The following is a 72089-nucleotide window of genomic DNA, read 5'->3' on the forward strand; positions in this document are numbered from 1 at the left end:
CTGGCATTGAAAATTAACAATTTAATAATAGTATACCAGTTACAGTTCATAACTTAAACATCATTTTCCCCGAATCACAAGAAGATTGTTTTAGTTTACATTTTACTAACTATAAATTAATATAACATTGTGACATTTATTCCTCTAACATTGTGACATTCATTCCATTTGTTCAGAAAAATAATAGTAGTATAATAGAATAATATAGGTGCAGTAGCAGAAAATACAGCTGGTTCTGCGATGAACAAATGTTCATCTAGAACAGCTATAGGTCATTCGTTATCTCGTGAAGCCAAATGCATTCATGCACAAGAGTTCATAGGAAAAACCTTGTGGTGAGGGCAAGCAAGCAAGCAAGGTAGCTAGCTTACAAGTTGAAGTGTAGTGAGGGAGGGAAGTTCCTCAGTTCACTTTTTCCTTCCCCTCAAGCAGAGGTAGGTTTCACGAGATACCGAATGGCCTATACGTTCAGTTCGTTCAATTGTAAATGCCTCTACATTAGCTGCCATGATAAAAAAAATGAACACATTGTTTTAGAGCAAGTAACAGCTGGGTGCTTGAAATGTTTTTAAGAATCGCGATAACAAATCTATAACATATTTATACAGAATGTTTCAGAATAACTATTCCTAATTTTCAGATATGATAGAGGGGCACGTAATGAAACATTTTTTTCTTAATAAAAAATATCTGGAAATGTTTTCATATTGATGTGTAATAACCTAGATCATATATACTCAGATAGCTCGGCCTTATAGGCGTTGACGGTAACAACTTTTGTCAGGTTTATTATGCTGCCATCTAGTTCTTACATAAGGAGTCACGTCATAATTCCCATTTGAATTGCATTAGCGACTGTACTGCCATCTTGTGTTCGTTTACGGCAGATGGGTGGCGATCCTGGCAGTTGTTCTCTTCAAAGTGCTGCCGATTTTAACATAGGGTTGAGCTATCTGTTACATAATATATGATCTAGGGTAATAATAAGAAAGAAACGAGAATTTCAGAGAATCTCGCTAAGAAAAGTACTGTACCTTGTGTATTTAATTTTCATTGTTATACAGAAAATTATTGAAATATTATAAAAATAGCATTGAAAAAATTATAAAAACTATTCAAAATTACAGCCTCATTAGCATTGCAGTAAGCAGCTCCATATGCATGTCTGCTAATTCATTATTGTAAACGATAATAAATGGAGCAGCATATGATAGTGCTAATGAAGACGTAATTTTGAATGAAAACAAACTTCAGTTGGTTCCATGATAATGGAATAGCTGAAAAACACAAATTAAAGACATCCATTGATGATAATAAGGTAAATGAAGAGTTTTTACTTTTACTATGTTATCTTGATACGGAAGCATTTCTGGACACTATTTTATTACGAAAAAAATTTTAATTACATACACTCTATCACACCTGAAAATTAGGTATAGTTATTGTGAAATACCTTGTATATAAAACAGGTACAATAACAGCTGTGCAATATTAGGGCTGGTTCACAATAAACCAGGAATGGAAACTAGAACGAGAACGGAAATAGTGTTAAAATAAATGTATTTAAATGTGAGCGTTCACAATAGTTAATTGTGAATGGTCACATTTAAATACATTTATTTTAACAATATTTCTGTTCTCGGTTTATTGTGGACCAGTCTTTATTCTCAGAATTAAAGGAATCTTGTCGCAGTATCGTATTTATAATGGCCAATATTTTAGGACCATCAGTAATAGTTTCATTATTTGCTAGAACTGAATGAAATACAGGTTCTTTCCAACTGATGGCAACTACAGTGAGGTTAGCTGAGAACACTCAGGTTTTGCAGGAGCTGTTTCCCGCCAAAAGATGGCATGATCACCGGTAATGTGCATCTGCATTCTCAGCATGCAAGCTATTTCACTTTAGTTGTGTTGTGAGAAGAAGTCAGTGGTGAAAGTTGTAATCTTAAAAGTTTAAGTTCAGTTTAAAGTGCTCCGTGAAGGCTACTGTTGTAATGTGTGTGTGTGTGTGGTCTTTTATGCGCTACAAAAACCGTAGTCTAAATGGAGCAATAATGAACTAAGAAACTTAAGTATTTAGATTAAACTTGTTCAAACGCAACATTGTTCATCATAAATTTAAGTATTAGCTAGGCATCGAATTCTGGTATCATTTGTAACACTGAAAAAGCTAGCTGAACACTTTCAGTTGGAATATACCTTTATTTATTTCAGTACCTCAAGTTAAGAATGATGTAATACAGTTTATCATTAACACTAAGTCTCGTCCACTCTCTCCTTATGCAATATAATTACTATTAATTAAATACTGTTTTCTTTTTAACTATTACATAAATATATCCTGCTCGTCTCGTACAAAAATAATCTTTTATAACTTTAAAGTAGATATCAGCACAGCCACTTCATTTTCTTGTCATCCACAAGCACTACCTTCTAAGCTGTCCCCAGTCTCATAATGTTCTAACATTAAAACACATGCGTAGTAAAGTAATCGTTTCTTTGGTCTTCCAATATTTCTCCCTTCTGACAGATCTATAACTGACTAGTCATCAGTCATTCTTCTGTGCTCTTTCCATCCGTTTCTGTATTCCGTTATTTTGTCTGTTATGTTTGAAATAGTTTTTCATTTTTATGTAATTGTATCCTATACAATGTTTCTTAAAACCTCATTTATGTTACTTCTGTTTCTGTGTTTTAAGAGTTCTTGTGGAGAATTTACAGGGAATTCCTAAACCAGAGAAATTAATTCTCTCTTGATTGGTTCGTGTAGTAAAAGGTGATTTCGATATATTATTATTATTAATTAGACATAATCACTGCGAAGACAATTTTTCTTTCCATCAGTAAGGAACGAAACTTTGTTTGCAGCCAAATTACTCGATTTTTTTCAACTGACACATTCTGTATTCTATAATCTAATTAGTTTCGTTTTATGACAACACTAACAGAACCGTGTGTGACAGAAATGAAGTTCTAACTATCTATTACAGCCTCAATGTTCTATAAAACAGAAGAAGCCAGTATTTTCAGCCTTCATGTAGAAACCTTCTCCATAATGAAGATCTGATTTGTTTCATTAAAGCTATCTATTTGTATGAAGTTGCTACAAATGACCGGCGAAATGTCAAAAGGGTAAATGATAACGAAATATACTGATAACACTTCTGGAATCCGTTTCAAGTGCTGTGCTTGCATATTTGTGGTGGTTTCCACAAGGCTATTCATATTCTTGTCATTTCTATTTAACCTACATTGGTCTTGAGACATTTGTTAATTCGTTTGCTGTGCTAACATCTATACCGAGGACAGATGTAGTAAGAAAAGTTGTACAGAAGGTTCATTTCAAGCCAATACTTCTTGTAACCTGCAAAGATAAAAGGAGATATAAATAACACAACACATACATAAACAGATAAAGCACAACACATGATTACTATATTTACTGCATGATAATGCTAAAATTATTGTTCACATACGAAAACAAGGTCACGGATAGTGATAAAACTTTGCATATAGCTAATAATAGATTTGGTATGACAACTGTGTGGACTGTAATTGTTTGATCTGTATGCGTCAGACTGATTTAAAATCTTTAATTGCTTATTCTTCTGTAGGAAAAAATACATAATTAGTATCACGCACATCATCATCATGAATACGATTTGTGTGCATCTTGAACATGAACGTTAGTGGATATCATCAATCATGCACAGACTACTACTGGCCACCAGGGTGACCACTAAACAGAATAATTAATTATTAATAATTTTCCAATAATTTCTCACCTGTTCATATACTGTCCACGCCATTGCTGCCATCAGAGTTCTTCGCAACATTCTAGGCACTAATCCTTTGAAATAGCCTTTCATTCCATATCTCTATAAAAAAAAAACAAGAGACATTTGAGGACATGGTTTTCTTAAGGTACGGTCACATGTCGCTACTTTTGCAGCGCTGCAGTACAAACAACTGCGCAACTCTTGTACTGCGACGTGTGAACAACGGTGCAACCCGAAAAGTAGCGGCTGCCAAACCTGCTGCCCGCTACTTTTTCATGCTGCGCGCAGCTTAAAAGTAGCGACGTGTGAACAGGGTTCTCAGGGTTGTAGCCGCAGCATTTTTGATATCTGTTTTGTTGAAACTTTTGCTGCGGTTGCAACCAGTGTTTTCACCCAAATGTGCCAATGATACTTTTATTGTTTGGATATATTTTAATGTTAAATGTGATGAAAATAAATTATTTGTAACAGTTATTAAATACACAACACAGTCTGAGCATAATTGCTGACGACATAATTCATTTTTTAAATTTTCCGTAGTGTAGTTTCAAACAGGAGGGTTGCCAACATTGATTACGTGAATATGCTGTTGGTTATCATTTAAGTATATAGGCGTTTTTAAAAGCTTTATAGTAAAAATAATGTCAATTTCTGAATACTAGATACGACAGAAAAGCAAATAATAGATAAGGAAGCTTTCGCATGAGTTTCTTAATGCGAACATAACCACAAAATGTATATTGAGAAGTCAACATGGAGATGGAAACCTGCAGCATGACTGCGGCTGCAAAAGTAGCGCCTTGCATGTGAACAGACTTGCAACCTCCAGTTGCAACTTTTGCAGCACTCGGGTTGCTCAACATGAAAAGTAGCGTGCAGCGCGCTACTTTTGGCTTATGTGTGAACACGACACGCAAATTTTGCAGCTGCAGTACAAAAGTTGCGCAGCAAAAGTAGCGACATGTGATCGTACCTTTAGGTATGTTTAACCTATCTACTAACTACAATGGCTCTTCGATTATTATTTTTTTCAACAACTAATTGTCATTTTTGCCGGGTCATATACCAGTAGACCTACATTTCTCTTGGATGACCAACATTTATTTAATCTCGAACATTCAGGCACACTTTCGAGTGAGATTGTTTCGTTTTGTTAGCCTACTGTCCTTGCGACATAAGAGCATGTTAGCAGTTAATTTGATGTGAAAGTTAGTAAATGAACATGGCTCTTTTGAAAACATGCAAATAGACATTTACTATATTGAATTTTACAGCTTTTATGAAGTTTCTGTTAAAGTTCTATATGAAGTATAATGGATTTAATAATTTTTCATTGAAATACAGCGATTCATTTGCATTAAGAGATCATTTCTTTTAATACAACATTTTTGGAAGAAACTACTGCTATAACATGGATGTAAGTGATTTGATTATTGTCTTCTTACTAACAGTAACAGTTTTCTTAAATAATTAATGACTGTAATCAAAGCTCCATTGCAATTAGATAATTAACTATGTAAATGCGAACTGGTTCAAGAATGATTAATTCTTCTGCATACCCGTATTTCTTGCTCGCAACTAGATCCTATCCAGAAGAAAATCAATCCATATAACAGTTTCATATCCAAATTTCTAGCAGCTTGCCTTACGTGTTTCTTTCGCTTGTGGTTTTAAACATCTTTCAGCATTCTTAATACCTCCAATTTATTCATTATTTTATCAAACTAATATCATATACTTACTTTATGTACATAGATGAGTACACTATGAATTCCATTGAATTTTTCAGGATAAAGTTGCATCTTGGTTTTAATAACATCAGCAGGTTGGGTAACAATCGAAGCTAAGAGTCCAGCAAACAGACCACAAGAGAAATTGACAGGTGCTGCGAAGTTGGAGTGAAGCCATTCTGAAACATGAGGTAGAAAATGTTTATTATCTGATACTCAGAATTCTTGGACGTAAGTTATTTTAAATGTAGTTTAGATTGAATTCAATTACGAGTAGATTATAATGGGTATGGTATCAATAACTAACCTCGCTCACCATCTCAATCCCTGATATCTTTAGCAAAAGTTATTATACTATTAACCGGAACTTAGGAGAACCCTTTTCGTTTTATAACTCCTGATAATGTGATCTCTTAGCTGTAACAAGGCTTTGCACATATGTAATAAATTCCTGCACGATTCATATGCCTTTATATAAAAAGAATAGATCCCAATTTTATGTAGATGACTTTTCACCTCACAGTATTGAGTTAGCAAGTCAACAATTCATTTTGGGTATTTTCTGCTAGCTTGAGCACTTTAGAAGATCGACTTGTATTTTTTTTTAAGTACAATCTTTTGAATAACTGCAACCTTCAGTTGTTCTCCAGTGCTCTGTGTGGCATTAACGTAGTAAGTGTATTGTAAAAGAAATAATAATAATAATAATAATAATAATAATAATAATAATAATAATAATAATAATAATAATAATAATCCGTGGTGCTACAGCCTGTGGAGGGCCTAGACCGACCAGCCAGCTGCTGGCCTCATGCCCACATGCCGAAGCAGAGGTGGATGATAATCCAACCAGAATGGAGGTATTGTGTGGTTAGCATGATGATCCCCCCGGCCGTTATAGCTGGCATTCGCAACCAGATTTCGCTATCTATCACAGCTCCCCAAGTGCATCACGATGCTGGGTTGGCACCGGTCCCATACACTGGCCGAAATTTCATGAGAAAATTTCTTCCCCCATGAGGACTCGAACCAGCGCGCATTCCGTAACACCGGTCCTAGGCAGGATGCCTTAGACCACGATGCCATGGCGCGGGACAAAAGAAATTAAGAGTACATATTACGGTTCCTGGTAATTTTAAGAGTGCTGACACATACTGAATATTTCCTACCTTGAGAACGCATCGACACACCTGATATCTGCAGGATAGATTCAATGTTCCCTTAATGCCTTGTGCTCTTGATGAGTCATAAGCAGCCAGCTACAGACAATTATGTCTCGTACATGTGTGTCAAGCCATGTAGCCGCCTTGAAAAGAGCACGGCTTTCATGTGAACATATGTTGCCAATTATGCAAGAAATCTGTGAAAGTTTCGGGAAGTTTAAACTGTTTGATTCGGATATTATACATTCCCAGTGCGTCAATACATTAAATAATAAAAAATCGTGCATTAAAGGAAACAAGTTGTTCACGTGCTCTTACTGACTTAATGTCACTGTGTACATGTATAAAGGAAGACCTTTATTATTCATGGTTTTAATTACTGTTACTCCAAGTTCTGTGGGTATTATAATTACCGTGATATGATGAATATGAGTTGGCAAATAGAAAGGGAATGAATGGAATTCTGAAGTTATGTTTCACAAGTGCTGGTACATTACTGAAAAATATTGAGTTTAAATTACCTTGTGGGACATAACGTTTAGTTTGAGAGTAGAACATGAAGTACAGGCCAGAAAATGGTGCATCTCTCACAAGTGTTGGAACAAGGCCACAACAAAGACCTCGAACTCCTTCAGTACGATATATCACCCTCAATGCTTCCGTCATACCTCCATATTGATACACACCACTCTGAAAGATAAACAATTAAACTTGCAAGCTACGAAGAATATACAAGTTAGAAAAAGAGACTAATGAATATCACTGTAACAAAATAAATATGTTATAAGTGTGCCATTGAGGTGCATGCTGGCAGGAGGAGAGATCCCAGACCTTAATACTAATGATGATGTCCTTAGAACTATACTGTCTACTTGAAAAAGATATTCTACTTAATTTTATAAAAGCTGAATGGACCTTGAAGCAGTTGTGAAAGTTATATTACAATGAAAAATGTCGCCTTAGCTTGAATCCAGGCTCTTATGGTCATTAGTCTACCACTCTACGCAGTTCAGTGAACTAAAGTTAAATGAACTTACCTCGAATCTTGTTTTTATGACGGTAATTGGTATTAAACACACTCCACTCATTGACCTAGCAATCATTCCCAAAGCAACAGCTTCAAGTGGTCCAGGATCACCTGATGTCACGTTCGTTTTCAACCAGTGGAGGGAAGAGAAGTATAGACCAACTCCTGGCACACAGCGAGTTATAGACTGAAATAAAAATTCAGTACATCACTTACACTGTAAATTCATTGTAATTCTAAGTTCTTGGCTGTTATTCTTGTAGATAAACCCTAATCTACGAGCCAGTGAATTACAGTAATCTAAGGCTCTCATTCCAAAGAACTACGCCACACAAAGCAAGGCTTTATCAGTGAGAATAGCTAATGCTAGGGAGATGAAATATTATTCATTACTCTCCCTTTTATCACGTATCTTTTACCTAGTACGATTGTATTTGATATTTGTTGATCACAGTCTTTTATACATAGTTTTTTCTAAGAGGTCTTAGTGAGCAATCTTAAGCCTATCTGAATTGTGAGGTCTTTCATGGTTACTAAACGAAACATGCAACTAGTTACCGGTATGTAAAAGTTATGTTTGAGAACTTTACTTCAAGTCGAGAATGATTTCATGAAAAAATACATAGAAAAGATGAAGTTACTAGTATGGCATATTAAAAAAAGATCACCAAGTACAGAAGACAGCGAAAGTGTCTAAAAGACTGTTTCACAAGACTGTAAAGATATTTTTCGCAACTCCTAGAAAGTTTCATTAAGTGTCAAATATATATACACTACCAATCAAAAAGTTTTCGATCACCTATCACAATTATGGATTTGTGGTTAAAACAGGGATTTCGTTTTGAATATTCTATCATATCATAATGCTAAAGAGAGAAAATATTTATTTTGTTAGTCTATTTAGTTTTTCCGATGTGTTTGTACATTGAAATAAAGTATATAAGTAATTGTTTTCATAGCTGATCAAAAACTTTTGACTGGTAGTGTATGCTTTACGTATCGTGATTCTGAGAAGTGATTTGCTTCTCAGCTTGCAATAATACTCGTACTTTTACGAGCAAAAAATGTTTTCTGACAACTGTACAATGCAATTCGCTATTATTTACCATTCCATTAGAACTGCAGAGGCTATTCATCAAAGGTAAAGAGACTGACACGGTAATAATAAGGCACTTTTGAAATAAAAAATCTAGACCCTTTGGTGAGTGAGCAGTCATCTGCTGGATAAATGTGTTAAGTCTCAAATTTAAAATTCATGAAACAGATTGAAACTAACATCAAGTAAATTCCTTGTTGAAGAGAAGTCTTAATGAGGAATAAAACTTACAGGGGTCATGCCCTTCCACAGCCCAAAGACATGTTCTTTCTGGAGGATGTGTCCAATTATGGTCATCATACCACATGGCTGACCTGGTCTCGCTCTGTAAACAGTACATAATAATAATAATAATAATAATAATAATAATAATAATAATAATAATAATAGTAATAATAATAATAATAATAATAATTTCCTCCTGCTCGTGATTACTTTTTCTTTGACTCATTTAATTTCGACTGGAACGTGGTACCAGTGGTGTAGACTTCTTGATGATAAGTCCACAATTTAAGGCAACAAGCAAGACAAAGAACATACACAAATTTTATTTCAGAGATAATCAAGATTCGTCGTCTGAATCCAGATCCATTTAATTCATTGCAATGGTTCAAGATATAAGGATACATTTTAACATAAAATATTAACAGAGAAGTGCACTAGACTTATAATACTAGAATTAACAACATAACTATTCTTTATTGACATTTTATTTTGCGGTAAGTTACTAGTTAAGCAAGTAAAGCTTTTGGATGTGTCAGTCTATAACTTATCATATCACAAATATTGTCTAAATATTAGGCATATTTTATTTTCATTTTTAATTTTTACAAATGTTTTCGACATGAAATAGTCGTCTTCGAGTCTATTGGTTAAGATGTGCTGTATGTTGTTCTTGTAAATGAATGTATGAATTTAAAAAAATCATTTCAGTTGTAGTGCAAGTTAATTGTTTTTTTATTCTTTCTCTCTACTCGAAGTTAAATAGAAATAAATTATTTTTTTTTTGTGACTCCGATACTTACTCAAAACATTTAGAAGTTGAATTTTGGAGTCTAGTCTTGACCAGATCCAGAGGTTGGAATAGTATAGTGGAGAAAGTTCCAGAGAAAGACCCCACAAGAAATGACTTGAGCACGGGGTACTGTAACAAATAGAAAACATATTAAGATCAGGCAGACTATGTAATTACTTCAGTGATTAAAGCTAATGATGGCATTATTATTTTTTTTTTAACGACGCTCGCAACTGCCGAGGTTATATCAGCGTCACTAGTGTGCCGGAATTTTGTCCCGCAGGAGTTCTTTTACATGTCAGTAGATCTACTGACATGAGCCTGTCGCATTTAAGCATTATTATTATTATTATTATTAAAAAGTAGATACAAATTAGAATTAATTTAATGTTGTGAATAATTTTCAGAAGTACTGAATAAATTCTTGTCTCTGAAGGATTTCATTCTCCTTTGAGGCATACTCTAAGCATCTAAGCCCATAGGTCTACTACATGAGATATTGATATTCTGATGAGATGGGGTTAGCACGACACCAGGCCTCCATCTATAACAACACAGGAGGGACATTACAGTGACACAAACACATTCATGTCGCAGACGGGATTCGAATCCACAACTGCTTTCACGCTGAAGTAAATGTCAGGTAAATAGAAATGTAATATGAGGACTGTTTTACTAACACTTCAAAATTGAAGCATTGTATTTATGGGATTTGTTAATTTTTTTGCAATATTATATTCAATGCTAGCAGGTATTAATATGTTGTTTAAAGAAATCATAACTTAAATATATAAGTTAATTAACACGAACCATTAACAGGCTGCTTAATAGTATAAATATGAGATCTGAAGAAAATATTACATAAATGACTAGCATAAACATATAAAGAGCCACTGAGATAATGAACAAACATAATAGCCTATGCAGTGAGTTTGTATGTATACATACTTAGGTTGAATTGAAATATGTGGTAAGATGAGTAGGAATGCCATCGAACAGTTATGGTGTAAAATACCACAGAAAATAAACTTCAAGAAGTTTTAAAACTTGTAAGAGAAAAGGACAGTCAAAGGTAGAGACAGGATTATATATATTATAATCCATCACGTTAGAGATTATTTTTATTGTACGTTCATTATAACATCAAATTGGCATTGATGATACACACACCACACTATCATTCTCTTCTTCAATTTTTATAAAACTGTCAACTTTTCTTGCAGCCGTATGATACTCACATTGGATATAACATCCATTATGGAATTTTTATGAAGTATATCTTCCTCTGAGACAGTCTCTTGCATACAGACTGAAGTATATTTTTTCGGTGCTGTGTGACAGGGGGTTCGATAGCAAATAAAACTTCTCTCGCAACTCTTGAATACCAAACACCAAGTCGTGACACTTTTAAGCTTGAATCCTTTTTCACCAGCAGAGCTTCACGTGCTGGAGTCAAAATATTATACAGATAACTATACAGATTCAGATACTTCAAGACAGAAAACAACAGGGCTTTCTGCCGTGAATGAAAACCTTCGTATCGGAGTAGTCAGAATAATAAATAGGGTTCACACGATTTAGAAAAAGTTCAGTCATCTTCTGAGAGCTAGCAAAGTACACCATTAAGACTGACTGAAATATGCTACTGTCTGATATTCTGTGTGTTTCAACTAGCTCTAAGCTAGACTGTATACTGCTTGATTGATTAAATTAGATTCTTCTTCCGTATATCACAATTTAAATGAAACTGTTAAGTCCTTTTGAGAGAGAGAAAAAAAAATTTCAGAAAACCACAGTCAAAGTTGAAGTCAATTTAAAACACTGTCCTTTGCAAAATACGCCCCACAAAGTCTTGATAGATGAACCAGCCTCTCACTGGAATGCTAGCTTTAGAACTAATATCGCCACACAAGAAGTAAGCCCACATATACCATGCCTTATCAACGACCGAGAGGCTACATGCGTGTGACCCCGTGCAACTATCAACAATCCCTTATCTTATACGGACCCCAGCACAGAAAATATTATGCATAAAAATGTTACGGTACTTAATATTTAATTTATTACTAATATTGACATAACACTGAATTATTTTGTTTACTGTTGGTATTCATAACCTATACTCCAATTGTATAGTTTACTTTTCACTTATAAGATACACGAATGCTCAATATTTTGACAATATACGTGTCAAGTTCAATTTCACACGCAATATAATACGCACTTTAGTGTTAACCAAAAGAGTGATCCAATCAAAACTTTCTAGAAACTCTCCTCACATCCGATTCGTGAACAACTTCAATGGCGGCATCAAAGCAGCAGACGACATGTTTATTTTGTTTACCAGGTGTTCCTACCGATGACGTAACTGTTACAAGGTCAATTAGTTGAAGCATGAAAATTTGTGTATAACTCTGAAATATCTCGATTTAATAGCCAAAGTTATATTAATAAGATTCTTTAACCAGTTATATCTCTTATACTTTAATGCATTTTTAGCATTTATTGAAAATTTCATCGTCTATCATACATTTTCAAATTTTTCTGGACACATTGCGCATTCTTTTCTTATCTCTGACCAAATTATTATTAACTAGAATGATTTTATTCTATTTTCAAATGTTGGTACAATCACGTGATCCATGACAGGTATCAGAGCGGTTTTCAGATGGTTTCTGCGAATTTTAATATTACGTTATTTTTCGTCCATCATATAGAAAAATGGAGTTACATTAAAGCGTTATTATTGTTTAATAAAGAGATGAACTTTTGAGATATTATTTACATTAAAAACAAAGAATTTGTGCAGATAATTCAGTATTTTATGACGTTTCGTAATGACTTCGTGTTTGCTTCCATTGATTCTAGCATTCATTTGCTTTTCCTCCACATTCAAGAAATAAGTGAAAAGACAATTTAGCATGTCATATAATAATTCTACAGGAAGCCTACCAGTATTCAAAGGTTAGAATTCTATATTAGTTATTGTATTCGTGTAGATAATTTGATAATTTCTTAAAAACGGTGTACTAAATTGCAACTGCTCTGGATATGCATATAAACGAATTGTTTTTGTGGGACGACACGTCGTAAATGATGTCAAAATAATAAATAGTAGAAATACAAATAAATATTATATGTTTCCATATCATAGAATAAGGGAAAGCGAAGCTAGCGCACGGGAAGTTCAGGTGATTTGAAAGTGAAAACAGTCGAATTTATAGTCCCCCCCCCCCCCCGAGATAAGTTTAATATTTAAGGCACTATACTTCAGAGATCCATGGTAATATATTCTTAAAAGTCAAGTATTTTCTCTGGACCAGAAATACAAATTGAGTAAAACCACTTGAGCTTCCCGTGCACTAGTTTCTCTTAAGTGTAATTGTTACATAATATTTCAATTACAGTTTACATTTATCTTTAGCTTGGCAGAGATTCGATCCAACTTCAGTTCTATGTATGTTCTGCATAACAAAGTAATGTATGTACAAATTAGCCATTCAACCTAATTCGGAATATAATTTTGTTGGGGGGGGGGGGAGTAGCCCCTCCCCACACTTCCCATTTCGCTCCCAAACCACCATGGCACTTAATCCAGTCCAGTGGTCCAGTGAGATTAAGTTCGTGGAAAAACAACATAGCCTATGTAAAAGATGACCTATTAATAACATTTTGAAAAATAATTTAAAGTGGCTTTTTAGTATTCTTTATCTTTAGCATAGACTGTAACATCTGAAGCATGATGTCATTAAGATATGAACTTTTCTATAGCACGCGGCACTGAAACTTTCAACTTGAATTTTTTTAGATTCTCCGGTACGGGAATCTGTGACAGGTTATGTTAGATTAGCTTAGTTTAGGCTTTTCGTATGCCTTGGATATACGAATCTGTGGCTGGTTAGGTTAGGCTAGACTAGACTTGGCTTTTTGTATGGCTTGCATATACTAAGTGAAATGCAATGTGCATTTCGTGTTATATTTTGAAGTGTTCTACCTGTTTATTTCACGTGTTAAATATAATTAATCATGTTTAGATTATTTACACCGAACAATTCTTTCCAATTCTGACCTATTTTCTAATAGGTTTTCAAGTTTTTTTTTTCACTTCTTTTGTTAAAAAACGTTCAGTGTCGCGTGCTATAGAAAACCCAAGACGTGTTTCATGGTTTGCCTTTGTACCCGGTACACCGCTTCTATACCTAAAATTACCGATAATTTTAGTTATCCATTTGAATAATCCAAGTTGTCTGTATAGCCGAGATAGCCAACTGTAATATTGCGCAGTACGTAGGTACATGTTAATAACATACAGCACACATTTTTTCCGTACTAGTTACTGAAATGTTTTAGATTTGGGGTTATAAAATTGAGCGGAACGTATAGGCTTATGTACTTAGAATATATGCAAGTGAATCTTCGATCTCGCTAGAGAAGAAAAAGTAGTATACTGGAAAATATGATACTGAACTATACGTTTTTTTGGTAGATAATGTAGCGAGTTTTAGTAAGGCTGAGAATCAGTGAAGGGTTAGGTTTGGTTTGTTGAGGTTTTCGGTATGCCTAGAATATGTAATATTTTATTACGTCAACGTCGCCATCTTTGTTTCATCAGTCAGGTGTACTGCGGCTGTGTTGTATTCTTCAACAATCCTAAAACAGTACCGGTATTTAAATTATTGAAATAACCTCAAAATTGTAGCATGCAACTCTAAGGACAAGATGTGGCAAAACTGCGAGAGCTATAAACCCATCAAATCTGCTCCATATCTTTATTTGTTACATGCTCAACCGATGGTTTTCTAATTTTCACAAGAAATCATCACGTAACCCAGTGGTGCCACCATTATGATGCATTACGCAGGAAAACACTCCTTTCTTCGGTCCAGAGCAAATCTGTGTACCTATCTACCGAACAGCGTAGGCTACCATATGCAAGGCATACCAAAAGCGTGAAGAAAACAAACCTAACCTGTCACTAAACCTCGATCTTACGAAAAGTCGCACATTTATTTTTCCAGATGACATATGTTTTATATTATTGCATTGAAGTAATCTAATGAGGAACTACATATCCATTACATTAGTATATAGAAGCTCATTTTATGCGTTTCAATGGATATTGTAAAGAATATTTATAACATAATAACTGGAAATAAGAACATCTTACTTAAAAAATTATACACTGCATTATAAACGATAAAGTTTTCAATCTAGCGAGTCGTCGCCATTGTCATTTCCGTGTTGGGATTAGTGACCAATGACGGTTTTCCTCCATCTCCTGCTTAGCCTTTCGAAAGGTCCCTTAAGAGAAGTAATGAGAATTAGGGCCGTATTCAGGAACGTCACTTGAACTTCATTTTTACTTACATCCGACTTAAGTGGGTAGAAAATGCAGAATTTGTATTCAGAGTCACAACTTAACTTACACTTTAGTCGTAATTTAGCCAAAAGCTAGTAAGATATAAGAACATGAACCTTATACCTCACTTAGCGCTAGGCTATAATTTGCCTGAACAACAACTAATGAGACATTTATTCACTACCGGTACGATAAAGTTCCATGTATTGTGGGTCCCTATCCCCACGGCATGGCGCTTCCTCAGGTTGCGGATAGAGGAGACGGCCTCCAGATATGGAGGGTAGCTGTGAATATATTGAATAAGCAGTCGTGGACAGCCGATAAGGGGTGGTCCTCCAGCTTGGGGGTTGGGCGAAGGGCTAACAACCCATCACCGTAAAAAAACAGCTTGTTACGAATCCATGCAATAAGCCTCGGAATGGGACTGATTCTCTGGCACGACCACAGCAAAGTTAAGATGGGCAGGGCATGTAGCACGTATGGGCGAATCCAGAAATGCATATAGAGTGTTAGTTGAGAGACCGGAGGGAAAAAGACCTTTGGGGAAGCCGAGACATAGATGGGAGAATAATATTAAAATGGATTTGAGGGAGGTGGGATATGATGATAGAGACTGGATTAATCTTGCACAGGATAGGGACCGATGGTGGGTTTATGTGAGGGCAGCAATGAATTGCGGGTTCCTTAAAAGCCATTTGTAAGTAAGTAAGGTACGGTAAAGTTACGTTTAAGGAATAAAATGGATTTAGAAGATGACAATTTCCAAGAATTAATGAGTTATGCGTTCTGTGCCTATTATTTCCTTCTTTTTTTTCAAGTTATGCCTTTGTAATCATAACCTCAATCTTATCTCCAGTTTTATCAGTTTATTCCGAAGTCATGTAGGCTAGCATAAAAAGTATGTTAAATTTATTTCTCATATTATTATTATTATTATTATTATTATTATTATTATTATTATTATTATTATTTATTATTATCATCATCTGAAAATCAATGAAGAAGGAAGATCTGATTTTTTAAAATGGTTAACCTGTAAATATTTGTACGGTATACCGTAACATAATAGAGTTCGTACAATTTTATCTATAGTGTGTCCCAACAAGAACGCCGGATTTAATAATGTGAATGAATGCAACAAAAGAAATTTTGTACTGTTCAAGTATTTTCACATGCAACTGGGATTTAAAACTCCGTTTTCATTTTCTCATCACTAGATATGGGGAAAGGGGTAACTTGGAAATTGACAGTCACATAAAAATGCAAACATCTCTCTTGTTCTCCCTGTGTTCACTTTGTTTTCTTTGTCTTCGCTTTGTTCTCCTTAAGTTTTCCTTTTTCTTACTTTCTCCTCTTATCTCCTTATTTTCTCTTGTTTTCCTCTTGGTCCCCTTATATTCTCCTTGTTCTCATTGCCTTCCCTTATTCTCCTTGCTTTTCATTTGTTGTTATTGTCTTACCCTTGTTCTTTTATTATTCTCTTTGTTTTCCTGTTATGTTTGAAATCTTTTGTTTCGTTTTTCGCACCACGCTCACGTGATTCTACGTGAAGATATGCAGCATAATAAAACCACAGTCTAGTATATACAGTCATGAACCTCAATACGTAGTAAATATGCATCCATAGATAGTTGCTAACCACTAGGGTCGCTAATATCGCCTCATTACAGACAATGCGAAATAGTACCGGCACAGTCTATAGTTTCTAGCACCACAGTCTAGTATATGCAGTCACGAAGCTCAATACGTAGTAAATATGCATCCATAGATAGTTGCTAACCACTAGGATCGCTACTATCGTCTCATTACAGACAATGCACAGTCTATTGTTCCTAGCACCCTTACAACTCAAGCTTCGTGACTGTATATATTAGACTGTGCTAGCACCCTCACAACTCAAGCTTCGTGACTGTAGGATACTAGACTGTGATAAAACTATGCACCTGTCGATAATACTGGATCTTTTATATATATATATATATATATATATATATATATATATATATATATATATATAGAAGAAACTTGTTTGCTTATTCTCTCACAAAATTTTGTGTGTGCATGTCTATTTCAAGATTTTTTTTATGTGACAAACTTCTATGTCATAAGCGGAATTCAAATTTGCGTTCTAGTATACATTTTATAAATTTAGTTAGTAAAATGACCCACAGAATGTCTTCTGTTAATATATCGTGAAACTTATTAATAGGCCTACATTATTATTATTCGGATATAAATATTAATGACGACGACTTTGACCGTTACCTATATTGTCATACAACCTCCCACTACTCAAGGGCATATTCTTCTTGCACTGCGCAGTTTCATTACTGGCCACTAACCCATCACGTGGAATCAGAAGTCTTTTTACTGCCATGAAATGTTCAAGATTACAGACGACTTGTTCATTAGTGATAATTAATGTATTTTATGTGTCACAAGTTGGAGTTAGTGCAAGAAGTAACTATCTTCCATATTGCATTTGGAAATTCTCAGTCGGCTGTGTTTGAAGTGGACGTAATGCGTAATTCATCGTAGTACCTACAATTTCTTTCAGAACAGTCTCGGTAGCTACATTTAAAACACTGTCTTCGAATTTCTTTGTGAAGACTTAACACCGAAAAAATAGTTAAAACTCAGTATGAAACTGGTATTACATAGGCTTTTGAATAACAAAAGTTTCTCCCTTCCTAGCGTTCTCGAGGTTCTATTCTCGGAAAGAAAGAAAACGTATTTACTTTTTCTTGCCTTTTCCTAATGAATTATTTAACGATGTTGAATATCTAACGTCCATGGAATTTGTAATAGCGAGGCAAGTCTGAGGATATGCCATGGAATTGCCTGACATTCGTTTTAGACTTATGTTGGCCACTTGGCCATAGAATGCCGCTGCTTGTGAATGTCTATTGTTTGTTCATATATTACAAAATGACGATGAAAATAGACGAGAAAGCCCAAGTCATTGAAGGTTGATTGTTAATAATATGAATAATAATATGAATAATAGTCACTTATTAGCCTATGTAGCCACCGGCATAGCTGAGTAGGCAGATGTGTTTGCCCTCTAATCCGGAGCTGCGCTTGGGCGTGACTTCGATTTCCGCTTGGTTCATTAACTGGTTGCTTTTTTTCCCGAGGTTTCCCCAACCTTAAGACGAATGCCAAGTAATCTACGGCGAATCCTCGGACTCATCTCGCCAAATTCCATCTCGGTATACTAATTCCATCGGCGCTAAATAACCTAGTAGTTGGTACAGCGTCGTTAAATAACCAACTAAAAATTGCATACAGTGAATGCAAAAAGTATTCGTACTCTTAGAAAATTCAGATTATAATACTCTTTAAGGAGACTCGCAAGATCTGAGAATACAATAATGCACTAATTATGAATAGTGAATTCTGACGTTCACAAAATACTATCTATAAAAATAACAAAAGTAGTACAATATTTGGAAAATTAAATAAAACTCTATAATAATACATAAGTCGGCACAACAAGTGATGGTACACCTGTAGTAATAATATTAAAAGAAGAAGTGGAGGGGGTGGTCTTGCCAATACTCGTTTGTGTGCCTCTGTGTGTGCAGCAGTGACAGGGAGAGAGCTCCGTCATCAGTGGATGAAGAGCTGAAACGTCAAAATGGGAAGCAACCGTAGAGAAACAAGTGAGTAGACAAAAGTTATTATTAAACTGCATAACCTATGAAAATCGTTACGTGAAATATCAGAACTTGTTGGGAGACCTCAGTCTACTATCCAATCAATTATTGATAGGTTCTGCGTATCAAAGACCGTGAAAAACAAGCCAAGAACTGGACGACCTAAAGTTCTAACCGAACATGATGAGCGCGTGATCATCAAGGAAATTTAAAAAATCCCAAGATTAGTGCAGTAAATATTACCGCAGATCTGGAAAGACGAGGTGTGAAAGTTTCAGCCAGCACAACCATGGTTATCATGGTCGCGTAGCCCGGAATAGGTGAGTAAGAAAAATCACGTAAAAGATTAAGTTTAACGAAAGAATACCAAGATAAAGTGATGGACTATTGGAAAAAAGTAATCTTTCCGGATTAAAGCAAATTTAATGTTTTTGGTTCGGATGGGAGACGTATGGTGTGGCGACAAAAGAATACAGAAATGGATCCTGAACACCTTGTGCCAACAGTAAAACTTAGAGGCGGGTCAGTGCTAGTTTGTGGGTGTATGAGTACCTCGGGCGTGGGTAGACTGCATTTTATCGATAGTGTGATGGACCACAAAAAGTAATTATGTGAACATTTTAAAGCAGAATCTCCATGCTAGTGCTGAAAAGTTGGGCCTTCAAAGTACTTTCGTTTTCCAGTAAGATAATGACCCCAAACATACTGCGGGAAAAACTCGATTATGGCTGCTCTACAATAGTCCAAAACAACTTCACACACCCCCTCAGTCACCTGATACTGACGTCATTGAGCATCTTTGGTCTATTCTAGAGAAAAACAAAATAGCACCATTTCTCAAATAAAGGCGGTCTTAAGCAAGCTCTTCAAAGAAAAATGAGAATTAATTGATTCCACAATTACAGCAAAATTAGCAGAATCAATGCCACAAAGACTGGAGGCAATAATCGCGGCAAAGGGCAATCCAACAAGGTACTGAAATGCAATATAGGTTTATAAAGAATTCCTGATAGCAGGTGTACGATAACTTCTTGTGTGTATGAAAATAGGAGTGATTTAATTTTATTAAATATATTACAGAGATTATTAGATTGTCTTATTTTTTGTTACACTCAATAAAATATATAGAGTTTTCAGTCACAGTATTATTTGTAAAATATCAGGCATCTCACTTTTCTTCACAAATTATTTTTAGTCACGTTTTGTAGATGTACGAACACTTTTTGTACTCACTGTATGTATTTGTTTGATTACTGTTATACCGTACTCTTACCTACCCTTTAGATTCCCTATTTTATAAATGATCGTTGGATAAAGGAATTGAATTTAGTCGTCCCCCGAAATTTTGCTACAATAAAATTGTTCGACGGCTAAGATAGTTGCAAGTGCTGAAACCGGATCTTCACTATTGCGAAGTTGAAGTTCAGTGACTTGTTCCCTTCTTTCTCTGAGACGCGGAGTCTCCCCGCAAGGCGCGTGCTGGGAGACCAACGCGGCGTTCACGTGCTCACCCCGTCTGTTCAGAGGCACACGCCAGCTACAGATATCTTGACCTACAGGACAAGCTCAATCGAATGCCCGGTACCTCGACTTCTTCCTTCCATTAGTTTGTTTTGGAGTATTAGGATCATTTGACTTTGGTACCAATAACAGAAAGGCTGATATGTTCAGTTCTTGGCGCTGAAGATCTGCGTACGTGTGTCTGATGTTCAGTGGTTTCCTAGTCTTTTCTAGAGCAGTTATCTCAAAACTTTATAGCAACTGAAGGATTAAAATAGTTTAATATATGCTTCACACACAGTTTTGACTTAGAACTATGTCTTTCTCCGCACTATGAAGGTGAGGAGGTTAAGTAGAGAATTTACTTTCGCATAAAAATGCAACACCCTTTTCCTTGTTCTCTTTGTATTTCCTCGTCTTTGTATTCCACTGGTTTTCCTTCTTGTCTCCTGTTTTTTTGTATTCTCTGTGTTCACCTTCTTTTCCCCTTGTTCTTATTCTCATTCTATTCCCTTTGTTCTCCTTATAACGTCGGCCTCGGTAGCGCAGTTGGTATAGCGCTAACCTTCTTTGCTCTAGGTTGCGGGTTCGATCCCGGCCCAGGTCGACGGCACAAAATTCCGGCACACCGGCGACGTTGATACAATCTCGGCAGTTGCGAGCGTCGTTAACCATAATTTAATTTTCTCCATGTATTATACTTGTCCTTGTATCCTTCTTGTTCTCCTTATTTTTTCCCTTTTCTCATTGTTTTTTCCTTGTTCTTCTTGTCTTTCAGTTCTCCTTGTATTCCCCATGCTCTCTTTGTCTTCTCTTTTTCTCCTTGTCTTTCTCTTTTCTCTTTGTCTTACCTTCGCTTTCCTTGTCTTCCCCTGGTTCTCCTTACTTTCCCATGATCTCCTTGCGTCCCCCCGTTCTCTTTGTCTTCCCATTGTTCTCTTTGTCTTCCCATTGTTCTCTTTGTCTTCCCATTGTTCTCTTTGTCTTCCCCTTGTTCTCTTTGTCTTCCCGTGTTCTCTTTGTCTTCCCCGTGTTCTCTTTGTCTTCCTTTTGTTCTCCTTGTTTTCCGCTTGTTCTCTTTGTATTCCCCTTGTTCTTCTTTTCTTTCCCTTGTTATGCATTTCTTCTCTTGGTTATCCTAGTATTCCCCTTGTTCTGCTTGTTTCATTTTTCTCACCATACTCACGCAGTTCTACGTAAATATATACAACATAATGAAGTTGTGCACCTGTCGACAGATGAATGCATTCATCTGCAGTTCTACGTAAATATATACAACATAATGAAGTTGTGCACCTGTCGACAGATGAATGCATTCATCTGCAGTTCTACGTAAAGGTATGCAGCAAAGTAAAACTATGCCCCTATCGATTTTGTAGCTACATGAATAGAAACATTATGACATCTAATCTGTATGCTCTAGAAATTTAATGAACATTCAAAGCATTAAACAACAGGGAATTAAGAATGAAGTCCTTAGAACGTTTTAGAAGTTAGATTCTTTACAGTTTTTTTAGATCCTAATGTTTCTATAGTACAGAAATTTTATAATAAATAAGATTCCCGTAATAATCTTACACGTATATTTTTGTATGGTCCAGCACTGTAGAGTAACGGTTGGCGTATCTGACCGTGAAACATGCGGGCCCGGGTTCGAATCCTGGTTGGGACAGGTTACCTGGTTGAAGTTTCTTCCGGGGTTTTCCCTCAATCCATTAGGAACAAACCTTCGTTGTTTTTATGAACCTCCTGTGAAACAATATGTACAGAAAATTTTTTAGGAGGAAGAAAAAATTAATTAAATATCAATAGACCTACACTGATCCTCGATGTCATTTATGTTCATCATATTCACCATCGTTTTCTACCGAATTATTTCATATTCTTATGTACGCCCATTGATTGTTAATTAATTTTTTCTTCCTTCTGAAAAGTTATTTTCTGTACTGTCACATAGGTTTTATAAAAACAACGACGAGATGCTGGGAAACTTTCCGCGCTGGACCGAAGACTCTTTTCGCTGGCATTATCACTTGCATCTCATTCAGACGTTGGATAAACTTAACAGTTGATAAAGCGTCGTAAAACAACCAATTAAAAACTATTTGTATGTTCTTATAGTTTTTAATTGGTTATTTTACGACGCTTTATCAACTGCTACGGTTATCTAGCGTGTGAATGAGATGAAAGTGATAATGCCAGCGAAATGAATCCAGGGTCCAGTGCCGAAAGTTACCTAGCATTTGCTCTTAATGGGTTGAGGGAAAACCGCGGAAAAAACCTTAGCCAGATAACTTGTCCCAATCAGGATTTGAACCCTGGCCCGCTCGTTTCACGGCCCCATAATTCTATAGGACGTATTGTGCTGATATTCTTCAAATCAAATAACATAATTCTACAGAGAATATGAAACAGAAGTTCATTAGCTGTAGGTTTCCCAATTCTAGATGATACATGGTATCAAAATTCTTTGAGACAAGGGCCTCAACATTAAAAAAAGTGCTTGAAAACATCATTGCTCTCAAAATTCTTGAGGGTTCAAGGACCGAAAGATTCGGAGATTCAGAATAATTATTGTGAATAAGAATTCAAAATTACCAGGTTTGAGTACAGCCAAACATTCTTTTAGTTTACTTTCTGTGCATAAAGGTTCTTAAAATAAAGTAGATTGCACAAAACTTATGCGAGTAGCCTATATATTTCACACAATTTTGTGGTTTGTGTTAGGGTGAAGAAGGTTCTCATTGAATTTAGAGTAAACCGCGACATTTATTTGAAGACCTTCGGCAGATGTAGTAGCAGTTATTTTAATTAATTTAACCTTCGGGCTAATTACACTTAAATTCATATTAAAGAGGAAACTAGGCTATGAGTGATATTAGAAACTGGACTTCTTATCCAGACCGCCATCATTGCTTACACGTGACATTGAAGATAGCATAAAATATGTTCGCAAGTCTCCCACACTGTCTGAATGTGACCATCGACCTCCATAGTTTGAAGTTCAAGATGCTATCATACTCTTAATGATACTTTGAGCCTTTTGAAGGAGAGGGATGCGTAATATGGCTTCCTCTACGCTATTACACCAACTTTAATTTAAAATTAAAAGTTCAAAGTATTGGCCAGATGTGTATGGATGGTGCGATTGGTATTTTAGATAACTCACTTTTGATTAAACAGTTTATTTATAGCAGTGGTTCTTAACCTGAAGTCAATGCACACCCCAGGAATGTGAAGCACTTTATTTATAGTTATTATAGCATTATTTTAAGATAATTTTTAAACTGTATTTAATTAGGAACAGGAAAATAAAACTTAATGAGAATGTCATATATCTTAATGTGAGATTTTTTGGATTTGCATAGCGTTTCCGAGTCAATATCAGGGAATATAGGGAAGGGAGTATTATATATATATATATATATATATATGTATATATGTTGGCTCCATCACCAAATGTCTCTGATTGAGGTTCTGGATGATAATATGTATTAATTAATACATCTATTATCAGGCAGTACATCTTGGCGATATGTGTCAGAGGATGAACAATTGTTTGTATGAAATGGAAGGGAAAATGAACTGGCCGCCCTACCCCATTATCTCCTGGACCAGTTGACTCATGAGTGGTGCCTTGTTGGTATCACTTGTGAGGTTCAGACCTGTCTTTGGACAGTTGACATCGCCAAGGGGTTATTCTTCAAGACTGGAAGCTCGGATCTGTTACAAAGAGCTATTCTTCAGGCCTGTTGATAAGGGATCTTAAGAGAAAGATTCCCCTTTTCTTGTCTTTCTTGATGATGGGGTTGATATGTAGTTCGAATCTTTGGATATTTTTGCATCTATGAAGTGGTATAGGCAGTGGCGTAGCATTAAATTTTGAGCAGGGGAAGCTAACTCAAGTTGTCTTTCATGTATGAGGCAACGTATTGCAAAAATATACTCTTAAATAAATAGTAGTCGATGTCAAGTCAGCAGTCCGAAGATTGGTTGGAACCTCATAACACCAATAAGGCATCACCTCAAATGGTAGTAAAATATGATTTCATCGTTTATACATATCTATAAGATATAGACATATACAGGACGTATAATTTAACATTAGCTCACTCCGTGTCATATTTAAAGAAATCACAATATTAACGTCAATAGATACAGTGTTAGTAAAATTACGTCAATCAACGTTAAAATCTTTATCAGAAGATTATTTTTGACTACATAAATTAGTGTTAGGAACTGTTATTTCACTCATTATTTATTATATCAGCCACAGTGCACGCTAACACTTCAACTGAACACAAATCACGAAAGGGATAACTCGAAAGCTAAATTCTTTCCAATGCCAAAGCTAGCTTCTTCCGAGCCTTGCGACCAGGGTAGTTTAGTTAGAACGGAATGGAAAATCTGCTGGGTAGGTTACACAGAAGAATGTGTGAAAGAAACGAGTCTGTGGAGGGGATCGGAAGCTGGTGTGTGCAGGATTCATGTTTACTGCTGCATCACCAATCATCCTGAGCTGCCGCATCATAACATTTAAAGCGTACATATAAATTGTATTAAAATTAATAAATAATTTTTATTCATAAACTGCAGGCTTATTATGGAGTTATTAACTGGGGAAGCTGAGCTTTTTAGCTTACATTGACGCTACGCCACTGGGTATAGGTTGTCTGACTCAAGCCGATCACAAATTGTTTAGGCATCACGCACAACACGACTAGAGGTGGATACACTATACTTTTCGTCGTTGAAATTCTCTAACTGGCAGCGTCTGTATTTTAGTTTGTGACGATTGAGAACAGCTAAAGTAATAAACAATATAAATTCGAGGGACTAATTGACACATTAATTTATGCGATGCGTCTCAGTAAAGACACCTTTATAAAACGCGGATCTCTCGAGGAATCGCTCTGCCCCAGGTCGATGGCATTTAAATGTATTAAATAAAACATATTATCATCTCTCGAAGATAGTTCATGGCTCTTAGCTAGAGTGTTATGTTCGACCGCCTGGGAGGGTTCGATATTCGGTCCTAACTTTCTTTCTTCTTAATTTGGAACTTCGATTCCAGGTGATTATAGAATATTTTAATTAATACTACTCTAAAATATAAATATGCAATTCATCGTAACATCGTATGTACCAGAATTTCCACACCAGTAACTATAAAAGCTCGAATTCTACCGTCTAATCTATGAAGCTCGTAACAGCAAAAGTGAAAGATAGCGAGAGAAGAATTAAATACAGGATGTTTCAGCAAGCAAACTTCGTAGACATCATCCAACTCCATGTGGATTGTTATAGATTTCGATCTCGTATGTCTTACATTATGATCTGTCACAGTCTGAATCCAACTTTTTTCATGGTCTACTCAGGTTTTGACGTTTTCATGATAGTGTCACTAGGCGTGACATATTTAGATTGGAAAGGAGAAAGAAAATAAATAATTAACATAACAGATTGACAACACGTACATAACATAAAATTGAAGAGTTCAGATCCTTAGTGGGCCAAGCGCCATATAGTAAAAACTTAGAAAACAAGCGATGAAAGAGTAATGGAACGGAGAAAAGTTTTCAGCTCTACGTGCTGATGCTTTATCCACTAAGCCACACCGGATACAACTCCGACGCCGGTTAGAATCATCTCAGATTAAGCTCCAACTCTTGGGTTCCCTCTATATATATATATATATATATATATATATATATATATATATATAATATATTAGAAAACAAGGATTAAAATTAAGTGAATACCACAATTTCATGAAACACATAGCAAATAATATAAAGTATGCACATTAAAACTAAATTATATGTCAATTTTCATTAAACTATGGTAATCACTTAACTTTAACACTTGCTTTCTCCGCTTTTAATTAATGGCGCTTGGCCCACTATGGCTGTGAACCCTTCACTTATCATATGAAGACTAAAATTCGTAACATTAACGTGATGATGTTAGTGAACGTTATACTCACCCCTTATTCCTCCTAGGAAACTATTAAATACCTCCCAAATGTCTCTACTGTTATTTGGGTCGCCTAAGGAAAAATCAACGGCTTGAATGAGACTCCCTGTATAAAAACCCATAAATTTTGTACCTTATTGAACATTGCGGAAATCTCATCAGATTGCCATTTATCGTATTCTACTTTTACCGCATTAAACCAGAGAACTTGCGACTATGCATTTTTCTAGCCGATTCGAATATTTGTCGTAATTTAGAGTTACCAAAATAATATTTGGAAGAAAGATAGGTAAAGAGAAAAGTGTTACACAATTATTCACAAACATACGTATATAAAATTTGATACAAATCATCTAAATGTGCAAATAATACAGTATTGTGTAATGTCGGCCTCTAAACTATGATAGTGGGTGAAATAGCATACAAAAACAGTTTCAAGAGTTGCATAAAAGGGGACGAATGTGACACTTCTTCTTGTTAATGGGTTAAACTTTGACCCCAGTGTTTGGTCACCAGATTATCCTATGAGCAGTAATTGTTTGTATCAAAAACGAGACATATGTGCAACCGAAGATCCCCTGCAGAGAGTCGAGAGAGATGACCCCAAACGACAAAGAGACCTTTTGATGTTTAAGTAATACAGCGAATGAATAACAAATTAGAATTGGGATGGGAGACGTCACTATAAAAAAATGTTGCTAAGCTTCTTAGCACATCTCCATGGTAACTGTTGATCTCACGCTACGTCATTTCTTATAATTGTCTTGGGGTTTTCAGAATATCGTGTCATTGACGGATTGGGGTCATCAGAGGTTCGAGTTTTGTAAAGACGGATCACAGACTGCAAACCTTTGCATGTAAGTTAAACTTGATGAAAATACGTACGATATGAAAAAGAAATCTCTCTGGAGTAAGTGTCTCTGGTAGGATTTTATGTTGAGATGGAATTCGATCGTTTAAGTTGTATAGAAAGTAGAGAAAGCAACATTGACTAAACAATTAATAGAACAAGCTTGAATTGGAATAATTATTAATTTTATATTTCGGACCAGCCGACGTCTTCTCATGAGGACAAAATTCGATCGCTGTCTGATCACGTGACACTTATCGCGGAGAATTACTAATGGGGCAGATTCTTCGAGTATTTCAGTAGTTCGGTTTCTGAATGGGAGTATAAGGGTACAGTACATCAGTTATTCATAGATTTCAAAAATGCATATGACTCGGTTAAGAGAGAAGTTTTATATAATATTCTTATTGAATTTGGTATTCCCAAGAAACTAGTTTGATCAATTAAAATGTGTCTCAGTGAAACTTACAGCAGAGTCCGTATATGCCAGTTTCTATCTGAAGCTTTTCCAATTCACTGCGGCCTAAAGCAAGGAGATGCACTATCACCTTTACTTTTTAACTTCGCTCTAGAATATGCCATTAGGAAAGTTCAGGGTAACAGAGAGGGTTTGGAATTGAACGGGTTACATTAGCTTCTTGTCAATGCGGATGACGCGAATATGTTAGGAGAAAATCCACAAACGATTAGGGAAAACACGGACATTTTACTTGAGGCAAGTAAAGCCATAGGTTTGGAAGTAAATCCCGGAAAGACAAAGTATATGATTATGTCTCGTGACCAGAATATTGTACGAAATGTAAATATAAAAATTGGACATCTATCCTTCGAAGAGGTGGAAAAATTCAAATATCTTCGAGCAACAGTAACAAATATAAATGACACTCGGGAGGAAATTAAACGCAGAATAAATATGGGAAATGCATGTTATTATTCGGTTGAGAAGCTTTTGTCATCTAGTCTGCTGTCAAAAAATCTGAAAGTTAGAATTTATAAAACAGTTATATTACCGGTTGTTCTGTATGGTTGTGAAACGTGGACTCTCACTTTGAGAGATGAACAGAGATTAAGGGTGTTTGAGAATAAAGTTCTTAGGAAAGTATATGGGGCTAAGAGTGATGAAGTGACAGGAGAATGGAGAAAGTTACACAACACAGAACTGCACGCATTGTATTCTTCATCTGACATAATTAGGAACATTAAATCCAGACGTTTGAGATGGGCAGGGCATGTAGCACGTATGGGCGAATCCAGAAATGCATATGGAGTGTTAGTTGGGAGACCGGAGGGAAAAAGACCTTTGGAGAGGCCAAGACGTAGATGGGAGGATAATATTAAAATTGATTTGAGGGAGGTGAGATATGATGATAGAGACTGGATTAATCTTGCATAGGATAGGGACCGATGGCGGGCTTATGTGAGGGCGGCAATTAACCTGCGGGTTCTTTAAAAGCCATATGTAAGTAAGTACTATTTTTCATTGAATGGTTGTATCCCTATCATCACATGACGTCTACTTGTCGCTGAATATTTTGTGCGTGTTAGATTACGGTATATATTAAGTTAACGAGCAAGGAAAAAAGTCATAATAAGCATTGAAAAAGGAGCATCTTCTGCGGACCTCTGAAAAAATAATTTAGGAAGAGACTAGTGAAGTGCTTTGTGTGGAGTGTGGCATTGTATGGACAGAAACTTTACGACGAAGTGAAGAGAAATGACTAGAACCACTTGAAATGTGGATATGGAGAAGAATGGAACGTGTGAAATGGACAGACAAAAGAAGAAATGAAGATAGAAATAATGCTGAAGCTGATCAGGAAGAAAAAAATCAATTGGCTGGCCACGGCTGAGAAGAAACTGCCTACTGAAGGATGCACAGGAAGGAATGGTGAACCGGAGAAAAGTTCGTGGCAGAAGAAGATATCAGATAATAGACAACAATAGGATATATGGATCGTATGCGGAGACTAAGATGACAGAAAATAGCGAAGATTGGAAAATGCTGGGTTTGCATTGAAAGTCTACTCTTGGGCAGGTATTAATGAATGAATAAACATTCGTACAAATGCCCTCAAAGTTACAGGCGATTTCTTACGTTTATATCTTTTGTATACCGACTAATAGGTGTTGCATACCATTGTTTCTTGACGGTTAATTTATCTGTTCTGCTGTAAGAAGTTCCTCTTCATCTTCGAGAAATTACATTATTCAAGATAATGGAGCATCAACACATTTTCTCAGAATCTTTCTAAATTTTACAGATTTCTAAACTACTAACTCGGTGTCTAGTGGATATATCGGGAACGTTCAGGCAATTGATCTTAGATCATTGGTTCTGGGGACAATTATTCTGGTGTATTCAGAAACAATGACTTGGAGATATACAGGGTGGAAGTGAAATAATCCTGCAGATTGAAAGAGAAAATAGGGCACACTTAAATGAATATAAGACCTAGATTACGTTTTGTGATTAAATGCACGATTAATTTGAAAATTGAGTTGGAAGTTTCAGCAATCTGGCAACATCGCCACTAACACACTGCTCTTTCTTCTCATAATACAGATGTAAGAGGCCAGCGAACTCAGGTCTGTCTGCCTTAGTGAGCTACCTCCCATCTCCCTTTCTGGCTACAATGTTGCAAGCTGGTCGCATCGGTGAGTGGCTTCAAATTAGTGGTTTATAAATTAAATTTACACGAAAACCGTCCACGCTATTGAAATACTCCAGAGGGATAAATTATTCTTTATTAGATTTTCTATCGATATGGACAAAAATCTCGATCCTACTCGAATAGTTACCGAATAAGAGAGTGTTAAACATTTGGGACTTAACCGAGGCATTTTGTGCACAATCCAGTGATTAGAAGTTGTGCACCGCCATCTCCCCTAGTCCCAAGGTAGACATTTTACACGAAAATTTCTGACCCCGCCGGGGACCCGGGCCCGCTAGCCTGGAGGCAGACACGCTACCACAGAGCTAACTCGGCGGATAGGCGCAAATTTAGTTGTAAATCTCAATTTAGGATTGTGTTATTCAGCGATCAGATAGTAGTTGACTTACTTTTTATCACGATGTTAGATGACGGAAGGTCAATTTCCATTACATCACCTTCTGCTACGGAGTTCAGACGCTTTTTGACCTGGCCCCCCATAGCAACGGTTTGACAAATAACTTCCAATACTATACACACTGTATTAGTGATTTATTCCACTTATTTCAACAAGATATCGTATGATAAGAAAATATGACCCCGACATAGTGACCATTTTATTGGGTCGTGGAGACCATGACGTAATGTGATTTCTTAACACATATTTCTGCACTGTTTTAGGTGTTTTTATGCTCATGAAGAGCTTTTACGCTACATAGTGTCCCTGATCGCATATAATAGATTGATCAGTCTAATGGACTTTGAAGATAACTTTTACCAATTTCACTATACTGCCATCTAGCGACTGCAAAAGAAATCACGTTGTAACCCTTATGGAACTGCATGGACTAATAGCTTGCAACTGCACTTCCAGCTAGTGATCGTTACCAAAAATGCCTTTTCGACAGTAGAGCTTTTGTGGTTGTTCTCTTTTTATGCTGTCATTTCATAACATGGGAATGGCCAATCTGATATGTGATCAGAGGTAGTGTATACCCGCACTATATTTAGAAGTCATTACTCTACGATCAGTGCGCTATTGTTCTTTCATGATAATGATAATTCTACGATATAAAAATAAATCGCACAAAAAATTCACATGAAGTGTCAAAGGTAAGTTAGTCTGTTTTCCCATTGTACTAAATAAAAGTAGTATTGTGATGCTGGAAAAATTCAATTCGTTCTTACCGAATTGCTTACACGTGAGATCTGTGATATCCATACCTATTTGTATCCTTAAAATAATGAACTATCAACATTCTCGTCGACTAACTTCTTTTAAAAGAAGGAGTTTACAGAAGTCGATCTGTGGTCGTCAGGGAGAACGTAGTCTTTCTTCTAGATGATGCTTAAATTCGAGAGCCTTTGTGAATTTTGTAAGATCTTCTTACATTATTCACAGTCCACTAATTTTTAGGAAGACTGTTACAGGGACATGGTCTTAGAAGATAAAATGAAGCCATCTTTTCGGCGAAAGTATCAGCCTCTTCATTACTTATGCTACCAGTGTGTCCAGGAACCCACATTAACTTTATATTATTTTTTCTTGATAGGGAATTATCTTTAAATTGTAAATAACAAATTAATTAGGGCTACTATATATTTTTTAATAATTAAAAATTGGTTTAAATAACCAAATTTTGAAAAAAAAATGTTTTTAGCTTTAATTAAGTACAGCAGGGATGCAGAACTGAGGAAGAGAGGGGTGGAAGCATGGGGAAAGAGTTTGTTCCCCGTCCACAATCCCCGGCCTTGAATTATGTATCTGTGACGTCCGCTAGCACACTGAATACATATTTCCTCTCGCCCTACCATATTCAATGACGTGTGAGGGTGAAAGGAAGGGATGAGTCACGTGTGCCACAATTGGAGCACAGTTTTGCATCCCTGGCGTAGAGTATAGGACAAATTTCCCGCGGCCTAACTGAAAGGTCTAAGGCGTCATGAGAGGTAAACGGGGTTGAGTCATTTTTTGTGCAAGGGAATACACAAGTTAAATTCTACTGGCATTCGATGTGTTTTGTGTAGAAAATTATTTGCATTAAGAGTGCAATGTTTAATTTTTCATTTATCTGAAAATTCATTTTAAACTCATATGACTTATCTCCCTTTATCGAAACACCATCGGAATTTTTTAATGAAATTTCGGCCATTTTATGGGATCGGTGCTCATCCACCATCGTGATGATTTTGGACAGCTACAGTCAATAGCGAAATCCAGTTTTGAAAGCAGCTATAATAGCTAGGGGAATCATTTGGTTGGATGACCGTCCACTTCTGTTGAGCTATGTGGATGTGAGACCAGCAGTCGGCTGGTAGGCCAGTCTCATGGCCTGTCGAGCAATGGATTTTTATAGGCTGAAGTATGCATATAGTACATACATACATACATACATACATACATACATACATACATTATTAAGAAGATAATTACAAATTGTCTGAAAAATGTAAATCTTTACGAGGTGGTGGCTCTTGCGATACTTTTTGTGGGTGTAAACAAGGGCGATAATATGTCGCTGGAAGTTGAAACAGAATAGTAATATGCGTTACAAGAGTGGTATGTTGAAGTTTTCATGTTCGAGGAAAAGTTTGAAAAAGCGAAACGTAGTTGAGCTTTTTTAATTTCCGAGAATTGAAAGAAAACATACCGCTCGTGTATCGTACATTATTTTGTGCGAAAATCGTTCATTACATACCTGAAAGAGGAATTTCTAATTAGTTGCAATGAAATCTCCATCTTGGTTTCTGTTCAATGACGGCAAATTTTCAAAACAAAAATATCTATCTTCAACATTGTTGCTTTAAAATGTTTTCTGTGTTTACTATACTCCAGCAGGCCGTGATATACGTCTGTCTTTTTTCCCTCCCAGTCTATAAATGCGAACTTAAAACAAACGGCTTCCTTAATGTTACATGCATCACGAATGCAGTAACTTTAGTGGAGTTGTAGAGTTTACTTAATTTTTGCAAATATTTAAAAACAATAATTAGCAGTGCAATTTAAGTGAAATTGCAGTGGTAAGTTTCCAATTTATAATTATTACTATATTGAACGTCTCTAAAAATAATATGTTAAAAGCCTAAAGCAGTAAAATCAATATGCCACTTAAGCGGTAAGAAGAGGGAAATTGTTATGTGTGTTCAGTTGGGAATGCTGAATGTGGAATTTTAGACTTACGCCGGATTGGTTTTGTGCGGAAACCAAGCAAATACACACTATCTCGCAAAAATGTCATATGTATAAGTACGAGTATTAAACGGATGTACAATTATTAAATTGACGGTGAGAATTGAAAATTAATTCCCCAAAGAAAACATTATATAGGAACAAACAGGCTTGTTATAGAAATGAACAATACTGTACCTGCATTGCATGACAGCTTTTGAATAGGGACATAGAACCACTGAAAAGACTGTATGAAACATAACATTTTTAAGCTTGAACGTGCAGTGTCTCTCCTGATCAATGAAGTGACTTGAAATTACGATAAAATTTTCATGCAAAATTCGGTCACAATATTGCTTTTAGGAAACTGCCAAATAGGCTGATTTTCTGATCAAAATAATTTGGAATAAGATAGCCAAGATTATATAGAAGCATCAATAGCTCAAGGAATGAAATTAAAATATTTGAGTTAAGCAGGCTCTAATTATAATTTGAAAAATGAAACTGAGCTTGATATTTTGAAATAAAGTTAGAAGGAAAAACCAATAAAAATAGAAGAGTAAACACGGCATGACTTTATACAATGTCGGTTGCTCAGGATAAGGACCAATGGCGGGCTTATGTGAGGGCGGCAATGAACCTCCGGGTTCCTTAAAAGCCAGTAAGTAAGTAAGTAAGTAAGTAAGTAAGTAAGTAAGTAAGTTGTATTCGGTTACCTATATAAATCAGAAAAAAAACACTTAAGGATGATGGCACCCGAGGACTGCGGTTGCTATGGAATTATGCTAAGTAAACTTAGCAAGTAATTTATCAATGACGCGTTAAGCATTTTCCCCATCCCGATTCTAATTTGTTGTTCATTTGCTAGTGTTATATATCAAAAGGTCTCATTGGCGATAGGGGTCATATCTCGTGACCCTCTGCAGGGGGCTTTGATTGTACATATGTCACGTTTTCAATACAGTCGTTGTTGGTCATAACCTCTGAGATATTTTATTTTAAGAGTTTTTATTCATTATACTTTGACTTGTTGACCAGGTCGTTATGGATGATGTGACCCTAAAAATTTGCCGCGGTAAACAAAACTAAAATCAGATGTACGTTTTCTAAGATATTGCATTATTTCTCCCAAAATATTGAATGGCTTTAGGAAATGCAAAAGTGATAGTCAACTTTTGAGAAAAGGTGTTGATTTTATGGTCACGTGGTTATCATACCTGCCAATAGTTCTGATTTCCTGGATTCAGAGTTTGCCGAGGAAGATTTATTTTAAAGGATGATGAAATTCTTAGCATGATTACTTTGAATAGGAATTAATCCCGAAATCCCCTTGGCATAGACTGAAAAAACACAAATAATTCTGTAATATTTCGAAATGCGAGGACTATAGATAACTTTTCAGTCATTTTTCGCCGACGCTAAAATTCGACTCTTTCAGTATTATTCTCGTCTTCTATTCTACAGGGTGATCCGTTTGGGAAGATATAAAATAAAAACGTGATAGAATTAGAACAGTTGCTATTTATTGTTAAATAATTTGTACATGAATTCTAGAAGAATGGGAGATTTGTCTCAATTAAGCCTTAACGTGCCCACCATTGCGAACATGACACAGTTCATATCTTGAGGCTAATTCGTCCCATGTGTGGTCTAACATCTCAGGGGTAACTTTCTAAAAAGCTGAGAAAATCTTTTCTCTGTGATCATACGCATCATTCTTCATGAAATCTCAGAGAAAGAAATCGGGTGGTGTCAGGTCTGGGGAATTTGGAGATCACATAATTGGCCCTCCTGGACCACATCAGTTTTTACCAAATATGTCATCCATATAATCACGGACGTCTGTTGTTTAATGAGGTGGAACCATTCTGTTGGAACATGATACCCATGTTGTTTTCTTGTTGCAGTTGTGGTTCGAAAAAGTTTTTCAACATGTCCAGGTATTGTCCTGATAGAACTGTTTTCTCTGTGAAGCTAAACGGCCCACACAGATTATAGCGACTTACCGCGCACCTAGGGTTACCATGAGAAGAAATTCTATAGAGGGACATGGAATCTAAAATAAGAGGAAAAGTATTTGGAATAAATTTGAATAATGAACAAAAAAAAGTTTCCTTCCCAGGCAGGATTCGAACCACGAAAGTCTTAATTACCAGTCTATCGTGCTCTGGAGTGAACAAGGCTCTGAAATCAGCTACAAGGGTCGGTCCGGGTTTTTTGCCACTACATACATACATACATACATACATACATACATGCATACATACATTTCTGCTCAAGGGCAGATGTTTTACTGCAATCCCAGCCTTCTCCAATCTTTCCTATTTTCTGCCTTCCTCTTAGTCTCCGTATACGATCCATATATCTTAATGATATCTTCTTCTGCCCCGAACTCTTCTCCCGTTCACCATTCCTTCCGTCCACACCTGTGGAGTAACGGTCAGCGCGTCTGGCTGCGAAGCCAGGTGGCCCGGGTTCGAATCCCGGTCGGGGCAAGTTACCTGGTTGAGGTTTTTTCCGGGGTTTTCCCTCAACCCAATATGAGCAAATGCTGGGTAACTTTCGGTGCTGGACCTCGGACTCACTTCACCGGCATTATCACTTTCATTTCATTCAGACGCTAAATAACCTAGATGTTGATACAGCGTCGTAAAATAACCAAATAAAATAAAAAAAAATAAAAATCATTCCTTGCAGTGCAACTTTCGGTAGGCAGTTTATCAGCTAATGACCCATAACTAATATTTCGTACTCGAGTAGAAGATCTTGCAAAACAGAAACATATATGAAACGTTTTGTCTATTTTGAGAAAAAATAATTTTTAAAATATTTTTTTTATTCACCTGCACACTTACAGATACGATGTATCACTTCTTAGCTATCGAGATCCCAAAAGGCCTTGATCAACGATAACATGGAGGTGTTACCAAGCAGGTATTTTTGTAAAATATTATTACAAAGTTATAATAGTACATAAGACTTAAGAATTTATATGAAAGAAGTTTGGCACTTAGCAACATGTAGGTTTTGCCAAACAACTGACGTAATTTTTTTTATCATCGAGAAAGTAGATTTCCGTCGTTCTTACTAAAGACGAGCGTCATCTTGTGGCGAACAACAATATGACGTCTGAAAGTTATTCAGTCTGGGAAGAAGAGCAAGTTTATCTCGCGAGAGGACATTTAACATCTGACCTCTTCATCTTTGCTGGGGGTAATAGTATAGAGCTATTAAACTTGGTGTCTACTCCCCCAGGGGTTATCACCGAGTGGCATTGCTCTTTTGATAACTTTATAATATATAGATTTAACACGACTTTTTAACTTTCGCCAGATTAATAACATGTACGATTGTTACGTAACTGATGTTCATTCGAACAAACATTAACGACCACTCGCGAACTCAAGTGATGAAATGGTGTTTTCTTTAATTGCGTATCACAGTTACTATGTGCATCTGTAGTGAAATAGCATGCGTACATTTTATAATGTTGGAATACCATGGTAAGGCTTTGGGGATACGTAAGATTTCAAAATTCGCTATGATGAGGTTACGAATAGAGAGACCTTATGATCATCATAAAAAAAGAGGCCACTTCGACATTATAGACCTTGTAAGCTAATACGCCCCTAACTAAACACCCCCAAATTTACAAGTACTATTGAAGACTCCAATCTTGGAATTTGCGGGGTGAAGAAGGGTCTAAGCGAGGAATCAAAAACAACAGATAACGTTCTGAGGCTTGTGTAGGCCTGTCATCATTGCACGTGTTCAATATTACAAGACGTTCTGAAAATAATTTCACCCATCGTAGACTGGAGCTCGAGGTACTAGTATCTGATGCAAATAAATGAATTCCCGAACAAGGGACAATCAATTTTTTTTATATGGACTAGACCGGGGTGAATAGTAATATTATATTTCGAAAATGTTGGCAAAATGAGTGAGTGTCCACGCGAATTGAGAAGAATTCTGTAGACACATTGAAAATATAGAAAAACAATAGGGTACTGTGAAAACATGGACTCCAATCTTATATGATTAATAATATTATTAGGTATGTGATGTTGGGGACCGATTATATAAATTGACTGCAGTATGGTACATAGCCGGGGACGTGAGCTAGTACGAGGACAATGACTTGGTTCTGCGATCGATTACACGAATTACAAGGTGCACATAAATCTGGACAGGTCTAAAAGTAAATATACACTACATAGCATTAAAAAATATATTTTTACGCACCTTTCGCTATGTGCAGAAGAATTTTCATAGAATTATTCGTGGGTTTGAGTTTCCTCCTTTATTTTCTTGGGCTACAATGGCTCTTATATAACATCGCTTGTCACCTCGTATGTTTGTATTACACAATTTACATGTGAGCCGTTGAGAGCAGAAGTGATTAATGAGGATTAAAATAAACATTCTGTAAAATACAGTGCAAAGTAGCAATTAATATTCAATTTATTTAAACTATTAGTAGTCAGTGGAGATAGCACGAAGGATATATTAATTGCTACTTTGCGCTGTATTTTACAGAATTTTTACTTTAAACCTCATTACCCAATTTTAACTTACACCACTTCTGCTCTAAACGGCTCATGTAATGGTCCCGTCATTCACTTCAAAACTCTCACCAAATTCCGCTGTAAAAATATGCGCCTGAGAACCTTCAACCTTCGGCATTATTATTCAGCAGGTACACTGTTTACGCTTGCTACGGTAGTGACTGGCGAACGGAGTATTCAGCAGGTACACTGTTTATGCATACTAGAGTACTGACTGGTGAACGGATAGCCAACTTGAAACCACCGTAACGCACCCTATCGGTCCCCAACATTACAAGCCTAGTTATTATAAATTTAAGGGGGCTTACGACAGTGGTAGTGATAGTGATAACATTAATAATACTGATGACGGCGATGATAGTAGGAGTAGTGAAAACAGTGACACTGCACCTGAATGTGATGCTGACACCTAATGCTACATACTATTGACTGACTCAGATGTGTGGGTGTCATTTCATAAGGCTTTTCCGCTTCATTTTAACTGTGCACATGCTCATATTTATAACTTTGGTGACATTCATACACAAAGAAACACGTACATTAAAATAGATAACAGAAATAATGTACCTAGAATGAATCCCAAATATGTATGAAAACTGTAAATACGAGGGAGATTCAAAAAGTAACCTTAATAGCTAATTGTTTTATTAATTGAATATGTACAATAAGTAGAGCCCTGCCTTTGGTCACCTAAACGCTCCAAGCAAGCCGCAGCAGTATACGTGTATATAGAATATAGCTCCTTGACACCACCCCTCATCTGCACCAGTGTTGCCAACTGGACGGAAATTCCGTCAAAACTGACGGAATTTCAACGTAGCGGACGGGAAAAGAATGGCTTTGACGGATGACGGATTTTCTGACGGAAAATTACGATTTACATCGCTTTTGACTTTTCTAGCGGCTGTCATTTTTAACTGTCTAATGTTTTGGGGAATTTACTTTTTCTTTGAGGAGTCCTGCCCGTGCCGTACCGTGTTAAGGAATTATCTGTTTCAGATTTCCTCGTAGTCAAGTCAGAAGTTGACGAATTATTATTTTAATCAAGATTGGTAAGGTGTGTTAAAATTTGCTTTTTATTTGTATATAGATATGAGATGGTATTATTATTATTATTATTATTATTAATATTATTATTATTATTATTATTTTGACGAATTCTGACGGATTTTCTGATGTTAAGCTGACAGGAATAAAATTTGTGTGTTGGCAACACTGAATTCTGCACAGTTGATATCTGCTGTTCAGTGAAAGAAGTACGCGGTCAACATGCCAAAACAAACCAAAGGTAGGCGCTTGACGATCAGTGCTCTGATAGAAGAATTTGGTAACGAGTATTTCATGCAGAAAGAAGAAAACATTTTCTGTAAGGTATGCAACATTGAAATAAAAACCAACAAACGGCGTTTTATAGAGAAATATTGCAACACGAAAACACATGTTACACCTGTGAAAGAATTGTCCACAAAGCATGGAAACGTGCCTTCCACTTCCGACTTTCCCGCTAATCGGTCTGAATTTTACAATGACTTGTGTAAAATGTTAGTATTAGCGGATATTCCATTTGAAAAGGTCGAAAATAGTCACTTTCAAGAATTCATGGAAAAATATAGGCCTACAGAAAGAAAACTCCCTTGTGCAACAACAGTACATAGATATCATTTACTGCCCTGCTATGAAAATGTGGTAGCTCGCATAAGGAAATCTGAAAATGTTTATGATATTTCATTGTAATGCATAGATGTTCGTAAAGTTCATAGAACATATAGTTTTGTTTAATGAGATGTATGTCTTTTCAACTAATAATTCCAACCTGTACGACGTCTACAGTATGTAATTGCAATATATTTATTGTAAAAATAATATTTGTTTGACTTAAAATAAATAGTTTATTATTATTGAGTCTTATAAAATAATTTGTCGCACGACTACAGTAAAATATATCGTATCTACTGTTCACACGTACACACAGAGACGCAAGATGTAAACACAGTGCAGTACCGGGGAGACTGATTCGCTGCTTGCTTGCACTGTTTTGATTGACAGGGCTCTCCGTACAGCGAGGTTAGAAATGCTCGCCTTACACCTAACTTGTATCTAAAGTGACTGAAGGCAGGGCTCTAACAACAAGATTACAAGCACTTAATCACTTTTCAAACATAGTCCCAACTACGTTCAATGCAAGTGTTTCTGTTAGACCATTATTACCTTAATAGATATATTCTGTAGGACCAAAAAATTAATCTTTACGTAGATTATTCGCCCAACAGTGCATAATCCTTTGGAATTTCGGCCACCAAGCCACTCAATTGAGTGCGCTCCTTGTATAATGATAGCTGACTTAATATTATGTCAACATTATGTCTATGGAGTCAGGCCACAAAGGGAAAAACACTAGAGGAGAGGGATTCGATCCGGTGCTGTGGATTTAACTTCGGCGTAGCTCAGTGATTAGAGCACTTGATACGTAGAACCAAGGATCCGGGTTCGTTCCCCGGCGCCGGAGCGAATTTTTCTCCTCTAATAACCATTGTTACCGTAAAAGATATATTCTGTAGTACCAAAAAATTAGTCTTTACGTAGATCGAAATATCAATGGTAGCATAGTAAAAGAATGTAATTGTTATTGAATACATGAAAAATATGATTAGCATGCATGATCTCCATGACAAGCTTTTTTTAAAAAAAAGTTCAGAATAATTACCTCAGCGATAACCATGATGAATTCTTCAGTTGATTACTATTGTTGAATGCTGACAGTTGTAATACTGGTTTTATTCTGCTTGTTCAGTCTTGACGTCTAGATATTTAAAATTAATGAAACGCTCAATAAATAAAATAAATTATTTGGTTACAATTCACTTTTCACATACACGTAACTATGCACACTCGTTAGTCAATTGTCAATTCCTTCTTACGTAAGGTCTTGAGGCGTTTGACAAGATACAGGAAAAAATGCACAAATTTCAAACTCTACACAGCCGGAAACTTTAAAGCACATTATCAAATAGATTTAAAATAAGTAATGTAACATTTTCTTACAAGTATATTTCTTAAATAGGCTGATACAAATCGCAAGCTGTGACGTCACATTGACGAATTACAAGCGGTTACTGTGACGACTATAGTCAATATCTCTCGTACCATTTGCTCATATGGTCAAACAGAATAACAAGGCATTGATATGTTTTCTTTTTGTGATAAGAATTATTAGAGTGAGACAGAAAAGACATTGGCCGTAAATTCTTGGCAACGTTTCAACATACTGTACTAATTAGTTGCATGGTTAAACTTAAATCTCTATTTAAGCGTTTGGGCAAGAAAATGATCAGAAACAAGACTCGGTGCAAAAGAATTGCATGTAATTTCACTCGCATGACGCATATGTTCACTACATACCACATAGGGTTACCATTCGTCCGGCAAAAGGAGGACATGCCCTCTTTTTTAATCATTTTATCCTGTCCGGTAGGCATTTAAAAAAAATGAAATGACCGGCATTTCGCATTTCAACTAGAATTAATATGAATATTGAATGATGTGCGATATTATGCATAGAATATCTAAACAAATGGTGAAAACCTATGAAAGAATTTAACTGCTTTCAATAGTTGGAGCTGGAGCACATACAATATGATGACTTATTGACATGCATTGAATTCTTACACTTTAAAAATGTCACTATTCATGATTCTAAACTATTTTATCAATTGTATTCTTCAATGTACAAAGATATGCCAATCAAATTAATTTGGACAAAGATTTAAGTTTAGATAAACAATTGTGCAAATTCAATTCCAATAGTTCTGCGAGCACTAAAACTTTCTCAGAATTCTTAAAAATATGTCAGTTATATTTCTCTATCCCAAGTCACAATGGAAGTGCTGAGAGAATATTTTCCCTAATATTTTCTCAATGGACAAAAGAACGGGGCAATCCAAAGAACGAAATCGAATGCTAACGGAGATAGTCAGAGGTATCATCATGGTGAAATATAATTTCAACGATATGTCCTGTGAACAGTTCCATAGTTATTTGGTTCAAGATAGAAGTTTGTCCCTTAAAGCTCTTGTGCACAAAATGGGCTCCACCGATAAGTAGGGTACAGATGTAATACTGATAAGCAACTAATGAGAAAACTAAGGTGAGCCATTGTTTTTATCTTTGAATTTTATTCATACCAATTTTTAAAAAGTCCTCCTTTTTTCAGCAATGTCCTCTTATTTTAGATTCCTTGTCCTCCAATAGAATTTCTTCTCATGTTAATCCTATATCACATTTGACGCAGATGAATGATAGTTTCAGTGCCCTCTCGCTTCTCTAGATCACACTGATGAGCCCACATTCTTGTTACTCCACTCAGAAGTGTGGGTTTTTGAGCTGAGAATGAAATGTGGTCTTTCTTCTGAGATCAATATTTTGTTACGGAAAATAGACTGACTAATAAACGTTGGTCATTGAAATTTAAGGTTTGACATATATTTTACAAAAATTAATTAAATCTAGATCAGCAAGGAAAGCACGCACCTATATTCTTACTGGATAACAAAATTGTTGCTTTTTTGAAAATGTTGCATTTTTACATCATTTACTTGAGCTTGGTAGCTTACCAACTCCGAAATACTTTTTAGAAGCGATCGACGGCGACATTTTTTGATCAGATCTATGATGAAATCATGGAGCTTGTGGAAGACATATGGCTCCATCATTTAGAACTTCCAAATAAAAAAGATAAATTAGAAAACCATTTATCGATTAAAATTTCATTTATCACTGGACTTACCAGAAACAAAAGGAAACGGTCAGGAAAATGGGCAAAAGGTATGTTTCTGCAGCATGAAAATGCGCGTCCTCAACGACCACCAGCATTACGAAAATGGAGTTCCATACCGTACTCTCCAGACTTGAATCCTAGTGATTGTCATCTGTTCAGGGTTGAAGAAAGCTCTAAGCGGACGTCATTTTGCAGACTTTGAAGAACTGGAAGCTGCTGTCCTGGCGTGGGTACGAGGCACTACGCAAAAGTAGTTGCAAAAGGTTCTGAAGTTGCCACACAGGTGGCGCAAGTATTAATACATATGAAAGGAGAGTATATTGAAAAGATGGACCTATTTGCTGAGCTGTAGCTAACATATTTACATGAGAAAAACATAAAGTGTAAATCAATATAGTACGCCCCTCCGTATTGATAAGAAGATCCCTGAAAAGAAAAGCACGAAGAAAGAGACAAGGTTCTACAAGACAATGACAATTCCATCATTGATGTATGCAGCAGAATTATGGACACGTAGAAAGTGCGGAAGACAAAAAAAATCCAAGCAGTACAAATTAAATTTATCAGAGCCGTAAATGGATGCACATTATTAGACAAAATAAAAAATGAAAACTATGAAAGAAGAATTGAAAATATACGAGATAAAAAAAGATAAACGAAGGTACAATTGGAAAGAGCTTACTTAACCGAATGTAAAAAGGGAGACTTACTTATAAATGGCTTTTATACAACCCGAATGTTTATTGCCGCCCTCACATAAGCCTGCCGTCGATCCTATCCTGACCAAGATTAATCCAGCCCCCATCATCATATCCCACCTCCCTCAAATCCATTTTGATATTATTCTCTCATCTACGTCTCGACCTCCCCAAAGATCTTTTTCCCTTCAGCCTCCCAATTAACACTCTATACGCATTTCTAGATTCACCCTTATGTGCTACGTGTCCTGCCCATCTCAGACGTCTGGATTTAATGTTCCAAATGTATTATGAATACAATGTGTGCAGTTCTGCGTTGTGTAAGTTTCTCCATTCTCCTGTAACTTCATCCCTCTTAGCCCCAAATATTTTCCTAAGCACCCTATTCTCAAACATCCTTAACCTCTGTTTCTCTCTCAAAGTGAGGGTCCAAGTTTCACAACCATACAGAACAACCGGTACTATAACAGTTTTATAAATTCTAACTTTTAGTTTTTTGAAAACATACATACTTATTTACTTACTTACTTACTTACTAGCTTTTAAGGAACCCGGAGGTTCATTGCCGCCCTCACATAAGCCCGCCATTGGTCCCTATCCTGAGCAAGATTAATCCAGTCTCTACCATCATATCCTACCTCCCTCAAATCCATTTTAATATTATCTTCCCATCTACGTCTCGGCCTCCCCAAAGGTCTTTTGCCCTCCGGCCTCCCAACTAACACTCTATATGCATTTCTGGATTCGCCCATACGTGCTACATGTCCTGCCCATCTCAAACGTCTGGATTTTATGTTCCTAATTATGTCAGGTGAAGTATACAATGCGTGCAGCTCTGTATTGTGTAACTTTCTCCATTCTCCTGTAACTTCATCCCTCTTAGCCCCAAATATTTTCCTAAGAACCTTATTCTCAAAAACCCTTAATCTCTGTTCCTCTCTCAAAGTGAGAGTCCAAGTTTCACAACCATACAGAACAACCGGTAATATAACTGTTTTATAAATTCTAACTTTCAGATTTTTTGACAGCAGACTAGATGACAAAAGCTTCTCAACCGAATAATAACAGGCATTTCCCATATTTATTCTCCGTTTAATTTCCTCCCGAGTGTCATTTATGTTTGTTACTGTTGCTCCAAGATATTTGAATTTTTCCACTTCTTCGAAGGATAAATCTCCAATTTGAAAACATACTAGATGACAAAAAATTTTCAACCGAATAATGGAAGAAATTTCTCATATTTATTCTGAGTTTAATTTCATTTAATTTATTAGATATAAACCAAATGGCAAAAGAGCATAAGGCCGACGTAAGGATGAATGTTTCCATAAGAAGCCGGAAGAGGTTGTGGCCTAAACCGTGAAGGAAGAAGATATTTCTCCTTCAAAATGTGATATATTTTTTACATAACTCACATTAGTTCATAATATTGATAATTATTTTCATGCATTTTATATTTGATTCAATAGTAGGGCTAACTTCATGTTAATTAGCACCCAAAAATAAAACTTTTATAATACTTTAATAAGCCGTCGGCGAACCTTAGGTGTAGGAAGCTGCAATCGTGATCCTAGGGTGCGGTCGGTTCGAATCCTCCTCAGGCTGATTATGTGGTTGGATTCTTTTTTCGAGATTTTCTCAACTGTAAGGTGAATATCAGGTAATTGTATAGCGAATCTTTCGCCTTATCTCGTCAAAATCCCATTTCAGTGTCATCAATTCCCCAGATGTTAAATAACTAGCAGTTGATAGATCGTCGTTTAATAATGAATTTAAAAATAATCTTTATAAAATAAAATATAGTTTTCTTTTGTAAATTAATGACTGTTATTACTCTAAGCTGCTTAATATGTGGCTTTCAAAGGGCAGTAAAGAGAAATCCTGTTAAGGATTCATTACTTCATAGCCAAAAAAAAGATTCCGGAGCATAGCTATGCTATGCTGGAAGCTCTTAAACGTAGAACAATTGATTATGTCCTGCTAAAAGTAATGAAATGGACTATAATATTCTCTATTTCATTTATCTATTGCTAATAATAAAAGTAAAACAATAATTACAAAAATCTTAATCACAGAAACATGAGAAAATCATTTCATGTCAAACGACCTATATTTACAGTACCGGATATCTTTGTTTCCACTACATACAGAAGCGAAATACAACCGGTGCCAACTTAGAATTTTGAATATTATACGAAATTACCGAAATTAAAAAAATGCCAATGATTTCCGGATGTACTTGAGATCGATTTAATACCACTTAAAATTGCATAGTGATCTTGACCTGGAAGAAGCACATGAAATTCCATAAGAAACCCTGCCTTTGTTGCATTTCATTAATTATGTACTATTTTGTCGTTTCACATTAGAAACTGTGCCATATGGACTTAGGTCTTTGTGAACACTTTTACATGGCCGTTCTTCCCTTTCTGAGAACATTTTCTCGCATGCGCGTTTTAGAATAGTGAACATTTACGTATATGGACGTATTAAAAGGTGGAGAATTTTCATTGCGGACATTTTATACATGTATACGTTACTAAATCGTCACTTTTCCGAAATACTGTTGTAACTCGAGAAAAGCAAAAATTGACATTTTCATGTGAATTGGTCCAAAAAAAATGTATGTAGAATAGTGCTGTATATCAGAAGTTATACCAATTGTCACTACGTGGCAGATACATCGCTATTAATGGGAAGCAAATGATGATGAGAGAAAATTAAAACACGCTTTCCTGTACAAAACAGGTTTTTTGCTTTGCAAGAATATTCCGGAAAAGCGATGAAATGTTGAACTTTTTTTGTAAAGTGGACATTTTTATCATGGACATTGTCTCTGATAATTTATTATGAGAACGATGATTAACATCTTTAAGTGCTTACTTAACAATTTAAAGTGAAAATAATCACAATAACAAGTTTTCTTATGATTGTTTCGTTTATGAAAATTGGTAAATATTTAGATTTTGAGAATTCAAAATATTTAAGCAACTACTCTTCAGTAGGCTGTTCCTCATCAGGGACAGTTGCGGGAGGTTCTTCACTATGTTCTTCCTCCTCTGGAATATCTTCAGGGTATTCTGTGGATTCTTGGGCCTCTGAAGGAAATTCTTCAGGACTTTGGTCCGACAAAACTTCTTCATTAATCACTTCAGATGGAGGTTCTTGTTCAGAAGGTTCTTCCTGTTCAGGAGACCCCGCTCGAGCAGAACTGGAACGAACCTTTGAAAGCGATCGTTCTTTCAGTACAGAACCTGAACGGACTTTTGAAGCTGACTTTATTCTTCTGGCAGATCCAGATGATAGTAGCGAACCAGATTTAATTCTTTGCGCTGACCCTATCCCTTTAATAGAGGCTGAAGAACGTATTCTATGTTCTTCAGTCTCTGAAGCTACCAGTTTGACATTAGATATGTTTTTCCTTTTAGTAATACCGGAAGATGACTTAAGTGAAGAAGCTTTCTTTTCGTCAGGTCCTTGGTGAATATCTTCCAAAGAACCCTGCTTCTCAACAGATTCTTTTGTGGTTAATGAAGCTATCTTTTTAGCTGGTGATTCGGACGTAGGTGACTGTGGGGATTGTGGTGATTTCTTGCCTAATGTTGACGATTGTCTTCTACTCAGAGGTTTCTCTTCGCCAGATGCTAGTTGAATATCTTTCAAAGAACCCTGCGCCTCTAAAGGTTCTGTTGTGGTTAGTGAAGCCATCTTTTTAGCTGGTGATTCGGGCGCAGGTGACGCTGATTTCTTGCGTAGTGTTGACGATCGTCTCTTACTCAGAGACCCAGAGGTTTGTGATAGTTCCTTTTGAAGCAACTCTACGTCTGAGGATGATAATGTTTTTGAAGGTATTTTGTCCTTCACCTCCTCAGGAAGAGTTCTTGTGCGGTACATTTGGCCATCTGTGCCACGTATTGTGCCTTCTGTTAGTTGGATAGCTTCTGGTCCCCATTGTGTCAAGAAGTGACCCATTCTAGTTACTCGTTGGTGAGGTGTTGTGGTTGTATGGCTACCTCCACAATAACGGTTGCACAGGTGATCTAAACTAAAAACAGTAGAAAACCAGTCAGGATACTGTTCTTCAAATAGAAAAAAGCATAGATATCATTATTTCTAGTTGTTTGCCTGTCTTTATGCTGTCTGCCTGCCTGTTTGCCTGCCTGTCTCCGTTCGTCTGTCCATCTACCTATTTTTTCTCTCTCTGTCCGTTCATCTGTCGATCTGTCCATGGGTCCATACGTACATACATAAACATATACATAGATACATACATACATACAAACAATTTATAAATTTGTTATTCTTCGTTCTTACATCCCTACAAATATTCTGCGATTAGATTATTTAGGTTTAGTTCAATCTGTCATCCAGTATGATATAATCGGATGGGGAGAGCAACAAAATTTACATTTTCTCCGCTCATATTGCTTCAAAAGCGGACAATTAAAATGTTGCTTAAAGAAGTCAATTGATTATCCAACAGATATGATTTATTTCGATTTTAATGTTTTCCAAATTGAACAAATACATAAATATACATTATTAAAATATTATAATAAAAATCGTCTGAAATATAAAGAAACGAACAACTGGAAGAAATTCGACACATCCTTTAGCTGAACCTGTTACACAACCATTGTAATAAATCATAGCAAGAGTCACGGTCCAAGGTTATACAACTATATTTTGGTAATAAATCCTGACCTAGATTATTTTCAGTTTAATAAATTTAAGAAAGAAGTTAAGCAAATTATTTAGTATTCATGTTCTCTTTTTCTTCTTATTCTTTTTCTTAATTTCAATGTACTATTTATTAATTCGAACTTGTATTCTGTTCTTGATTTGATTATCTATTTTTATCTTCGTAATTATCCGTGTTTTGTAATAATTGTATTGGTTTTGTAATTTTATTCAGTCTTTGTTATGCTCTTCAGTACAAAATAGTTATTTATAGGAACCGCCCCCGAAAACGAGCTTGCTCAAACGGGTGTGGGCTACATCAATAATTACAACTTATTTTGTATTTTATGTAACAATAAATAAATAAATACATACATACATACATACATACATACATACATACATACATAATACATACACGCATACACGTACATACATACATACATACATACATAATACAAACACGCATACACGTACATACATACATACATACATACATACATACATACATACATACATACATACATCTTTTAGTCTTATCATTGCCCGTATATTGGTCGAGTTCTCCATCCTGTGTTTGTCTATCTCCCTACTTGTTAACTGGCTGACAGATTGAATGCCCGCGAATTCCCCATAATAACTCTCATTCGCGTGAAGCTGTTTTCTTTATGAATATAGGTAGGCCTATAGATTCATAGGCGCCGACTTGGGGGGAAGGCACTTTCTGCCTCCTCAACTTCATAGGCACGAGCATCGCCTCCCATTAAAATTATTAGAGGGACCTCATGTTAAAGAGAACTATTCCTCATGTTAAAAAAATAATTAATTTGTTTGAAAGATGAAATAGATTTTAAGTAACTATGATACAGCCAAAAATAGTGGAACATGTGGTATACAACCCGCTCGTTTGCTGTGTAATAAGCGGTGTATGAATTCGAAGTCCTGTAATCATAATACGGGAAAATGTAACTTTAAAAATTGAAAGTTAAAAAGTGAATAAGAATTCAAAGTCCTGTAATCATAATACGGGAAAATTTAACTTTAAAAATTGAAAGTTAAAAAGTGAATATGAATTGAGTCCTGTAATTACTACATTGTAATCCATGACCACACGCATTTGAAGACGCCAAATTATTTTATCTTATTGAACATTTTAACCACCAGCACATTGTTCATCATTTTTACTGCTGTGTACTTGGTTATTTTAGATTTTGTTGTCACCTTATATGTTTGTATTGGTTACAATTTTAACTTTGTTTGTCAAGACATATACTCTAATGATTGCATACATACCAGAGATACAGGGACATCGCTTTATTTTTACTAACATTTTTAACATTAACCTGGCTATACTCGGAAACACTGTTACCCCCCTTCCATTACAGGAGTTTGGAGTTGCTAGTGCAATATGTAAACAAATCATTGTACTAGCTATAGGAGGAGAGAAAAGTAGTGTATCCATTTATGTTACAGGGAAATATAGTGTTACGATTTTCAGCTTGGTCATTACTTTACAGTATTTTATCAAAAAACAGTAGAATAGTAACAATTTTTTTTCACAAACTCAAGTCTTCAGGCGGTTATATATATTATGTAATGTCTACTTTATTCAGCATATTACTAACCTAATTTATTCCTGAGAATTTTTTGTGAGCACTTCCGTAAGAAACCCCAATTTCTACAGCTAACTTCTTGACCGACTTATTAGGAGTTCGCTGCATCCTTTCTCTAGCATCTTCTACAGCATCTTCTGTTACCTTTGTTGGCCATCTTACACTTTTCTTCCTTTCTGTACACTTTGTTGCTCTAAATTTATCTACCAGATTAATGACATTTCAACGAAAATATTCCATAATAATATAATGAGGAAATTGTGAAGAAAAAAAAAAAAAAAAAAAGAAAAACTGTTGTTCACATTCGGTTATATTGTAATTCCAGTTTCCGTCATCGTCCTTCATACTTACAAATAGTAAAACAAAACTCTTGTTTAAATAATGTTGTTAAGTATTGTACCATATTATAGGGTATCGTACTCTCGGTAACTCTAATCTTCACTTGTGCTCAGTCCACACAGATAAATTTAGTTATGCTACACACCATACTTGTGTGAAAATAAACTTCAATAATATAAGCTCTTTATTCTATAGAAAATGCAACATATTTCCGAAACACACTGTACTCTGTACTGTTTATTTCACTGCTAGCAACAGCGGCTGTAAGTTTGTGTGACTGACGTTAGTAAGGACATTAGTGAAAGGGGTGGGAGTCAAGTACATTTAGAAACGCAGGTACAATAAAAATTGAAGTAAAAATAAAATGATGTCCCTGTATAAGTGTTCATCTTGTGTTTCCGTCGCTGTGAGACCTGAAGATGCCATACTTATGGCGAAAACGTTCGTCTTTCACTATGTATTATCTTATGTCATAATTTAATGACTTGAATGATTGTTCTTGATAAGTAACTTTGACGGTAATAAACCCATATATATTTAAAATTGTATTAATTATACTTATCGGACTCAACATGCCTTTGAAAAAGGAAAAAGCACAAACTTAATGTATCACTTAACTCATATTCTATCTTTTCTATTGCTTCCTATTTGGACTTACCTTCTGGAATCCGGACAAACACCCTCCTTGCCTTTCATTTTCCGAGCTTTCTCTCGTTCAACCTCTTCCAAGTAAAGCATATTTTTCCCATGAGGTCTAAGAAAGAGAAGTTATACTTCAAACTTTATCCACGTCAACTGTGCCTTCAATATTATACAGCAGTGACCATTAACTATGTTTAAAATTAAGCATAAATGTAACATAGAAGTCTGCGGTCAGGTTACCAAATGGGATCATTCACAATGATTTATGTAAACACGGACATTAGCACTACCGTTAGACATTACGATGAAAGTTTGCAAACTCCAAACTTTCATGTTAATGTTTACGTGATTTGAAGACAGTACACAATCGCAGAGTACTGAAATATACAACAGAATATGATGAAATGACATCGTTGTTATATTTCCGCAGTTACCAAGTATCTTTGCGGTTATGTGCATGTTTCCGTCGTGAAGGATGGTATGACTTTTTGATTTTACGGTGACGTTTACATTCTTAAGTTAAAGTTTGCGTTATGTTTAATTTTCATTGTGAATGGGCCTTTACACTTCAGGAAAGTTACAAGTTCACTTTTTTTTGTCATCTCCCAATAAAGTTACCTTAGTGTGTTTTAGTAATGCGAAGTGTTACAAAATGACGTGTTCATATGCAGCTTAGAAAATTCGTAAAAATGATATGTCAAATTTTGATGTTCAAGATTATCGTAGAAGGTTAGCCAAATTGAGCATATTAAAAGCATTAGTGAATAAAATGACTTGACACATTTCAATTTCAGGCTGCATACTAATCGAGGAAAGAAAATTCTCATTGTTCTTCACTCTAGAGGAAGCATGGGTATAAGGGAGGAGAGGCAAAAATGATCGAATTCACTCCTTCCGCAATATTTCGGACGTAGTTGCTATGTTTACATCGACGGGTAACTACTGTACAGTTGTCAAAAAAAAAGTGGCCACACTCGTGAACAGCGAATATTTTCGAAGTCCACTTCGGGTCACGGCGATGTTACACGATGCATGTGCTTGTAGAAGCAATTCTGGAACTATGGAATCGTTCCATATCTGTATCTCGTAGACCAGCGGAAAAGTGCTCGCTTAATGATTCGAAGGTTGTGAGTTCGGGCCTCATTCAAGTTTTCATTTTATTTTTTAATCGTTCTTTAGCGATATAAATATTATTCAAATTATCATTTATATTCTGTTAGCGTTCTTTATCGATATTGATAATATTCAAGTTAATTATATTTTATCGTTCTTTTAGCGATATATGTTATGTTATATTTAACGACGCTCGCAACTGCAGAGGTTCTATCAGCGTCGCCGGAAGTGCCGGAATTTTGTCCCGCAGGAGTTCTTTTACATGCCAGTAAATCTACTGACATGAGCCTGTCACATTTAAGCACACTTAAATGCCATCGACCTGTCCCCGGGATCGAACCCGCAACCTTGGGCATAGAAGGCCAGCGCTATACCAACTTGCCAACTAGGGCGACTTTAGCGATATAAATAATATTCAAGTTATAATTTGTTATATTCTGTTATCGTTATTTAGCGATAAAAATAATATTCAAATTATCATTTGTATTCTGTTATCGTTCGTTAGCGGTATAAATAATATTCAAATTATCATTTTTATTCTGTTATCGTTCGTTAGCGATATAAATAATATTCAAATTATCATTTCTATTCTGTTATCGTTCGTTTATCTTCAAGTGCATATAGTGTTTGTGTACATAGAACATTCCTTAGGATCGGCTCACCTAACGAGTGAAGTCTACTGAGCCAAGCCCTGTCAATCAGGAGAGATCTAGCAGGCTAGATTTATTATTATTATTATTATTATTATTATTATTATTATTATTTATTATCGTTCGTTTGCGATATAAATAATATTCAAATTATCATTTGTATTCTGTTACCATTCGTTAGCGATATAAATAATGTAAATTTAATGTTAGGTTTGAAACAATACAGCTGCCTAATACGAGTGTTAGTTTTTTCTTCTTATATTGTTATATTAATACATTATACTATCCTGTAACATAATAAATTGAAAAGGAGTCACGAGGATTTGAATCTGATACGTTGACATTTGAATTCCGACTTTCCCGACGTCCGACGTTCCTACGTTCTTCCGACTGAGCTATGTCATTTGCCTGGTATTAACCCAATTCAACGCATTGTCAGAAACACTACAACTCAATATTAATGTAGATTATATTCTGATTATTTAATAATTATATAAAAAGTTTACGTTTTTGACAATAATATTTGTAGTTCTAATACCAGCTGCAACAGCGGCAGTGGTATTTGTAACTATAACCATAACAATGATTAAGGACGTATTGTGTGGATACAGTTCAATGCATATGTTTCGAAAACAAATTACGACACTGAGGTCGAGATAAAAACGTAAATATATTCTTCTTAACTCTGTGGACTTTATGTTTGAAAATGATATAGTTATTAATAAGACTCTAACAAGTATTTATATTATTATTTCCTAATTTAAGAATATATATTTTTAGTGTAGTAGTATAGTGAGTGTTTTACTATTATTTTAAGACCTAAATAGAGACTAATTATCTGAGGAAACCACGACGCCAGTTCTACCTGCGACTTTGACTGACATGACTCCACAAAGAGGTGCAGAAACGAAAGAAAATATAATACGGGCTGTGATTCACCTCGGTTTTTCGGCATTTTAACTTTTTAATGTTTCAGAAAGGACAGCTCGGAGAGGGGTGCAACATTATTAACGCTCGGAAATTTTTGGCCGAAAAACTGGGAGTGGTAGAAGGAAAATTTCAACACCACAACCGGACGCCAGATTAGTGGTAGAAGTTTCATACCGCTGCTACTTTGAAGGCAGTTGTTAATTTCCCTGACCACGATCAGACCGTGAGAAATCGTTTAAGGACCGCCAATTTGAGATCTCGACGTGCCATTCCTAGGGAAGTTCATAAGGATGAGCATATAGAGGAGCGTTTAATCTTTGCAATGGGAAATGGTGATCGGGATTGGAAAAGAGTAATTTTTTCTGATTTAATCATCTTTTCTACTACAAGGGAAGGACCCACTCTTGTATATCGTCCTCCTGGTACCCGATTCGACCACAGATACGCTGCCATGTGTGCCCGCAGGGGTAGAGTATCTGTGTCGTGTTGGGGATGGATTTCTCGTCGTAGAGTGGGCACAATCCATCGTATTCGCGGGAAATTTAACCAGCACAAATATCAACGGTTGCTGGAACGCTATATGGTTCTTTATGCTAGGTTGTTATATCCAAAGACGTTTTATAGTTTAACCTAGACTCACTACGAGCGCTGTTCCTCGACAAAAAATTGAACACTTTCGCGCATCTCCATCTTGAGGGTGAGTGTCATGTGACTACAATATGTTTACATCAAGACTCCGCCTAATTTGAAATAACATAGAAGGTTATTCAGTATAATTGAGTGTGTTAGGAGTAAGTGCGTATTAATTTAATCAATAGTGTGTGTGTGTATATAGTTTAAATGAATCGTTCTCCTGTGATATACGTGAAATCACAGTGTAGGCCCACTACCGGTTCTGTGCTACATATGAGGCCTATACAAATATTAGTATTTTAATCATATTTCTTTGTTATAAGTGAAACCATCGTGTGCTCTTGTGCTGCACACAACTGTACAAATAGTGTTCTTTATTATTTATTTTCATCGTACTCCTATATAAATTCCGTAAGTGGAATCATTGTGATAGTTGTGCCGCATACAACTGTTAATCGACGTAAGAAGGATTCGGAAATTTCTTTTCACAAGTAAGTTAGTTACGTATATTGTATTAGGATATTGTAAAATGACTGAGAACATTAGTACATATTTATTGTGTTAATAGAAGAGAATGTTTTATAGGAGTAAGCGCAAACTTTCTTTTTAGGTTTCCATTGCAAAAGCCTGAGCTTCTCAGTAAATGGTTATCTGTTGTTAAAAGCGATAAATTTATACCATCAATTCACCACCAGTATTGCTTTGCACAAGAAGATAGTTAGACAGCATCTCTCTAAATCAATTTTATTTATGAATCAATAAGTGAGTGCAAAATAAATCTGGTTAAGTATTTTCATACTATCTAGATATGGCCTAGTTACAATATTTTGACATTCTTGCACATATTCGATTTAATAATAACAGTTGATGCATTTCCTTGTTTATTGAAATATTTATTATTAGGCCTAAACAAAATGCACACAGTGTGCAAGATTAAGTTAATGTCCTAACTCGATTAATTAAATATTTCAGGAACTCCATCGGTACAGATTTGATGAATTGTGTAAATATGAATAGGCCTAATCACGAAGACAAGAATTTTTAATTGACAGTTTTAGCATAACAGCTTAATATTTGTTGTTCACAAAGATGACGATTACTGACTGACAGTTCCAGTTTCTTCAATTATTTGCTGTTGTAGACTACTATAGGAATGCAGGTGATTACGTTTCACTGTTTATATTTGTTTTATCCTTGTTACTCTTTTAGCTGATATTTGGTTGTTTTTATGGTATAGTAATAAATCTTAGTGTCTTTTGCGGTTGCGTTCTATCAGCATTACTTTTCGTCCGCTATTTTTCACGACCGCAAGATGCACACAATGTGCAAGATTAAGTTAATGTTCTCACTCGGTTATTGAAATATATTTCAGGATATGATGAATTATGTAAATATAAATACCCCCAAGTCACAAAGACGACGAAGATCATTGACTGACAGCTGCAGGATTAATATCTTTGATTATTTGATGTTATACCACAAGAATGCAAGTAATTACGTTTTACTATTTATATTTGTCTTTATCCTTGTTACTCTTAGGCTCATGTTTGGTTGTTTTTATGTTATATAGTAATAAATCTTAGTTTGTTTTACGATTGCGTTCTATCAGCATTGCTTTCCTTCCGCCTCAAATGATTTGGGACTGGTTTGCGAGGAGACAGGATATCGAATTGATAGACTGGCCTCGTTGCTCTCCGGACTTGAACCCTTTGGAGAATATGTAATAAGTAAAGAAGCATATGCGGAAAAATTGGCCCAATCCCCCTCCAAGACATCCCGATGATTTGTGAAAGCTCGTCCAGGATGCCTGGGATCCCGTGGCTGAGAACAGTCGGTATTTGAAAACACTAGTCGATTCCATGCCCACTCGACTGCAAGATGCGATCGAGATGGGAGGAAGATGGACTAAATATTGAATCGTGTTTTTTGTTTGTTTTCTTAACTTTTGTTTTAATTTTTAAGGCAGGCGCATGTAAGTGTTTTTTATTTATGCCACGAAAGATATTTTTGTTGAGAATATAATCTTTCTTTCCATTTGCAGACAAGGTCATGGCATAATACATTCATGAACCTGATGTTAATTACTAAAACAGTCATAAAAGAAACAGGAGCAATTATATTTTCTTTCTATCCTTAAAAAAACATAAAAAGCATTAGGTTGTGTTCGAACGCACGACCTTACGAACACTTGGCCGAAACGCTACCATTACGCTACAGTCATTCTGACTGTAGATATCAGGCCACGTGGTCCAACAACATGTAACATCGCCTGTCTCCGAATTGTAGCGGAGATACCCGAAGGGAACTTTGTGTCTAGAGAGCGGCCACTTTTTCTTTTGACAACTGTACATGAACTTGGCTTCTCTTTCGCTTAGAATTGTACGAAACTAATGCGGTATGACATTACATTAAAGATTTCAAATCAAGTAAAATAGATATTTATATGGTCACTATGGTTTAAAACTCATTTTAAATAATCACTAGATCTTCTATAGTATTTGGTCAGGACGAATCGTTTTATATTCGGATGAATACTATTACTACATAAACCTAAAGCAGTTACGAGATGATAATTTCATCAGGTTCATTAAAAAGAAATTGAGGTGTATAGTTCCAAAAACCGACATTGCTTTCTAAGTGGTTTGGAGAAAAAGCCAAAAATCTATTTGTAGTAGAGACTGGTGAAGTGGTTTGTGTGGAGTGTGGCATTGTATGGGGGTAGAAACATAGATATTACGACGAAGTGAAGAAGAGCGCATAGAAATATGTGAAATGTGGATATGGAGAAGAATGGAGCGTGTGAAATGGACAGAGTAAGAAATGTAGCTGCGTTGGAAAGAGTGGGTGAAGAAAGAATGATGCTGAAACGACGAGAAAGAGAAAAAGGAATTGACTGGATCACTGGCTGAGAAGAAACTGTCTATTGAAGGATGCAATGGAAGGAATGGTGAACGGGAGAAGAGTTCGGGGCGTAAGAAGATATCAGATGATAGACGACATTAAGATATATGGATCATATGAGGAGACTAAGAGAAAGGCATAAAATAGGAAAGATTGGAGAATGCTGGTTTTCCAGTGAAAAACCTGCCATTTGCAGAACACTATGTATGTATTTCTAGTATACAGGGTGTTTCCGGGCTAGTGCTACAAATTTTCAGGGATGATGGGGAAGGGCACATGTATCAATTTGAAATAAGGAACCCTGGTCCGGAAATGACCGAGTCCAAAGTTACAAGCAAAAATAGTTGTGTGGAAATGAAATAATTTTATTCCTCTGTACACCTTATTTATGTGTATTTGTCTGTACCTCTTACACATACTGTATTCATCTGACGTTGTTTACGTTGTCTACTTACAGTATTCCATTCAGTGCTCTGTCTGAGGGATGGGGACAGGAAACTACACTATAGCAATGCGAATGGTGTAATGTGTAACGGACATGGTCGGTCCTGATATCCACGTCTGTAGACAGCAGTGTATGTGTATAAGTTGCAGTGTCCAGTCGATTAGTCCTATGAAATGGAGGGGTAAACGAGAGCGGAATATGCAGACATGATTTTCGAATACGGATGAGCCAATGGGAACAGTAGATAAGTTCACAGATTGTATCGTCAAGTTCACAGATTGTATCGGCAAGTACCCAAGTAGGAGACATCCGACCCATATCATCTTTCTACGACTGTTCCAAAGGTTAAGGCAAGGAGGGCACATGGTGCCAAATTACAATTCCATTTCCACACAACTATTTTTGCTTATAATTTTCGACTCAGTCATTTCCGGACCAGGGTTCCTTATCTCAAATTGATACATGTGCCCTTCCCCATCATTTCTGAAAGTTTGTAATACTATCCCGGAAACACTCTGTAGATTGCTAATCTCTATTATTACACTATAATATTTAGGTAAATACTAAATGTACCAAAATATAGCAAAGTAAATATAAGCTACAATAAAGTTAATACATTGCATACCTTCTTTGCTGTTTGCGAACCATATCCAGCTCGTACGTGAGATAGGGTCTCATATTGCGTGATGCAGGCATTGGGTCAGGTGCAGGGATGCTGGGAGTCTCCCTCTCAGTCTTCATCACCACGTCGCTGTTACACGATATGCAATTCACGTTCCTGAAACACAACATAATTGCCTTACTGTGTATTCAGCTTTTCACAATGCGAGAGAGAGTCTCATTATTAGGGATGAAGAAAAGTATTGGTTATAGGCTACACTGCATCCTACGTAGAGTTCAGTGGCGGTTCCTCGGGGGAGGGAAGGGAGGAACGTCCTCCTCACATTTTCTTCTTTTGAAAGTAAATGCCAAATAAAATATGTGCCTTGAAATTCGAGGAAGATTCGATAATTTTTAAGTTCACAGCTATAAGAAAAACTCGGTTGATCGAGTTTTAAACGACGCGCGCTCATGTGCCGTAGAAAACTCTGAGAAAGATGCGAGATTGTCTGTGTAGAGGAAAGGCACTCCATTCCTCCTCTACTGCAGTTAACACACATAGACAACAGCGCACTAGCGGCCAGAGAAAGAAGCAGAGTTTTAAAGCAAGTAAATGAACGGAAAGGGAGGAGATCCTCCTCTGAATCAGTCATGGGCGGGAAATAGAAACCGACTGGTCGTGCAGCAAGCTCGCTACCGCTGCCACCTAACGATGTTGCATTCAACCGGACTATAACACATCTAGGAGGAGACACAACAAAAACAGTTTTAACACAACGCTATGAAAGACACCATGTAAACTTTTTTTTAAAATTATAAATCAAAAATATTATTCATTGCACTTTATATAGGCTACTATTCATTGTTTAAAACTTTCGTGGATATTTGAAAGTTAAAGTCGGGTTTATGTAAAACAAAGAGGAAGTAGTTTTACGTAGTTGGCCCCTGAAATTCACTTCTATTCATTGTTTACCGTACTAGACAGGGCAACAGCCAAGTTGTCAGTTTTGTACAAATATATTTGAAACTGAAAGTACGTACTCCAAACTACATCATTTTTAACATAAAAAATTGATCGGCCACCGGCAGCTTTGAACAATAATGATAGTATGACTTTACAAGAACTGACATTCTTCAAAAGTATGTGATACTGAACTTGTAAAATGTACATGTGGCAATACAGACCACGTGGGTAGGTGCAGTGTTCTCGCTTTCCTCAGATTATTTCCCATTCTCATTTTTCCGTAAAACAGTTCCGGTTACGAGTCAGTAGCTAGTCTCTTCCAACACGTGTGATGTTGTAGTGCGCTCGAAAAATGCTACGAGGTTTTAAATTTCCTTGTAATTGCTAATTTGTGCAGTTATTCAACAATGAATGGAAGTGAAATCATAATATATTTTGGACAATTTAGGAAACTCAGTTTACAAGAACAGATTATTGCTATACAGAAGGGAAGGCCAACCCCAACACTACCTGGTTTTACATGTATGCATGTAGGCTAATTTGTAGCATGTTTCATTCAAGAAGGTGTCATTTAGTGCTGTTAATTTATTTCCTCCTCTTAAGAAATATGCAGGAGCCGCCACTGGTAGAGTTCTGTGTGTACAAAATGCTTGTGTGCACACTCGACTACTTACGGCAGCGGCTGTTTGTACAGTCCGCTCCGTATGAATGAACTCGTAATAGAATTTACATTTACAGGATTACTTGTGTTTCAAATTGACTCGGGAAAAATTTTAAATTTACAGAAAATATCATTATCAATTAAGTTACATTTTCCCAAATATAATTGACACTCGGAAGAAAATTAAACGCAGAATAAATATGGGAAATGCGTGTTATTATTCGGTTGAGAAGCTTTTGTCATCTAGTCTACTGTCAAAAAATCTGAAAGTTAGAATCTATAAAACACTTATATTACCGGTTGTTCTGTATGGTTGTGAAACTTGGACTCTCACTTTGAGAGAGGAACAGAGGTTAAGGATATTTGAGAATAAGGTTCTTAGGAAAATATTTGGAGCTAAAAGGGATGAAGTTATAGGTGAATGGAGAAAGTTACATAACGCAGAACTGCACGCATTGTATTCTTCACCTGACATAATTAAGAACATTAAATCCAGACGTTTGAGATGGGCAGGGCATGTAGCACGTATGGGCGAATCCAGAAATGCATGTAGAGTGTTAATTGGGAGGCCGGAGCGAAAAAGACCTTTGGGGAGGACGAGATTTAGATGGGAGGATAATATTACAATGTATTTGAGGGAAGTAGGATATGATGATGAAGACTCGATTAATCTTGCACAGGATAGGGACCAATGGCGGGCTTATGTGAGGGTGGCAATGAACCTCCGGGTTCCTTAAAAGCCATTTGTAAGGAAGTACGTACATAAGGAGTTGTTTTACATGCCAGTAAATCTACTGACATGAGCCTGTCGCATTTAAGCACACTTAAATACCATAGATCTGGGCTGGGATCGAACCCGCAACCTCGGGCACAGAAGGCCAGCACTCGACCGACTGTGCCACCCATGCCGACTGTGATCTACTAATAATTCAGTTAGATTTTTACACTCGTCCCAGTTACAAAAATCGAAATATTATGTTATAATTTCGGCAGCATTTTAAAAATTATAATAATGTTCAAAATAAATAATAATAATAATAATAATAACTTATTTTAAATGAGGTAGGTCTATTACATAATGATGACAGAAGTCAAGTTCCTCGTTTCTTAAGACTTAAGGAGATTAAATTTATGTTCAGTATATCTCCATGTTTGTAGTACGCGAACACGAGACTTCATTTTTTAGTATTTACAAAGGCTAGTGAAAGCTCACATTTCATCATGGAAATTTTAAAGTCTAGTTATGTGTTTTGCATGTGTTACCTTAGAAGTTTCAGCTTGGTGCCCGCTGCCTCCGATTCTTTTCTCATACTGGCTATTTCTTTGAGCCGTTGCTGGATGGTTTTCAGCTTGCTGTTCACAAAATCTTTTAGTTGTGGCAGTTCAATTTTGTCTAATTTATTCTCAATTTCTCGCTGAACACCGTCTAGTACCTGTTGCCATAGTGATTCCTGCAGCAATGGAGAGATACATATTACGGAATTGTGCTCAGTATAAGAAAACTGTGCTTTTAGGTCGAAATGATGCAATAAGCTGTCCGAACGATTAAATATGTCATAATAATGACGCTTTATAAACGTTGATTTATGGTTCGATTATTGTTGAAAGCAATGGTTGAAATGGTTAGATAGTTGGTAAGGTCAGTAGTTTAATATTCGGTTTGTTAGATAATTTAGGTAGGTGCTGGATAGATACACGAAAAATATTGTTTGAATGTCGGTTAGTGGTCATATCATTGAATAATTGGACGCATGCATGAATGGATTGCTATTTGGATGATTTGTTTAATGTTCGGATGGATGCGTGGATGGATGAATGAACGTACGTACAATCTATTCCATTAATGCCGTCACGTATTGAAGTTGTGTTTGCAGTCAATACTTCATCCTTCTCCCACTGCTATGCTAGTAAAGTAAGTACAGTATTATATAACAAACACAAATAGCCATTTCTACTAGCAGTGGCATACCTCTGCACCTCTGAAATGTTGGCATACATCGCAAACGAATTCTGATTGTGATGACGGCTTAATTGAAAACCAGTAGCGAAGCTAAGGTGTAAATATTGGATAGGCTAATAAAATCTGCTTACCTTGTATCTTTTTATAGAGCAGATGCTACCGGCTTTTGTATCGAAATTGTTTGTGACACAGGGCCCACTAGAAGATGACGACCACTCATTTTCACCCCCAAACAGAATACAGGTAAAACAATATAACTTATTTATCTCAGAGCACCCTCTCGTACAATGAAAATTGAAAATTTCTATTTTGTATTTCTCCATCCGCTATTTGAATATGTAAATGTGGTGTCGATGTCCTATTTATACGTCCAACTTGAAAACGGTTTCTCTTTTAATTACAAATAATGACCTCAATGTTCTCTCGTATGAGCCATTTTACACAAAATTAATATGTAACACACACACATGCACTTTTGATTAAACTAAATTCAACAATGCAGCGCATTCAGAGAACACCAATATAGCGCGAAGTAATATTGTGACGGAAGGCTAGCCTCGTTTCATACGGAGATGTAGCGAATCGCTACCCCCTCCCCGGTCCCCCCTCAAGCTTGCGAGTCAAGGTCGTAGCCATGCCTTTAGAAGTTTAGATGGTTGAATCATTGATTATAATACATGGTAGTTTGAAGGATAATTAAAGTTTGTTGGGTGAATTGATAGAAGATGGGTGGACGCACAGCTGTTTCAATGTTTGTTTGTGAGTTGATTGTTGGAGGAATGATTAGAAGGCTTGGTTGGTTAACTGAATGATTGTGGATTGTTTTTGTTTTAGAAGGACATTATGAATACATATTTCATGTTATGATTGCGTGTGTTGTAAATTCTCTTACCTGTTCCGTTAGTTTAGCTAGAGCTTCGTCCAGTCCCTTAGAAAGGTCATCGCAAGCAGCATCAAATTGATCATATGAAACCTTCCTGTTCACCATGTTCTGATCCGCTTTCTCTGCTAGAGCGTCTTCCAGATCTTCTCTGTCAGCCTTAATCGACTTCAGAATCTCAATCTGCTCCAATAACGCCTTCAACAAGAAATTATCATTTTAATACATGTCTTCTCACCTCATATTTCTTTCACGAGTTTGCTTTTTTCATTTTAGTCTTTTTTGTGGGAATAGCAATGACCAAGGAAGCTTAAAAATAAATAGGAACATCTTCTGCGGATCTCTGGAAAAAGAACTAAGGAGGAGACTAATGAAGTGCTTTGTATGGAGTCTGGCATTGTATGGAGCAGAAACATGAACATTACGACGAAGTGAAGAGAAGCGAATAGAAGCATTTGAAATGTGGATATGGAGAAGAATGGAACATGTGAAGTGGGCAGACAGAATAAGAAATGAAGCTGTGTTGGAAAGAGTGGGTGAACAAATAATGTTGCTGAAACTGATCAGGAAGAGTAAAAGGAATTAGTTGAGTCATTGGCTGAGAAGAAACTGCCTACTGAAGGATGCACTGGAAGGAATGGTGAACGGGAGAAGAATTCGGGGTAGAAGAAGATACCAGATCATAGACGACATTAAGCTAGGCCTATATGGATCTTATCAGGAAACAAAGGGGACAGCAGAAAATAGGAAAGACAGGAGAAAGCTGGGTTTGCAGTGAAAGTCCTGCCCTTGGGCAGAACACTAAATGAATGAATGATTAAAATGAGATATTCACAAGTTGTAGGACTACGGTATTATGTCGTTTCATAGTCATCATGGCCTGAAGTAATCGCTAACAATACTACTCAAACATATCTAGGCGTATGAATTACATATAAATCACTTCTCGAATCCGCGTCCGCTGGATTTCTTGCCAGAAATTGTTCTTTGCGCTACAGTGGAGAAACTTAAATTGTAACATACATAAATTACGAGAAATATTTGAAGAGTAATGCCTACATGTCCTCATTTTGTTCCGACTGAGATGTTTTTACTAAATATAAGTTTTCTTAAATTGTATCTAGACTATATTATTTACCTTTTCACGCAATCTCTATCGGTATTGAAATATGTCTATGTTGGATGAGTTGCTGAATGCAATTAGAAAATAAAGCCATACGTTGACAGTCCTGATGGCCCTTACAGTCTGACTTATCAATAGTTCTGTACTTATTTTGTTTTTTATGGCCTAGACTATTTTATACAGTTATCTCTACGTTTTAAGTACACAGGATCTCCCTATTAAAAGTCCACACCTGTGGAGTAACGGTCAGCGCGTCTGGCCGCAAAACCAGGTGGCCCGGGTTCGAATCCCGGTCGGGGCAAGTTACCTGGTTGAGGTTTTTTCCGGGGTTTTCCCTCAACCCAATACGAGCAAATGCTGGGTAACTTTCGGTGCTGGACCCCGGACTCATTTCACCGGCATTATCACCTTCATTTCATTCAGACGCTAAATAACCTGGATGTTGATACAGCGTCGTAAAATAACCCAATAAAAATAAATAAAATCTCCCTGTTAAAATTCTATAGGACCTAAAGCGCCTAAATGAACTATAAACTCCTAAAAACTATGTTCGTGCCTGAAAAGCACCATATTAGTTTTTTGCATTATTTAAAATAAAAATACTGGTATTAAAATACAAAAATTCCCAAAAAAAAAACTAAAAAAACGCTATTTAAAATGTAAAAAATAAAACTCTTTCAGTCAAACACTGTCTGGCAAATTCGTTTCATATTGGTCTTGGAAGGGGAGAGAAGATTTTATCTAATTTCTGGAACCGAAATTCGTTTGGAAAAGTCCATCCTGGCATAAAATTGATTAGTAGGTTGTTCACGTTAGGCGAGAGCTTACAAATTAGTTTTCGCCTCAATGCACCCCTGTTATGTGAAATAAAATTGACCAATCAGCAATCAATCTCTTTCACTGATAGAATTTGAGTTTTCTGGTCAGTAGCACTCATTGTCATAACCAGTTTTTTGTACATAAATTTCACCTAAAAGGAAATATTTACTTCAACTAAAATGATTAATTTTACAATAATTCCTATAAGTTCTGTGTTAGATTTTATAAAGTTCTAAATATCTATTTTTAGCACCTGGAAATCCGTTCCCTACTTATCACCATGTGACTTCAATATTTTCTATAAGTGAAAGAACGTCTATGTGCAATTTCATAGATATTCTTAGTGCGGGCTTCGGGTGGATGATCAGCGAACTAACGTTTTTCATATTCATAAACCAGTGTTAGCGATATATGATATGATATGAATCCTGTACAAGTAACCAGTCGATAGCCGGGACTAGTTTAGCACGCTCGTAGCGCGGGCTAGCGAAATGTCTATGAATAGCACCCATAGAGATCAAGAGAACTATAAGAACGAATTAGGTTGGCTTTGTTGTAACTGCTTTAAAAAACTTACAGTAGTTGATAAAAGAATGTATAGATTGGTTGAGATTACGTTGAATATTTTTATAAATAAACATGGAAGTGACTTTTTAGTAAATTGTACTATTTTATTGAATATAACTTTATGTAATATCCATCGATACCCATAAATTTCTGCCAAGAATAATAACGTTTCTCGATGTGGTTGAAAAGAAAAGCCTTACAGTCCAGACTTTCCACCTATTTCAGAAATTAAAAGATCTTCATGCACGTTCATAAAACACAATCAGGTGAAGAAGACTGCCAGAATCGAAGTGTGAACTTCTGTTATGATAGCTTTGAGAAACTTTTCTGTTTGGTAGAAGTGAATGGAGATTGTGTGATTCGTTCTTTATACTGTTTGAGGTAAAACAAAATTTACTTCAACGTGAAAGCATTACTTCTCAATCGAATTCCGTATTAGCACAGTCTAGTATATACAGTCACGAAGCTTGAGTTTTTGAGTATACTAGGAACAATAGACTGTGCCGGCACTATTTCGCATTATCTGTTATGAGGCGATACTAGCGATCCTAGTGGTTAGCAGCTATCTATGGATGCATATTTCCTACGTATCGAGCTTCGTGACTGTATATACTAGACTGTGGTATTAGTTCAAACATTGTAATGATTCAGTTAGATAGTACCGAAATCAGAAACATGTTCAAACTGTGGAATCACGTCGTTTTCTTTTTAAATGTATTTCGAGAGAAGGCTAATTCTGCATCTCGAAGATTTCTAAAAGAATCGCCTCAATAATGAGATATGGCACAGTCATAGTGGTGCAGAACGGACAGCAGTAAAATAATATTTTAACTGTCAGCTGATGATTTCTCACGTAATTTCTTATTGTTACTATCCTTTATCGATTAGATCTATTGAAGATAGACAAAGAAAAATCATTCCGTAAATCCCCCGAGTTAGCTCTGTGGTAGCGCATCTACCTCCAGAATAGCCGACCCGGGTTCGATTCCCGGCGGAGTCAGAAATTTCCATGTAAAATTTCTACCTCGGGACTAGGAGAGATGGCGGTGCACAACTTCTAATCACTAAATTGTGCACCAATATGCCTGGATTAAATCCAAAATCTCTCCGCAATGCATATTAAGAGAAGGCATAATGTCACTGTTGATAGTGATTCGTCCGTCGGATGGGGACATAAAGTCTGGCGGCCCCCTTTGGTGCTATTCGGCAGGAGTAGGCTACGTGCCGGTACCGGGTTTCCCCTTCTCCCTTCCTCACCTTCTTTATCATCCTCACCCCTTACCTACACTACACTTACACGAACACTTATACATACACTCACCCTAGTGCACGACATAACTCTCCACAGATATACATAATGTATAACGTGGCACGTCGAAATGGTGTGCAACTTGAAAGTGAGTAGAGTCCTGCCATCTATCCGCAATATACGGAACCCGAATCACGCAAGTGAAGTGGGTAGGTATTAGATACACATATACACACATAACTTACCCTTTTGCTATGACGATCTGCCTAATCGTTATTTGCTGACAAGTTGTATGCTAACGCTCTGTATTTTTTATTTATTTCTTTTCCATCTAGCCTCCCGATACTACTTCAAGAATATATTCAATTGCTAATTTACATAGACTTATTTTAAATCTAAAATTCGTTTGCTGGGTCGGTATATCTCCTTAGATTTTGGTTATTTACTGACAAGTAAGTGATGTATAAAATACCTTAATGTGCATTTCTTTTTCCAAACGATCATCCATTTCCCTTATTGCAGTCTGATTCAAGTTTTGCAAATCCTCTTGTATCACACGAATAGTGTTGCATATGTCACTCATTCCAACAGGATCCTGTAAAATGATAAAATAAATAAGAAGAAAGAAACAAGGCACCGGCGTAGCTCGGTCGGCTGAGGCGCTTGCCTGCTGATCCGAAGTTGCACTCGGAATGGGTTCGATTTCCGCTTGGCCTGATTACCTGGTTGGGTTTATTGCCGAGGTTTTTTCCAACTATAAGACAAATGTCAGGTAATCTTCAGCCTCATCTCGCCAAATACCACCTCGCTATCACCAGTTTCATCGACGCTAAATAACCGAGTAATTGACACAGCGTCGTTAAATAACCAATTAAAAAAAAAGAACGAAACAAAGAAAGAAACACAGAACTTTTAATGCCTAGATAAATAAATAAATGATAAATTCATAAAATGTAAATACAAGGATATAGAAATTAATACAAATAAGTAAAATAAATAATAAGATTTATATTTAAAAAATAAATACGTGCGTAAGTATATAATTAAATACCGAATATAAAAATATATATTCATATTTTATACCTGATCGCCACGGCGGCTCAGTGCCAGTGCGCTTGTCTAATAAATCGGGGGCCGTGGTTCAAATCACAGTCTACTATATACAGTCACGAAGCTTGAGTTTTGAGGGTGCTAGAAACAATAGACTGTGACGGTACTATTTTGCATTGCCTGTAATGAGGCGATATTAGCGATCCTAGTGGTGAGCAAATATCTAATGTTTGCATATTCACTACGCATTGAACTTCGCGACTGTATATACTAGACTGTGGTTAAAATCCTGGCCGATCCATCCAGATTTTTTAATCACTTGTGTTGGGCAAACCCGTGGTCCAGGCAACACAGGGGTTTTCTCCGGGTACTCCGGTTCCCCAAATTTGAGGTGCATGCGAATTGCATGCGGAAAGAAAAAGAAATGTCCGAGTTGAATGACACGATTTTCTAGGAGGCATCCGAATTGCGTGCCATCACATACACAGGTATAAACAAATTTAATGTTATGCAGCGTTTCCCTTTCAATTTTTTTACACTTAAGACTGACAGCTACAGCTTCACGAAGAAGCTAAGATTAGTAGGCCCATGATTTAAAAAAGCTACATAATATATTTTGCTTCGTTGAATTTTGAGTAGACACTGATTAATTAATTTATTAATTTGACTTCTTATTTCTTTATTCATTTATTTACTTAATATTTATTAGCTTACGATGTATAAATGTATTATTTTTTATTTTCTTTCAAATATTATTTTATATTATTTTATTGTATTTTTTACATCTTATTTCTATTTCTTCTTGGTATTATTAATTATTTTATGAAAAGTCAGGAGTGGTTTGTAGATGGTACTTCAACTTTTTAAATTAGTAATTAATTAATTTCTTAGATGCATGGAAATAATTCATAACTCGTAAATAAGTGAATAAAAAATAGATTAAATAAATAAAAAAAGTGAAAGCGTGATAATATTGTAATTGTATTCTTCACATTGTAGTTGTAATCCCCTGGTAGAGAGGCAGAGAAGGCCTGACGGCCTTATTTCTACCAGGTTAAATGAATAAATAGGCTACTAAATACTAAATTATATAAAATTAATTAATGCGTAGGTACATACGCAAACAAATGGATAAAATAAATTGAAAAATAATCATACCCTCCAGATATGGAGGGTAGCTGTGAATATATTGAATAAGCAGTCGCGGACAGCCGAAGAGGGGTGGTCCTCCAGCTTGGGAGTTGGGCGATGGGCTAACAACCCATCACCGTAAAAACATCTTGTTACGAATCCTTCAAATAAGCATCGGAATGGGACTGATTCTCTGGTATGATTATGTCTCGTTACGAGAATATTGTACGAAATGGAAATATAAAAATTGGAAATTTATCTTTTGAAGAGGTGGAGAAGTTCAAATATCTTGAAGCAACCGTAGCAAATATAAATGATACTCGGGAGGAAATTAAACACAGAATAAATTGGAAAATGCCTGTTATTATTCGGTTGAGAAGCTTTTATCATCCAGTCTGCTGTCAGAAAATCTGAAAGTTGGAATTTATAAAATAGTTATATTACCGGTTTTTCTTTATGGTTGTGAAACTTGGACTCTCACTTAGAGAGAGGAACATAGTTTAAGGGTGTTTGAGAATAAGGTTATAGGAAAATATTTGGGGCTAAGAGGGATGAAGTTACAGGAGAATGGAGAAAGTTATACAACACAGAACTGCACGCATTGTATTCTTCACCTGACATAATTAGGAACATTAAATCCAGACGTTTGAAATAGACAGGGCATGTAGCACGCATGGGCGAATCCAGAAATGCATATAGAGTGTTAGTTGGGAGGCCGGAGGGAAAAAGACCTTTAGGGAGGCCGAGACGTAGATGGGAAGATAATATTAAAATGGATTTGAGGGAGGTGGGATATGACGATAGAGAATGGATTAATCTTGTTCAGGATAGGGACCAATGGCGGGCTTATGTGAGGGCGGCAATGAACCTCTGGGTTCCTTAAAAGCCAGTAAGTAATCATAAATACACAAACACTACGCATATAAATTGAACAAATAAATAGAACCCTAAAAAATTGACAGGTTGTTTCCAGAGAGAATGACTAAATGGTAATGCTTGCCTGGGAATACTCGCCCCCCACTAGCGTTGCAGAGTGGACTTCCTCGTTCATCTCTCCGAGCTCCTTCTCCAGCTTAGAAATCTGTGTATGTACGTCTTTCAACAGTGCCGTAAAGAAGTTTCTCATGTCTTCCACTTGTTCCTCACACATGTTGATTTTGTCTTCCAGCTGTCTGACGAGGCCTCTAGGAGATCCGCCCTCTAGTTCCTCTTCTTCACCTCCTAACAACTCTGCCTTGTCTTTCAGCATCGCAGTAAATGTTTCCATCTGAACATACAGTTAATAGCATGCATGTAACAAAAATAAGTCAAGGCTCGATAAGTTCACACAGTCATGAAGAATTAGTCCTATGGAGACGACCGAATGATACTTGTTCGTTAAATGTTACGCATTTCGCAGCAATTCAGTCCATTTATCATGTTACGAATGACACTGAATTGAATTTTTTAATTGCATTTGAGGGACGGGGGCACTTCGACCAAGCACTGCGACATTATTAGATCTATTGTGTTGACCCTCAAGCTAGACGCATTCCCAACCCACACCGACTGACCACATTGTACGCTGCGTACCCATGTTTCGAGCAGGCAACCCTACACGTATCCTAGGCAGACCCCCTTGCTCCCAGATTCCTAGCAGACAACCCCACACGTCCCAAGCCCAGCTCCCCTGCTAATGACATTGCTTTTATAGTTAATTTCCTTTCCCACATCCTGGAATTCAACATGGAACTCTCATCCGGAATAACAGACACCATGAAATACGAGATCTTATTGCTAAAAATAGTCCTTCCTTCTACGAGGTTAATCAAGAAATCCACTGCCTTGTAAAAGATGGAAGTTCTCGGCGAGTTGATATCATTGTCATTGATAGAGGAAATGACAGAGCAATTATCATTGATCCCACCGTGCACTTTGAAACTGCAGTTGAACAACCCACAGCAGTACATGAAGAAAAGAAGACCACCTATGAGACTACAATTGAATACTTTAGAAATTATCATCATATACAAGGACAGATTGAAATATTTGGATTATTGTTCGGAGCAAGGGGAACAATTCCAAAATTCTCAGTAGAATATTTTAAGTCTTTTGGAATTCCTTTAACAATTTTGAAAATTATCACTATAGACGTAATGAAATATTCCGTTCAGATTTTACGTAATCACCTGTACACACAAATTTCTTTATATTCTCTCTGATTACTAATAATTATTGAAAAAAACGTACTTTCCCAAGGGTAGCTTCTATTTGAAAATAATAATCATAACACAAATGTTTATTTTTATTTGTTTAGTATGCTGTGTCTTTTGGCAACCCTTATTGAAGGCCAGCTACCCTTGTGGGATTTATATATCAAAGGACATAGATAAAGGACATAATATTATGCACCCAAATAAAATGATGGACTTTGGTTTTCTGTGTTGTATACGGGAGGCATTCTATAGTTCCAAAAGTAAGACTTCGTTAAGTAGAGTAAAATGTATAGATTTCTGTTATTTTTCTGTATACAAAAATAAGCAGTTAATAGTGACATAAATGTTAGAGTATAATTATTAAAACCTTGCTTCAGAGGTTTTAATAAATGATCTTATAACAGGAATAATGGGGTCCTCGGGCTAACTGACTTCATGGATTTGGAAAATTTTCCAAGTAAAAGTAGAAATAGTTCTGTATTTAACGATTATTTATTTGTTTATTTATCCATTCATCAATTTATTGATTTTAGCGAAACGTTTCTCCGTCGATACTGATCTCACCGTTTCATTTGACAGTTTTTATACGTAACAAAAAAAAATCACGAAGAAAACATCAGATTTATTTTAGAGTAACTCGCCGTTATATGTTTTGATGAACTACGTATGTTCTTCCCCGAGTATGGGTGAGGGTTTACATACGGAGTACGGGATGTCCCAAAAAGTACAAAATTTGAAAAGCTTACTGCATGGAAACTATAAGAGCTGTGTTAATGATTTGTTTACAGTTGGTTAGAGGACAGATGTCGCTTCTTAACAATATGTAAACCGGTTGGACCAGATGCGCGGCGAAAATGGTCGTCTTGTCGCGAAGCAGCTGTATGAATAGGGCCGATTGCGTCAGTGTGGGGGACACGGAAGCGAGCCGACTCCTTTATATAGCTTGAAGATACGCTATAAGTGGATTATCTGCGAGTGAAATTGCAAGAGTTACGGGACCCTGTTTATGAAAGTAGTAGTGAAAATTTCAAACATGCCCAAGAAATTAGGAGCAAAATACTATCGCGACCGGCGAAATGCACTAGTAGGGTGGCCGAAGCTACAAAGGTTCAGAAGAGACTACTTACTATGCCGAAAGTCGAATGAGAACGAGAGTGTAGGACCCGGTTGAAGGCGCGCGTGAGTGAAAATTCGCTTCAGTGTGTAGAGGAAACAGAGTTAAGGCTCATTCACAATGAAAATTAAACATAACGTAAGCGTTAACTTAAGAATATAAACGTTACGGTAAAATCAAGAAATCATACCATCATTCATGATGGGAACATAAACATAACAGCAAACATACTTGGTAACCATGGAAACATAACAACGACGCCATTTCCTCATATTCTGTCGTATAGTTCAGCGCTCCACGATTGTGTTCTGTTTGCAAATAACGTAAGCATAAGCATGGAAGTTTGGAGTTCGCAAACTTTCATGTTAACGTCTTACGGTAATGTTTATGTCAATGCTTATGTGAATCATTGTGAATGATCCCATTTGGTAGCCTGGTCGCAAACTTCTGTGTTTATGTTACGGTTATGTTTAATTTTCATTGTGAATGGGCCTTTACTGTAAATATAGATAGTTTGACGAGAAGTGATATTCAGATGTTTCTGTTACATAGGTTAATCCATACCTAGCTGATGAGGGATACCATAATATGTCTATCATACTCATAGGCAATTTCAACTTGGACTTGACGGTTAATAAGGACTCGCATGGCCGAGTGCACCAATCTCGGTTAAAATGCGTAGTTAATACCAATGGTTAATTAATAAGAATATAAACTGATGCACTATTAACTTCGCTTGGGTACGAAACCGCTGTTAGTTGCCGCATGTTTATTTCGTCATTATTCCTCTTCGGAGCAATTCATCATACTATT

General features: G+C 36.3%; 3 protein-coding genes across 7 annotated transcripts in view; all 3 read right to left on the reverse strand.

Annotated features, from left to right (window-relative positions):
* Nucleotides 1–1011: 1011 nt before the first annotated feature.
* On the reverse strand, nt 1012–40565 carry LOC138701685 (mitochondrial glycine transporter-like). Of its 5 annotated transcripts, none has more exons than XM_069828847.1 (9): nt 12038–12147; nt 11052–11259; nt 9824–9942; nt 9030–9123; nt 7713–7889; nt 7197–7365; nt 5525–5691; nt 3789–3881; nt 1012–3367 (listed from the first exon to the last, which is right to left on the reverse strand). In XM_069828847.1, exons 2-9 carry the CDS (start codon nt 11115–11117, stop codon nt 3341–3343), a joined length of 912 nt encoding a protein of 303 aa, XP_069684948.1. In that variant the 5' UTR covers nt 11118–11259; nt 12038–12147; the 3' UTR covers nt 1012–3340. The 5 variants fall into 5 exon arrangements, with proteins under 5 accessions (XP_069684948.1, XP_069684950.1, XP_069684951.1 ...); XM_069828849.1 differs by having other exon boundaries at nt 11915–12044; XM_069828850.1 differs by lacking the exons at nt 11052–11259; nt 12038–12147 and adding an exon at nt 40250–40565.
* A 5283-nt stretch (nt 40566–45848) lies between these two features.
* LOC138702229 (micronuclear linker histone polyprotein-like) lies at nt 45849–50656 on the reverse strand. The gene is made up of 2 exons (XM_069829818.1): nt 50308–50656; nt 45849–47062 (listed from the first exon to the last, which is right to left on the reverse strand). Exons 1-2 carry the CDS (start codon nt 50385–50387, stop codon nt 46009–46011), a joined length of 1134 nt encoding a protein of 377 aa, XP_069685919.1. The 5' UTR covers nt 50388–50656; the 3' UTR covers nt 45849–46008.
* Nucleotides 50657–57572: 6916 nt separating this feature from the next.
* LOC138702265 (glutamine-rich protein 2-like) overlaps nt 57573–72089 on the reverse strand; it is a 33104-nt gene continuing 18587 nt past the window's right edge. Inside the window, exons 8-12 of the mRNA XM_069829847.1 lie at nt 68968–69234; nt 66259–66381; nt 62041–62226; nt 60452–60639; nt 57573–57741 (exon numbers count right to left, since the gene is read on the reverse strand). Of these exons, the coding sequence (XP_069685948.1) occupies nt 57573–57741; nt 60452–60639; nt 62041–62226; nt 66259–66381; nt 68968–69234 (933 nt within the window). The remainder of the gene's footprint in view (nt 57742–60451; nt 60640–62040; nt 62227–66258; nt 66382–68967; nt 69235–72089) is intronic.

Source organism: Periplaneta americana, chromosome 6 (assembly GCF_040183065.1).
Source record: "Periplaneta americana isolate PAMFEO1 chromosome 6, P.americana_PAMFEO1_priV1, whole genome shotgun sequence".
Taxonomy (NCBI): Eukaryota; Metazoa; Arthropoda; class Insecta; order Blattodea; family Blattidae; genus Periplaneta; species Periplaneta americana.

Excerpts from the sequence above, each read along its gene's own strand:
- LOC138701685 (XM_069828847.1), bottom strand. The coding sequence starts at position 11,117 with ATGCAAGAGACTGTCTCAGAGGAAGATATACTTCATAAAAATTCCATA. Across the intron at positions 7,366-7,712 it reads TCATAAAAACAAGATTCGAG|AGTGGTGTGTATCAATATGG; the intron begins GTAAGTTCATTT and ends TTTATCTTTCAG. Across the intron at positions 5,692-7,196 it reads TAAACGTTATGTCCCACAAG|AATGGCTTCACTCCAACTTC; the intron begins GTAATTTAAACT and ends CTCATGTTTCAG.
- LOC138702229 (XM_069829818.1), bottom strand. The coding sequence starts at position 50,387 with ATGCTTTACTTGGAAGAGGTTGAACGAGAGAAAGCTCGGAAAATGAAA. Across the intron at positions 47,063-50,307 it reads GTTTGTCCGGATTCCAGAAG|TTTAGATCACCTGTGCAACC; the intron begins GTAAGTCCAAAT and ends TACTGTTTTTAG.